Source organism: Henckelia pumila, chromosome 4 (genome assembly GCF_033568475.1).
Source record: "Henckelia pumila isolate YLH828 chromosome 4, ASM3356847v2, whole genome shotgun sequence".
Taxonomy (NCBI): domain Eukaryota; kingdom Viridiplantae; phylum Streptophyta; class Magnoliopsida; order Lamiales; family Gesneriaceae; genus Henckelia; species Henckelia pumila.
In genome coordinates, this window is record NC_133123.1 from 78464510 (window position 1) to 78536598 (window position 72089).

The window sequence follows — 72089 nt, forward strand, 5'->3', positions numbered from 1 at the left end:
TGTCAAGCAACCCATATGATTCCATAAATCTTACCCATCTTCGAATTGCTTTATTTTTTAGAAAATTCTGAATTCGGTTTTGCATTACATAGATTATTTCTATAAGAGACGGCCTTCTAAAGAACATCCAAGAAAGGTAGAAGGTTGCAATGGAACTTGAACAATTGAAATCGACTTCACTATGTACACAAGTAGCTGATTGAATAGTTGATAGCCGAAGGATTGAATTTCTGCTATTGTGCTATTTATTTTATTTATCTACTGTTAAAACATTTTTACTGGGAAAGACTTGTTTTAATGTTGTATGGCCTTGTCATGTTCCAAATGTTGTTTTTAGCATGAATTTGGTTTCCTCCTGCATTCTTTCTGATATCTGAACATCTTTATTTTGACACGCGTCTACTTATCGTTCCTTTGTGTTTATAGAATGTTGCTAGCTTTCAGTAAACAGAGAAGTGAGTAAAAATTTCCACAAAACACTTGTGATAAAAAAAAAATGCTTGGAATAATAAGGGCTAGGTATGACGTCCTTGTGAATTTTTGTCATATTTTTTACTTTTGGGATTGTGTAATGCTCGGTGTACAGAATGATTTAAAATTTTACTATTCAGGTCTGAGAAAGAAGTCATGCATCCGATTCAAGGTCTTGTGCTTGGAGAACTCCTCCATGATTTTTCTTATCCATGTTTGATATCCGATTTAAGTGGTTATTTGTTGTTCTTTTCATTACACCACTTTTTTTTCCTACCATAGGTCCATAAGAAACAGTTGGATGCTAAACGATTTATTTTTGAGTTTCGACATATTTTCAAAGATAATAGTTACCCGACATTTTTTTCCCTGGCATTCTAGCAAGTTGTGTTCATATAGAGATGACAATTTTTTTTACGTGTTCGGGGATCCGCGGGAAAATCCGAAACAGGGTTGGTATGGAGGAGCTATTTCGGGTATGGGTTTGGGAGTTTTAAAATCCCAAAGCATATTGGGGCGGGTATGGGGATGTTATCTCCATCCCCATAACCGTACCAATATGTTGAATTCAGAATTTTTTTTAAATGTTAACCTCTTTTGTTCTTTTCTTTATAGTTAGTTTGATACTAAAACTTTCATTTTTTTAAAATTAGATATTAGCATCTTTTAAATTTGATTTTTTATAAATTTTAATTCTCAAAATACCTATTTTAATATTTCAGTTTCCTTGTGCCTATTTATTGGTTTTTTACTTGATTACGTTCACTGATTTACGGGAAGGCTAATAGACTTGGAGAGTTCGGGGATTTGGATCAATCATTAATATCAACATTGGTTGCTATTAATGTTTCATTACTTGGATGGGAGGACTTTACTAAAAATTTAATGCAAATCGTCGGGTAATATACACACATTCACAAAACTTATAATATATGTATATATATACTTGTCAATCTATTTTATGTGTCATCCATCTAATAGTCTATTTTGTTGATTGTGCGGTATGCTGACAACCTTCAGGATTTACGAAACATCATGATGTGACAGATTTTCAAGATGCTATAAATTTTATTTACAAAAATCTTAACAAACTAAATTCCTTATCATCGCGACTTGTAATTGATCATGTTATTCTTATAAACGTTCTTTGAATTATCGTCTTGTTGACTTACGTGTCTATATGGATTGACCAACTAGGTTTCAAAATATTGCAAGGCAAAGAAATTGTCTCTTTATTGGATGCATTATAGTTGTAGGGCATTGGATGTTGTTTTTTGTTTGTATTGATTCTACGTCATTCTAAGTTGACGGGAAGAAGCTTTGACACAAATTGTTGGATTGACAAGACAAATGATTCTATCATATGCATTTGGAAAGATCGTGTAAAGCAACCCATATGATTCCATAAATCTTACCCATCGTTGAATTGTTTTATTTTTTAGACAATTCTAAATTTGGTTTCGCTTTACATATATTATTTCTATAAGAGACGGTCTTCTAGAGAACATCCAAGAAAGGCAGAAGGTTGCAATGGAACTTGAAGAATTGAAATCGACTGCACTCTGTACACAAGTTGCTGATTGAACAGTTGATAGCCGAAGGATTGAATTTCTGCTATTGGGCTATTTATTATATTTATCTACTATTAAAAAATTTTTAATTGTGAAATACTTGTTTTAATGTTGTATGGCATTGTCATGTTCCAAATGTTATTTTTTAGCATGAATTTGGTTTCTTCCTACATTTTTTCTGTCATCTGAACATCTTTATTTTGACACGCATCTAGTTATCGTTCCTTTGTGTTTATAGAATGTTGCTAGCTTTCAGTAAACAGAGAATTGAGTAAAAAATTTCACAAAACTCTTGTGATAAAAAAAATGTTTGGGATAATAATGGCTAGGTATGATGTCCTTGTTAATTTTTGTCCTATTTTTTTACTTTTGGGATTGTATAATGCTTGGTTTACTGAATGATTTAAAATTTTATCATTCAGGTCTGAGAAAGAAGTCATGCATCCGATTCGGGGTCTTGTGCTTGGAGAATTCCTCCATTCTTTTTTTTATCCATGTTTGATACTTGATTTAAGTGGTTATTTGTTGTTCTTTTCATTACACTAGTTTTTTCCTACCATAGGTCCATAAGAAATAGTTGGATGCTAAACGATTGATTTTTGAGTTTCAACTTATTGGGGTGGGTATGGAGGAGCATTTCAAGGATTTTAAAAATTCTAAAGCATATTGGGGTGGGTATGAGGATGATATCTTCATCCCGAACTCGCCACGATAATAATAATAATAATAATAATAATAATAATAATAATAATAATAATAATAATAATAATAATAATGTTTATTTATGTAAATTTTATTAAATCTTTAAATAATATATAAATTATACTAACTATTAAAATTAAAAATAATAGTCATTCAAAAAAATTAAAAATAATAATATTTTTGTATTATTTTATGCATTATAAATATTAAGTATACGCTTATGATTACATAATTTTTATAATATAAAAATATTATTTGATCATGTAACATAAATAAACTATTAATATTAATCATTTATATTTATTATTTGAAAATTTTTTGAAATAATATATTTTTACTAAAATTTTGATATATAATATTTTATTTTAGAAGAAAAATTTTCATTTATTTAAAAACTAATCCTGATTGATAGAAATATTTTTTATTCAAGATATTGTGATTAATATTAAATTTTAATTTTGAAATCAAAATATTTTACACCAAATTTTTTTTATGTATTTTACAATAAAATTGACTAATATAATATATAAAAATAAAACTAAAAACATATATATTTATATATTTATATATAAATATTTGGGTATGGAAACGAGGATGAATATTAAGTCCCAACGGCTATGGAAATGAGGAATCATCGATTGAAAATAACGGAGAATGAGACGGATATGGGGACAAGTTTTGTATTCGGGGACGGGAATAGAGAAGGCATCCCCGTCCCCTCCCCACCCCATTTTTATCTCTATGTTCATATCCTTCGAACACGTAAATAAATTAGCTTTATCAGTTCAAGAACTTCTTTATTCAATGCATGATATGCACACTAAATACGATAATTGAAATGCTATTTTTTTGGTTATTCGATTTTATTAGGATTCCAGATCTCGGAGAATGAAATTAAGGATGACAATTTTCCCCGTGGGTTCGAGTACCCGCGGGAAAAACCCGAAACGGGACGGGTTTGGAGGGGTGTTATCCGGTTTGGGTTCGGATTCAATGATTTTTTAAAATCCCCACAGCGGACTGGGCGGGTACGAGGATGCTATCCCCAGTCCCGAACCCGCCCCGATAGACCCGATAATAATAATAAATTAATAAATTAATATTAATAATAATAAATTTAATTAAATTTAAAATATAGACTTTCATTTCATGTGTATACTGAAAACCTAATAACCAAATCTCATTTTCTTCGATAATATTAGTGTTTGTGCTATTATGTATGTTATTTGATTTTAATATTTGCAACAATTGTACTTTCACTGCATGAATTGGTTTTTAATTTTAATATAATATTAGTATTTTGTTATAATTTATTTTTTTTATTTTTAAGAATAAATTTAATATTTCGAGCATGGTGGGGACGGGGATGAGTTCGAGGATTTAATCCCCACGGGTTCGAGAATTCACCCCATCCTTGCCCCATTTCTATCTCCGTAACAGGGATGGGACGAGGATGAGTTTTAATTTCGGGGACGGGAATAGGGACGACAAACCCGTCCCCGCCCTGCCCCATTGTCATCCCAAAGGAGGAGACTACTTCTAGTGGAGATTGCGAAAGCAATTGAGCATTTCTATTCAGCATTGAGTTGATCAACAATTGGTATGGGTAATTAATAATTTGACTATTAATTCAATTATTTATACTTATAAATTATCATTGTGAATATAACAAACAATTAGATGATGTACTATGCTCATACGGTCTATTATTGTATCTACTCGATTCGCTCTAGCATGCGGTGGAGAGGCATGCCAAGGCCCAGGGGGAATGGATAAGGGAAGTTTGCTTTGACCTTAAGTTTTATTTCTTTGTTGTTTTCTCATTGAAAGCGTTATTTTATTTTGCTCATAAGCTTGAAACAAGACATGGTGGATTTGGCCAGACCAGACCAGACCAAAGAGCAAATTATAAGCTTCGAATTGCAAATAGAATGAGTCATAACTACGTATGATTCCTATAAATCATATTCATACAAAAAAATATTATTTTTCATATGTGATTAAACTGTAAATGCTAATTGAATCAGATATGCATAATACTTGTTGTTTTGTTATGACCAAATAAGTTTGTAAAGTGAGAACTTTAACAAGCTTATTTGGTGCCTGTTACACACTTGCACGAATCCAAAAATGAAGAGCATTTTTCATTTCTAACTATATTTATTCTTTTTCTATTTTGATTGGACTAATGGTCAACATGGACATTTTGGAATATCTCCGTAGTCGTAGATGGAGATTTTCATAAAGGAATCAAATCTACAATTTTTTTTCCATATTTCAAAATATACTAGAAATAAATTTATAATAACAAAACCAATCAATTTCCATTAGCATTGATCATTTAACTTTCTTTGACAGTTAGAAAAGGCTGGACTCGCGATAGGTTTTATGTTTCCTATTTTTGAACTATTAATATGTGCGGCTATTAATTCATCAATCCAACATAACCAACATTCATTAATTTAATTCTATCAAAACAGGATTACTTTGAACATATGCTTAAAATAAAAATATATATAATTATAAGAACTTCTTATTTGTTCTTTAAGAATCATGTAAGCACTTTGTCACGAACCGACACCTTCATGTGCATTTCAAAATATCTAAAGCATGGTGCAATGTAGATTTTGCAATATTCTAGAACTCTCTAGATTATTCACGCTCTAGACTTCTATAAAGCACTCTAGAATGCACTTTCTATATATAGACTTGTATAGAATCATGTAGAGAGAATTATCTAGATTTGTGTAGATGCTAGAAACTTCTGGGGAGATAATCTTCATCGTCCAATCAAATAGATCACAATCATTCATTATAGGAAGTCACTACTATAAAAATGTGGATCCATCATTTGTAATTAACTAAGTTGGAAAATAATACAAAGCATTCTCCAAGCTCCTTTATGTTCTTACTTAAACACTTGCGTACACACTCGCGCTAAAGACTGTTTTACTAGTACTCGCAGAAGTTAAGGAGCAAATGCAGTACGTGACCTTAGAAGAGCTAAGTCCGTGACAACTTGGTTTAAATCAAATGATATGGTAAATGTTATTTCTTTAAACATGCTTGGATACGTTTTCTTGTTTTTTTTGTGGAAATATCAAATATCTTCAAAATACTTTTAGAATGTGTAATTTTATATACAAGATTTTAAATCTTGTGTCCATCAAGCAACTAGAATCCATCATCACAAATTCGTTCCTCTATAGCCCTTGAAATTTTCTACAATCCAGTTTTAAAACTTCATTCTCAGAGACCACTTCTAGTGGAGATTGCGAGAGCAATTGAGAATATATATTCAGCACTGCGTCGATAAACAATTGGTATGTACCATTAATAATTTGACTATTAATTCAATTATCTATACTTATAAACTATCATTGTGAATATAACAAACATGTAGATGATGTAATATGCTCGTATGGCCTACTATTGTATCTACTCGATTCGCTCCAGCATGTTGTGGAGAGGCATGGCAAATCCCATGGAGAATGGATAAGGGTTTCGACCTTGAGTCTTATTTCTATGTTGTTTTCTCATTAAAAGCGTTATTTTCTTTTGCTCATAAGCTTGAAACAAGACATGGTGGATTTGGCCAAACCAGACCTCAGAGAAAACTACAAACTCCAAATTGCAATGAGAATGAACCGTAACTACGTATTCTTGCTATAAAGCATATTCATAAGAACAAATATTATTTTTCATATGTGGCTAAACTGTAAACGCTAATTGAATCAAATACCATAATACTTGTTGTTTTGTTATTGTCAAATAATTTTGTAAATTGAAAACTTTAACAAGCTTATCTGGTGCCTGTTGCGCACGTGCACGACTCCAACAATGAAGAGTATTTTTTCATTTCTAACTATTATTTGTTCTTTTTTATATTTTGAGAGGACTACTCATGGTCAACATGGACATTTTGGAATATCTCCGCAGATTGAGATTTTCAAAAAGAAATCAATTCTAAAAATATTTTTTTCCATACTTCAAAATATATATGGAAGAACTTTATAATAACAAAACTAATCAATTTTGATTAGCATTGAGCATTTAACTCTCTTTGGAAATTAGCAAAGGTTGGACTCGCTATAGGTTTTATGTAACATAATCAACACTCATCACAGATTCACTTTCTCTATAGCCCTTAAAATTTTCTACAATCCATTTTTAAAGCTTCATTCTCGATGGTGCACAGAGGATTACTCGTTGAGTTATACTTGAACACGTGTTTCCATAAAGAGTTCACCAAAAAAAGAGTTGGAATTGAAAATTATAGGGACAACATAAACTTGCGCTGCGTTTAATGCAATAATTTTTGTCATGTCCCAAATTAATCACATGATAATATGAGTCATGTTGAATATACACAGAGGATTACTCGTTGAGTTATACTTGAAATCACAAAATTATCTATTCACTTTATTTGAAAAAACTCTTTCAAAAATACATCAAGGATAATTATGTAATTTAAAGTGCTATGTACAACCCAATGCATAATTTTCCGTGTACATGTAGTATTTTTCAATTAATACGTGTTTAGACTACTCAGGATCACTTCCGACCTCAATATATAGGTTAAAAGTCAGAGCATGAAACGTCGTTCTCACTTGCCATTCATTCACATAATTGAGCTAGTAAAGGTTTGTCGAGCTAAATTTCTGCGGACCAATAAGAATAAGGTAGTATTTATGAGAGCTTTTAGGAAGCTCTTCTCTTCTTTTCATTAAAAATTTTTTGGGTCGGGTCGAGACCTGTCCCGTAACTCTCTTACCCGATTTCCGTCCTGATAAGAATTAAGATTCCTTTTTTCTCCCGATTTCATACCCGAGAAGTGTCGGGACCTGATCCCGAACATTCGGGATCCTGTCGGGTAGGAAAAGAGTAATCCCGAAATTTTTTTTTAAAAAAATTCTACGAAAATATTTTTTTAAAAAAAATCTATGAAGAAACTCAAACAATTCTTAGTAAATTACAAATAAATTAAAATTTCTTTGTATATAACCATTAAAAACTAAAACATCTGCTTAATATATTACAAATAAACTAAAACAACTACTTGGTTAATACAATAAAGACATATAATTATTCAAAATAATTAAAAAAATAAAAATTTATAAATCAACATTAATATTAAAACAGATAAATATAAATATCAAAAAATAATTATTTGATAGATAATTATAAAAAAATATTTCTATCTTTTTAATAAAAAATACACAATTAATAAATATTATTAATATATTCGGGTCGGGTCGTGAATCCCCTCGGGTAGAGTTGTTGATCTCGATTCCAAAATTGATCGGGTCGGGAAAAATTCAGGGCAAAAAAAATTCGGAACGAGAACGAGTTGAGAATCGAGAAGGGTCGGGAATTTTGTCAATTCTGCCAACCCTAATTAAAATAAGTCATATGTTGCACATATATTAGATTTTAGAATAGAGTAATATTCATTTTGATACACAAACCATTGATAAAATGTCAAATTGGTATATGAACTTGTTGGGATCGGTTCAGAGGGTAGAGGGGGGGTGAATACACTCTGAAACTTATTTTCTTTCTTTTCAAAATGATCAAGTGAAGTTTAGTTCACTCAATCTGTTTTCTCAACTTCTAAAACGATTTGAACAACTTAAATAGTGCGGAAATAGTTCAGAGGTTTTAGTGATGCAAAGGCAAGTTATAACATGATGTATGAGCAATATATAAGATGAATATGCAGTAAAGACTAAGGGACGATTTATGGAAGTTCGAAGGCTTAATCCTTCTACGTCTCCCCTTCTTCCACTTAGGAAGGAATTCACTAGAAGACTTTGGTTATTACAACGTCTTGCAATACACCCACTTCAGACTTAGGACTTATCCAATGCCTAATCCGAAACTCCTAGATTTACACAGATAAGATTCTCAGTTCTTATCAGACTGGTGGAAGCTTTCAGAGTAGCTTCAAGTCTCTTTAATAATGAATACAGTCCGGTTGAGCTTCTCAAACTGCAGAGCGGTCGAGAGGCTTGGAAACCCTAGGATGATCCTTGAAGATCAGATATGTAAACTGTAGGCGAGGGTTTATTTGAGCAGCAAGTGAATGATCTTGTAAGTGTGCTCAAGTATTGCTTCAGTATATCAGATGAGGACTTCTGATAGTATTCAAGTGATTGAGTTGATTGAGATTTTTCGTGTTGCTTATCTTCCCCCCTTTACTTCTTGAGCAATCTTCCCTTTATATAGGTCAATCATCAACGTCTTTATTTTTGAACGTTCTGATGCTGCATTGAATGCACATTTAATGCTTCATAAATGCATTGATGATTCTGCATGAAGATCGTACACTTCTTTAAATGCAGACAACTTTCAGGGTCCAAAAACTGGTATAAACGGTCGAATGCTTTATCTGTAGCCATTCTGCGTTTTTGCCATTTTAGTGCAACCTGTTGTCTCGATGCAAGAGTCAACAGATCTTCTGATACGCCAGTTCTGCTTTTGATAAAAGATTTTGCAATGAACGTCTTGTCACAAGTACTTGTCTTGAGATATCTTGATAAGCAGTTGGCATTCTTCCGGTAGATAGATTTATCCTCTGCTGGTTTGAATAACCAGTCGATAGGCTTGTGACTGCAACCGGTTGAGAGACAAAGGCGGTTGACAAGCTTCCGGTAGATAACTTGAAGGGTTTAGATGGTTGCGGTAGGAGTTGTAGTAGATTCCTGAAATACAAAAGATTGGTAGCACATTCCTATACAATGAATTGTTGTTTGTTATCACCAAAATGTCGGATTCAACAATTTCCCCCTTTTTGGTGATGACAAAACTTAAGAGCTCCAAAAACAATATGAAAGCATTAAAATGAACTTCATTGAGAGAATGAATTTCATTAATTACAATAAGAATTCTTATTACACCTACTGAAGAAAAACAAAATGAGATACAGCTGCGATAAGTAAAAAAGAGACAAGTTGTTCATCTTTTGAACCAACTGGCTCCTCCTGACCTATCGCCTTCTCTTCTTCTTCTGTCAGCTTCTTCCTTTCTTCTGGATTCTTCTTCACGTCTTCTTGCCTCTGCTGCTCTTCGTTGCTCTTCTTCCCCCTTTTTGGCATCACCTTGGTTGAGTCGAAGGATGATCTCAGTGAGTTGAGTGCCAAGGCAGGCTTGCATAGTATCAATTTTTGCATCTAGTTGAGCAAGTAGAGTAGCTTGCATAGTGTCCATCCGATCATTCAACTGCCTATGAAGGCGGTTTTCGGATCTGACAACTTGTTCGGAGACGGTAGAGAGCGTTTTGATTTGAGTGCTGATGGGCAGTGATCTCTTTGGACAGATGAGCAAGGTCTCGAGACACGGTCTCAAAATGCCGAATCATCGTCTGGCGTGAATTGTCAACCCATGAGGATGTGTTTGTGGTGTCTTGAGAAAAGGATCGAACTGTTTGCATGAGCTCATGAAACCTATTTATCAAAGTGTGATCCAGAGCTGCTGCCATGGCTTCAATTAATGAGTCATCAGTCTGAAGCATTTGACTCTGTGTGTCATTCCTTGGTGAAACCGGGCCAGACTCAAGATGATGTGGTGCTGGTGATCTGGCTGGTGAGCTAGCTGATGGACCTTCCAGTAGTGGTACAGTTGGAGATGTAGGGGTCTCGACTGCAGCCAAGATGGTTGGTGGAGTAGCAGGATCAGCACTCGGTTCATCCATTAGGAGATCTTCCACAAACTTTTCAGTAGCTGGAGACGGTTGAAGTGCTGGGTCAGCATCAGTCACTGGCTGTTCTGGAGGTGCAAGTGATACAATAGTGCTTTGTATCTCTGTTGGGGGCACTACTGCTTCACTGCTGCAAGGAGACTCTGTCACAGAGGTGACAGGAATTTCTTGTTCAAGCACTTCGAAAGAATCTTGTAGACGACTGGAAGAGGTGTGAGCGGTCGCCGCTGGAGATGAGTGAGCAGTCACAGCTGCTTCTGGTTGAATTACTGCTTGGACTGCGGTTGAGGCGGGGTCGACCGATGAAGATGCTCCCACAATCGATCCTAGAGCGGATGACTGAAACAGGTCAGCAGTGATGAGACCGGTCAGAATCCCATCTGAAAGAGTAATAGCAGAGACGTCTTCTTCACCCTGATCTTGGGTAAGAAAAGTCTTCATCATCACCTGTGCTTCCAGTCCATAAGCCTGTAAACAAGCTGCTGAAGCTGTCGTCTTTACGTTGTTAAGAGCTTGGAAGTGCTGAAGTAGTTGAGTGATTTGACGTAGACTATTCTGTAGTCCAGTCAAAATCACAAAGTCATCGGCGGCGGTAGGACTCTTGGATTTGAAGTTCTTGACACGCTCATTAATCAACAGAGATAACAGGCTTCCCCGAAGCTTCAATTCGATGAGTTGTCTTCTTCCCAGAGCCTCCACGATGTCTTCAGTGTCAGCAAAGAGAAGCATCTTCTGCTCAATAACGTTCAGAGCTTTCCACTTAGAAAATATTTGAGCAAGCGTCAGGTGAGTACGGGAATGATGCCATCTGTCAAAGCGCTGTAGGTGACGCTTGACAGTGCGGAGAACGTGAGAGATAATCAAGTTGAGCTCTACAGTAGCTGCTGGTTGAGCCTTAGGTGAGTAGATCATCACACCTTTCCCTTTGTCCTTGGGATCAGCGAGAGTGACCTTTGGAGTTGATGAGGCACCTTCCCTGATTATCACACCCTTGGTAGGACGTGGAGCAGTAGTAGCAGTAGTGGTAGTAGTCTCGACCGTTGGCAGAATTGGTGTTGGAACGGTAGGAGGAAGTCCAGAAAGGGACTTTAACTTCTTGTGCTGCCTCTTCTTCTCGCCTGCAGGCGTGGATGGCACAGCTGTTTTGGAGACAGAAGGAGATGACTTGCTGAAAGCTTGAATCAGTGGAATGTTCTCACGTGATTCTTCTTCAGAGTCAGACTCTATGATAAGTTGACGCTTGGCAGATTTCTTGGTATGGGCTGGTTTGGCCGCTACCGGGACTGTTGAAAGCGGTTGAGTGACAGCAACAACACTTGCGGTTGAAGGCAGAGTGTCGACCGCAACCTCTTTCTTGTTCAGAAACTTGAAGATTGTAGACTTGTTGAGCCATTTGGTGGGATGCAGAGGCTCAGTCTTGGAGAAGTCTACTCCAAGGACGCTCAAGATATGGCAAATTTGCAGAGCAAATCCCTCGGATTGCCCTTTTCCCCTGATTATTTCACATAAAGTAGTGAACAATATGTCTGACCAGTTGATGTTGATTTTGGAGGCGATACAAGCCATGTATTGGAATTTCTCCATCGTCACCTTGTCGTATGATCCAGCCTTGGCAAGAAGATTCTTGGCCACGATGTTGGTCAATAGCCTGAATGGAGCTTTAAGAGATGTCTTCTGAGCCGGCAGTTTGATCGGAGCATCAGTGGTTGAGAATTCCTTCAACCAGTATGAGCAGTTACCATCGGGAAGATCCGCGCATTTTGTCAAACCCCTGGAGGGCAGATCAAATGTGCTGGCGAAGAACTTTTGATTGAAGGAGTAGGACTCTGTCCGGATCAAGCATTTGACAGTCCCATGCTCGATTTGAGCGGTTGCAAAGAACTCCTTCAAGACAGGCAGATCGCAGATGGCGCTGCTTCCCAAAAACTTCTTCAGTCCAGAGGCTTCAAGCATGGTGAAGACCTCAGTGATTCCTGCATTGTTTACCTCAATAACGGAATCAAAGTTGATTGCAAGGCAAGTCTTTTGGATCGACATGATAGCTGTAGATAAGAACTCGAGCGGAGAGTAAGCAAAAGCTTGATAGTAATACGATAGAACTTTTAATGCAATATGAAAGCTTTAGCAACGGTGAAAGGTTGATATACGAGTGTAAAGAAGTATATATAGGAACCTATGGGCCATAGGGTGACGTCATGAAAAGTATTTTTGAAATTCAAAAAGTTTTGAAAAGTATAATCACCGCGCCCAATTAATGTCATTTGGTTCAAAGCACAAAGCTGCTAGTACGGAGCCTGTCAGAGACTAGCTAAAGGCGGATGAAATGCCAACATTTATGGCAATATAACAGCTAAGCTATTAACGTTATACTAGCAATCATTCCCCCTAAAAACATGCATACTAACTTGGATCTACTAAGCCAAGAATATTTCGAAAATATGAAAACTTAGCGTCCGGTAAAGGCTTGGTGAATATGTCTGCTGCTTGCTGATCGGTAGAGATGTATTCCAGCCTGATTTCCTTCTTTAAGACATGATCTCGGATAAAGTGATGCCTAACATCAATGTGCTTTGTCCTAGAGTGCATCACTGGATTGTGAGTGATGGTTATGGCACTTGTATTGTCACAGTAGATTGGAGCTTCACTCGACCGGATTCCATAATCATTAAGCTGCTGTTGAATCCAGAGTATTTGAGCACAACAGCTGCCAGCAGCAAGGTATTCTGCTTCAGCGGTCGAGGTAGCAATTGATGTCTGCTTCTTACTTGACCACGAAATTAGTCTATCTCCAAGGAATTGACATGTGCCACTTGTACTTTTGCGATCAATTCTACAACCTGCATAATCTGCATCTGAATAGCCAATAAGATTAAGATTTGAATCTTTGGGATACCAAAGACCCACATTAGTAGTTCCTTTAATATATTTAATTATTCGTTTGGCGGCAATGAAATGAGATTGCTTAGGTGCTGCTTGAAATCTAGCACATAAACAAACTGAATACATGATATCCGGTCGACTGGCAGTCAAATAAAGCAATGAGCCAATAAGGCCTCGATACATTGTTACCTCGACCGGGATTCCCCCTTCATCTTTATCAAGCTTGATTGATGTACTCATGGGGGTAGATACAGTTGAGCACTGTTCCATTCCAAACTTCTTTACCAATTCCTTGGCATACTTGGATTGATTGATAAATATTCCAGTTTCAAGTTGCTTCACTTGCAATCCAAGAAAGAAATTGAGCTCGCCCATCATGCTCATTTCAAATTTCTCTTGCATCATCTTAGAGAACTTTGAGCACAACTTGGGGTTAGTTGACCCAAATATAATGTCATCAACATAAATTTGTACTAGTAACACATGATCACCTTTTACAAATTTAAACAAGGTCTTATCGATCGTTCCAATTTGGAAATCATGTTCCAGTAAAAATTTTAGTAATGTATCATACCATGCACGCGGTGCTTGTTTTAATCCATAGAGGGCTTTGTCAAGTTTATAGATATATTGAGGATGAGTAGGATTGACAAAACCCGGTGGTTGTTCAACGTACACCTCTTCTTGAAGTAGACCATTGAGGAATGCAGACTTGACATCCATTTGATAAACTTTAAAGTCCTTGAAAGCTGCATAGGCAAGAAAGATGCGGATTGCTTCTAGTCTTGCAACTGGCGCGAAGGATTCCTCAAAGTCTATGCCTTCTTCTTGTCTGAATCCTTGTGCAACAAGTCGAGCTTTGTTACGCACAACAGTGCCATGTTCATCGAGCTTGTTACGAAACACCCATCTAGTTCCAATCACATTTTGATTTTCCGGTCGAGGAACTAGATGCCAAACATTGTTGCGGGTTAATTGATTCAACTCTTCTTGCATAGCTTCAATCCAGCTGGCATCTGATAGAGCTTCATCTATCTTCTTGGGCTCTACCTGAGATATGAAAGATGCATGCAAGAATTCATTAATCATTTGACCACGTGTTTTTCGAGGAGCAGAAGGGTCACCTATGACCAACCCAGGTGGATGATCTTTGTTCCACCTAAAATAATTCCCTAAAGGATTGTCATCAATTGGTTGACGAACGTCCTCGTTTACTGGATCATCATTGGCAAGAGGATCTTTATCAACCGGTGGATCCTCTTCTGGCCTTGTTTGATCACACATGGTAGAGGGAACTGGATCATTCTTCTTTGGAGGATATGGATCACTGTCACTCTCTTCCTGTAGATTTGTGTTTTCCAGTCTATGACTCAGATCATTTATGCTCCCTTGAGTTTGTTCTGTACAAAGAATAGATTCATCAAAAACAACATGAATGGTTTCCTCGACCGTTAGTGATCTTTGATTGAACACTCGATAAGCTCTGCTAACGGCTGAGTAACCAATAAAAGTTCCTTCGTCTACTTTGGCATCGAAGGCTGTCAAATGATTTTTGCCATTTTTGTGGATAAAGCATTTGCACCCAAAAATTTTGAAGTATAAAATATCAGGTTTTGTTCCATTCCAGATCTCATATGGAGTTTTGTTAAATCTTTTATTAATCATAGATCTGTTTTGAGTATAGCAAGCTGTGTTAACTGCTTCTGCCCAAAGCCTTTGAGAAACATTTGAATCAGCAATCATAGTTCTGGCTGCTTCTTTTAAAGTACGGTTCCTTCTTTCAGCCACCCCATTTTGCTGTGGGGATCTAGCAGCTGACAACTCATGCTTGATTCCCTGATCATCTAGATAAGTCATAAGAGCGGTGTTTAAAAATTCAGTCCCTCTATCACTCCTGATTCTATCTATCACCGTAGATTGTTCATTTTGCAAGCGTTTAAAAAGCTTAATCAGGTGAGGTGCAGTTTGATCTTTTGAAGAGAAAAAGATGACCCAAGTAAATCGAGAAAAGTCATCTAAAACAACAAGAGCATATCTCATTCCCCATATGCTTCTTACTGGTATAGGACCAAATAGGTCCATGTGAAGTAAATCTAAGCATTTGGAAGAAGACATACACCCTTTATTTTTAAAGGTTGCTCTCACCTGCTTTCCTAGTTGACAAGCAGGACAAACTTTGTCTTTTATAAAATCTCCTTCAGGCAGACCAGAAACCAAATCATGTTTCCTCAAGTTAGAAATGGACTTAAAATTTAGATGATTTAACCGCTTATGCCACAACCAATGTTTATCATGATGAGCAGTAAGACAAGTAGGTGAAGAAATATGTGAGCAAGACCAGTTTACCTTGTAGGTGTTTAGGTCTCTTACACCGGTCATAAGAGTCTCACCTTTGTCATTTTTGATGATGCAAGTGTGTTTGTGAAACTCGACCGAATGATCATTGTCACATAGTTGACTAATACTTATCAAATTATAGCACAGTTTGTCAACAAGCAACACATCTTTAATAATGATGTTACCATGGATAATCTTACCCTTACCCACGGTTTTACCTTTGGAGTTGTCTTCAAAGCTGATCTTTGGTCCTTTGCACAGCACAACTTCTGTTAGAAGTTCTGGATTCCCTGTCATGTGCCGTGAGCAACCACTATCTAAGTACCAGGTAGTGTCCTTGATAGAAGTGGTCTTCTCGCCCGTTTGGACTTTTAGTACCTGCAAAAAGTGAAGAACTTTTGGTACCCATATCTAGTAGGGTCCAGGTCGGATTAGCCCTTTCGGGACCCACACCTGGAACACCCTTACAGGTTTGCCCGTGTGTGTGTCCAGAAATCTGTGCGGTCGATAAGCAGTAAATGTGTGTGCTTGTGAGGTTGTTGTGTGCTGCTTGCCTTTTTGATCTTTATCAGTTAGCCTGTACCTCTTTTGAACTGGCCTGCAATTAAAGTACTGGTAAGGCTTCTCCTTTGACCATCTTCTCTTAGAGTAGTTAGACTCATTCCATGGCCTTTTGAAATTAGATTGGTTTCCCTTTCTTCTTTCATTAGGTTTTGGTTTGACCCAAGTTCCTCTTTGATTAGAGATCTGGGGATCCACATATCCCAGCCCTCTATGCTTAGAGCTTCGCTCGTTAGATACTTTCTGATTTTTGTCAAAGCTGCACTCATCATGTTCATATATCGTGCTGGACCTGACAAATCTTATTTTGTTAAGATTGCCTTTGTCCAGGCTTGACTGAATACAAGATTCCATAGACTGTGCATTTGTTCCAAACCCTAGACCGGTTTTGTCATGTGCCGGTCTTTGGATTTCTTGAATCTTGTCAATGGTTACAGAAGATTTATTCCAAGCCTTAATTGTTTCAAGTAGTTTTTTGTTCTCAGTCAAAGTTGCTTGGAACACTCTTTTCAAGGTGTCATTCTCAGTAGCCAGCAGACTTAGCTTGACCTTAAGACCATCAAGCTCTTTTCGCTGCATGCAGCTTGATTCGCTTGACTTATCTTTTAGGTCAGCTCTTTCTGCCTTTACCTCCTCGAATTCCTTGGATAATGCTTTGTATTCATTAGCCATTTCGTGTAAAGCAGTAACTAGATCACTGTGAGTAAATTCAGGTGAACCAAAGTCAAATACCTCCTCAGCTTCTTCTTCGATGTCAGCCATAAGGCATTTCACCTTTTCATCATCGCTGTCATCTGAAGAGCTTCTGGTATTGGGATTGTCAGAGTCAGACTCAGCCCACTTGCTTTTGCTTTCGTCTGCTACTAGAACCCTATCTCTTCCTTTTCTAAACGTCCTCTTGTCCTCCTTGCCCCTTCTTCTTTCGAAGACTTGCTTCTGATCATTGCTCTTAGGCTTGGTGCAATCTGCAATGAAGTGGCCTGGCTTGCCACAGTTAAAACAAGTAGGACCATCGTCTGTATGGTCCGATTTATGATAATTTTTAAATTTAGAATTGTTTTTACGCATAAATCTACCAAATTTCTTGACAAAGAGTGTCATGGCTTCGTTGCTGATTTGCTCAGCTGATCTCTTTGGAGCTTCCTCGACCGGTGGATGCATCACCGTTGAGGTTAAGGTCTTGGTTGGTTGAGAGGTAGATGGTTCATCTTCTGTCCTCATGTTGAGCTCGAATTCGTAGGCTTTGAGATCTGCAAAGAGATCATGCAGTTCAACCTTGCTTAAGTCTTTTGACTCCCTCATGGCCACTGTCTTGATCTCCCATTCTTTGGGCAAAGATCTCATAACCTTCACAGCAATTTCACGGTTAGTATAAGTTTTTTCTAAAGCAATAAGATCACAAATGATACTACTGAACCGTTCATCAAATTCAGCCATGGTTTCCCCTGGCTTCATTTTGGCATTGTCATATTTTTGAATGGCCATGGTGAGCTTGTTTTCCTTGGTCCGGTCATTTCCTTCACACAGCTGAGTGAGCTTCTCCCAAATCTCCTTTGCTGTGGAGCATGACTTGATTTTGCTGAACATGTTCTTGTCCAGTGTTTTGTATAGGATGTCCCGGGCCACATTGTCAAGATTTGCCTTCTTTTTGTCCTCAGTAGTCCACTCAGCTCTTGGTTTCTCAATCATTTGTCCTGCACCATCGGTTAGAGCTGGGTTGACCTTCATAATTTTGATAGGACCGTCTGTTATGACATATAGCATTTCATCGTCCTGTGCTGCAAGATGTGCCTGCATGCGAATTTTCCAGTCATCATAATCTTCTTTAGAAAACATAGGAATTTTGTTGAAAGAAGTCATGATTTTAAAACTTTAGATCAGCAGTTGAGAAAGGAACCCGCTCTGATACCACTTGTTGGGATCGGTTCAGAGGGTAGAGGGGGGGTGAATACACTCTGAAACTTATTTTCTTTCTTTTCAAAATGATCAAGTGAAGTTTAGTTCCCTTAATCTGTTTTCTCAACTTCTAAAACGGTTTGAACAACTTAAATAGTGCGGAAATAGTTCAGAGGTTTTAGTGATACAAAGGCAAGTTATAACATGATGTATGAGCAATATATAAGATGAATATGCAGTAAAGACTAAGGGACGATTTATGGAAGTTCGAAGGCTTAATCCTTCTACGTCTCCCCTTCTTCCACTTAGGAAGGAATTCACTAGAAGACTTTGGTTATTACAACGTCTTGCAATACACCCACTTCAGACTTAGGACTTATCCAATGCCTAATCCGAAACTCCTAGATTTACACAGATAAGATTCTCAGTTCTTATCAGACTGGTGGAAGCTTTCAGAGTAGCTTCAAGTCTCTTTCATAATGAATACAGTCCGGTTGAGCTTCTCAAACTGCAGAGCGGTCGAGAGGCTTGGAAACCCTAGGATGATCCTTGAAGATCAGATATGTAAACTGTAGTCGAGGGTTTATTTGAGCAGCAAGTGAATGATCTTGTAAGTGTGCTCAAGTATTGCTTCAGTATATCAGATGAGGACTTCTGATAGTATTCAAGTGATTGAGTTGATTGAGATTTTTCGTGTTGCTTATCTTCCCCCCTTTACTTCTTGAGCAATCTTCCCTTTATATAGGTCAATCATCAACGTCTTTATTTTTGAACGTTCTGATGCTGCATTGAATGCACATTTAATGCTTCATAAATGCATTGATGATTCTGCATGAAGATCGTACACTTCTTTAAATGCAGACAACTTCCAGGGTCCAAAAACTGGTATAAACGGTCGAATGCTTTATCTGTAGCCATTCTGCGTTTTTGCCATTTTAGTGCAACCTGTTGTCTCGATGCAAGAGTCAACAGATCTTCTGATACGCCGGTTCTGCTTTTGATAAAAGATTTTGCAATGAACGTCTTGTCACAAGTACTTGTCTTGAGATATCTTGATAAGCAGTTGGCATTCTTCCGGTAGATAGATTTATCCTCTGCTGGTTTGAATAACCAGTCGATAGGCTTGTGACTGCAACCGGTCGAGAGACAAAGGCGGTTGACAAGCTTCCGGTAGATAACTTGAAGGGTTTAGACGGTTGCGGTAGGAGTTGTAGTAGATTCCTGAAATACAAAAGATTGGTAGCACATTTCTATACAATGAGTTGTTGTTTGTTATCACCAAAATGTCGGATTCAACAGAACTATTGTAAATGGGTTAGTTGGTATATGTCAAATTAAAAAATCATGTTTTACCTTAATCTAAATTGTTATTAAGTCCAATTAATTACGATTAGTAAAATTTGATTGTTACATAATTTTATTTCCGAGGTTATTTATTGATTTATTTTAAATATATCATATTTATTTAAAATTATATCATAATAAATAATTGTCAACTCAAATTATACAATAATAAATATTTTAATATATTGATGAAAATATAATAAAATAAATATATGTAATCGGACCACGTTGAGTTTGTTTTTAAACCGTTGAAGTAAACATAATCATCATTTTAGTTTTTCAAAATCTGGTATTGTTCTGTTGGAAATTCAAAAAAGTTCAACATTAAAGATTTAGATTATTAAAAAACAAATCTCAGTCATTGTCGATTTACGTGATTCTAATGACTTAAAATTTCTCCATTTGATTTAAAAAGTTTTAAATTTATATTTTTTTACTCGTTCTTGAATTTAAATATAAATAAATAAATATTTATTTTATTATATTTTTATCGATATTAAATATATTTTAATCGTGTATATGATTTATTTATTGAGTGTTGTTTTATTAATTATAATTTTTTTCATAAAAGTGGATAATTATTTAATATTGATAGAAAAATACCATTTTATTATATATTTATTAATATTTTAAAAATATATTATATTTGAATAAATAATGTATTAATGAGTAAAATATAAATATATTACAAAAATAGATGTGTACTTTTTTCTTATAATTTTTAAATTAATATAAATTTATTTGTACACTATTAATCAATAAAAATTACTTTGAAAAATAACACGTAGTTGAATTTACTAAAATTAATTGGACAAAGTAATTTTACTAAATGATAAAATCGACTTTTTAGTTGGATCATGAGGGAGGTGCCTCACGTTTTGTTCACGGTTTTTATAGGGAGGTGCCTCGCGTTTTGTTCACGGTTTTTATACAAAGATATATTGATTGATGCACCAATATTGAGGAAGAAAATTTTGAAAGCATCACAAAGGCAAATGCTAACTAGATATGGGGGATGATCGAAAAAAGATCACAAAAGTTGACTATCAATGTGGCACAATACAGAATGCAATATAAAGATATGTATTGCAATTTGCAATAAGTCCTACTCATTTAATTGTTTGAGGGGTTTAGTTCAACTTATCTAAGGGTATTATCATAATAGGATATCTAACAACTCATGATTTGTTATGCCAACCCTATAATATGGATTATGTATATGTGTTGAAATGTTGACTTTTTGATGAATGATTTGGGTATTACTCATATGGTAAGATCTCATTAATCATGTTTGAAGATACAACTTTACAATTTTCTTCTAATACATGCTATGATCTTTAACACGTATATTTGCTTGCGATATACATGTTTCTTGCCAAGAAATAAAATATTAATTTGATATAATTGGACTTAAAAAAATAAATAGAGACTAAAATCCAATATGACCTAAAAATCCGTGGTTATTATTTTACCTTGTTGTAACGTATATATAGATATATTATTTTGATTTCTATATAAAATCAATCTCAATAGTTGCTTTAAGAGAACAAAATAAAATTTATTTAAAAAAAGAAAAGAAAAGAAAAGAAAGTAGAAACCACGACACTACGGCAGCCCAATATATTTGGGCCACATAGAAGCCCATTGTGATCTGAAAGCCCAAGGTTCTTGCTTGGTCTCTGTTCACGTTCTCCTAGGCTCCATCTTTTTCATCGGTTCAAAATAATTTATGAATCGTTGTCGATTTTGCATAATTTCGTTCCCAGTAGAGGAAATCTCGTCTCGGTTTTAGAGATTTTTTGTTGTAGATGGCACCGGCTGATCCGAACTACGGTAGCGGCGGCGTCGCTGGCGGTGGAGTGACTAGGGATCAGGCTTCAGTGAAGGTGCGTTCTAAAGACCCAAAAAAGAAGGAAGAGAAGGAAGAAGACCGGGTTAGTACTAAAATTAGTTTAAACATTATAATTTTGTTAGAAACTATAATTTCCGAGTGTATGTAGTAGCATGGTTCAACGTTGTTAGTTTGGAAGTATATTTGTTGTGTTTTTGTCTATTGTCGTGGGAATTGATGCAATTTTTATTCTCCACTTTTGTTTTGTAGTCGGAGTGGTACGGGAGGGTGCAAAACTCGGATCCCGGGCTCCAGAAAATTGCTCTGGAGAGCATGAGGTTTGTAGTGTTTCCTAGTTAATTATTTTCCAATTAAAGACAACGTTCTATTTGGGTGCGCTGGAGATTATTTCTCTGTCTAAAATGGCATTTTCATTGTGATGGAAAATGGCAAGCGTGAAATGGTTGTCATATTGCAGACATGTTTTTGGTTTAAATACCCGCTAGATTACCTGGTGCCTTGGCATCAATTCCCTGCTCTTCAATCTCATCAGGATTATTGAATTATGGTGTTTGATATCACTGAGGCTCAAAACCTGAGAAATAATTTGTTTAGTGCCTGCTTTTCTGGGAGAGAAATGGAGTTTTGAATCTGGTGCACGTGTGGGAATAATACATTTTGGGTTTCTGATCCTTGTGAAAAACGTACAATGATATATTGTATAAAGCGAGGATGCACCTTATAACGTGATTACCCGATGCATAAGGTATTTGAATAATGCTACCACTGCTACTTTTTTTTTGGGGGAGGGGGATTTGTTGTCTATGAACAGAGAGCATAGGAATCTGTTGATGCATGGCTTACACAATGGGCTAATTGAGTTTTCTTTTATTGAACAAACCACAAAGAATAGGATTTGATTTAAAAATTGTTGAGTTGCTGACTAATTAATTGTTGCAATTTAAATAGATTCTATCAGACCAAGGACTCCAAAATAAAATGATTTGAATTACCCCAAGATTTATTAATTATGTGACAGGTGAAATGTTGAAATCTGAATGTCTGGTTTTATTGAAGAGTGTCATACTTCTAGGACTAGGGAGGGCTCTAAAATCACCGAAGACTCTCTGCATTTATGATTACCTAGAAACTGTGATGTTGATGCATTATGCCTCATGATTATGGTTGGATTTTGATGTGATTTTTTTTCTTATAGAATAGAAGTTTTTAGTTTATGTTAGGGCTTGTACTCTAGTAATTTACACAGAGAACAGAGATAACATATACTTCTTCCAAATTTTGCTACCTGGACCTGTTTTGCACACCTACAACTCCTGTTTCAGGTTCTTACTAGCCTTTTGTCTTCAGTTCCCTTTTTACTTGTCTTATATAATGGAACATGCCTTGTTAGTCATGACCAGGTATAAGAGGTGTTGGTCCATTGTAAAAGGGTCGATTATTTTTACAATCGAGCAACATTGAATTATGGGCAGCAGTTTAAAAATTACGTAGGTACAAATATAATGTGGTGGTGAATCCCGATGTTATTAAGACTGAAATTCTTATAGAACAATCATATGTGATTGATGCCCCTATGGTTTACGAATAAGAACGTGCTTTTAGTTTTCTTGCAGTCTATTTACTAAACAAATAAAATATGTAGTAGTCCAACTTGGAATCGGAGCAACAATTCTCTAAGTGAAGTGTTTTATTTTTTTTTCAATTGGGTTTTGAATATCAGATCTTTTATGGCTCTATGTTTTTCCATTATGGGTTGCGATTGTTTGCTCTTATTGTTCTTTCTTTGCAAACAAGCTGTTTTTATCAGTAGTTATCCACTGTACAATGTAAACAGAATTATGTAACAGGGTTGATATGGACGGGGCACGACAAAAGAAAGTGCAGAAGTATGAAGAGTTTGTTGATCAGCGGCTGAAGCCTGATCTTGTTCGTGCTATTGCGGAGCGGTAACATTCACTGCCTTGTAGTTCTGCTCTTTTTTGTCAGCTTGCCTTGCACTTTGGAGGACTTCATTTTTTACTGTTCCCACTAGTTTGGTAAAAGAAATGTTGATTTCTTAAATTTTTATCATCAACTCATTTTACTGGTGAAATCCATCCAATTTTGTTGTTGCTACCTCTAACCTCTGCTTCAACTTGTTATGGGTCTACGAGGATATAATGGGTTTTTGCCTAATCAGTACTACGAGGATTTAATGGGTCTTTGCCTAATCAGTTTTATCAAAATGAGCTCATGGTCATGGACACATAATGGCAACCAGCTCTGTTAGGTGCTTAGGTCCATGGGCCTTAAGGGATCAAGAGAGTGATATTGTCATGGGTTAGTACATTGGGCCGAAGCTATTATCTTGTCGTAAAGATTCTAGAAGGGATGACTTGGGAGAGGGGCAAGGCTAGGGACTAGCTTTGGCTAGGGAACAAAGATCATCTCTGGGTTTTTATTTACTGTAATTATCTCATATTATTAGATATAAATTGTGGTTGCTAACAAGCTCCCTCCCCCAGGATCTCGTTTAATTCAAATACATTTACAAGAAGAAATGTTGAACTGTTTAATAAAAAATGAATCCAGAGTTTATTCAAGTGACCTTATGGTCTCTGTTTATATTGCAGGGACAAGGTGTTCGAGCAACAGAAGATTTTGTATCCATCCAAGTTTTCCTTTGTTCTATCTAGTACTGGTTTGTATCTCAAAATACATCACATTGAAGACGATATGCCACAAAATTAAATTTTTTTCTGGGGAAAATGCATATTTTGTAAGGTAATTGTAATTTTGGCAAAGATTTTGGAGCTCCTTTTTGCTTTAAATTTGCTTAACGTATGTCTTCATAGCTCTGATCTGAAAAAAAACATTGAGAACCTGGAGAAGAACAATGTGACCAATCTTAGGACACTGGTGAACCTTGGTTCTGAAGTTTATATGCAAGCTGATGTGTATGTCTTTATCCATTTCATTTATTTCTTGGTTATTTGATGTACATGAAGAGTTAGCTTTTCAAAACAACGTACGCAAGATAATGCATTAATGTTCATGATAGATTCTCTTTCGCAGTATAATCACTAGTATGCTCATCAATGTTCTAAATTTATATGTATAGATGCCTAAAAGCGGTTTTGATTTTTTAAAGGTAGTGTTTGAGAGAGCTTCTTAGAAGCTTCTCAGCTTTTCCGTTAACAAAAATGTGAAATTTTGTTGACGAAAAGCTGAGAAGTGCTTCCTAAAAGCTCTCTCAAACACTACCAAATTGTAGAATGTTGAATTTCGGGTGTTGGAGAAAATTTAATTTAGTATTTATGTGATCTTCATTGAACATAATGGGTATGGATAACTTGAATGTAGGCCAGATACGAGTCATATATTTGTAGATGTTGGACTTGGATTTCATGTGGAGTTTACAAGATCTGAAGCTCTCAACTTTATTGCTACCAAGGACGAACATATATCGAGGTATTTGTCTTCTCAAGTATCAATTTTGTATAGCCACTTCTCCATCAACATTGCATGATCATCTAAGTACAGCATAACGTTATAAAACCATTATAAATCATTGTCGATTACTTGTTTCCTATGGCCCATTTCTTGATACATACAATTTTTTTGAGTCCTTTCGGACAACTTGAAAGTGAGCAACCAGGTTGTTTTTTCTTTAATTAATATGCTCTACTAAACTAAAGCTGTGTTTTTATGCAGGAAGATTGATGAATACACTCGCTTAATTGCATCAATTAAAGCTCAGATTAAGATGGTATGTATTCTCATCATCGTTAGGTTTCAAATTTCCTGCGTCAATTCAAAATTGGATGCATAATGTGAACACTGTTGAGCTTTGCAAAAATTCATCTGTGCCATACAGGTCTGTGAAGGAATTAGAGAGATCCTCCAGCTTCCAATGAGTTATAGCATCAATTGAAATGAATAATGGTTCTCTCAGTATTTTGGCATGCAAACTACACTAGCGAGTTTAATGGCGAAATATGTACTATTCCTGAACTGAACATATACCGGATCTGCCAGTCATTTATAACCTTTGATCTTTGAGGAACATGTCATGAAATCGGAGCTCAATCTCATTTTATTCTAGTATATGGCATTTTTTCATTTTTTTCGTTGCTCGGTCTTTTTGCATTTATCGAATGAGTTTTACGATGATAAATCAAACATGTAGCTATAATTTGTAGTTGGAAAGTAATAAATCATAAACACCACCCTATCTCAAAATACAACTAATAAATCAAGCAGCTGGATCAGCAATTAGGGATGACAACGGGCCGGGTCTGGGGCGGGTTTGGCTAAACCCGAGACCTGCCCCGCCTCCCTTTGGACCCGCCCTGCCCCGCGAACCCGACGGGTCCAATCCGGGTTACCCGTTGGATCCGTCAAAAAATAAATATTTTTAAATTTATTAAATTAAACAATTTAAAAATTAACAAAAAATCATTAAATTTAATTTCAAATATATATTGATAATATTTAAAACAAAAAAATATTCTCACAAATTAAAATTTATCAACTTGTAATTAATTAATAATTATTAGCCAAAAATATTATAATTATATATTTTTATACTAAACATATCATAATAAAATAAATTCATTTCAATCCAATAATACTATACACTCAAATTATGGATAAAATATTAATTATTTAGTATAAAAATATAATGATATATTATTAATATTACATATATATTTTATATTTATATTTATATATATAAAAGTATATTTTAATTTTACATACATATATATATTATGGGGGGCCAAACCCGAGACCCACCCCGCCGAGGCAAGTTTGATGTGAAACCCGACCCATCGCCATCCCTACCAGCCTGCAGAAAGTTGCTCTGGAGAGCATGAGGTTTGTAGTATTTCCTAGTTAATTATTTCCAATTAAAGAAAGCATTCTATTTGGGTGCGCTGGAGATTATTTCCGTCTAAAATGGCATTTTAATTGTGATGGAAAATGGCAAGTGTGAAATGGTTGTCGTGTTGGAGACATGTTTTTGGTTTTAATACCCGCTAGATTACCTGGAGCCTTGGCATCAATTCCCTGCACTTTAATGTCATGAGGATTATTGAATTATGGTGTTTGATATCACCGAGGCTGAAAAGCTGATATTGAATTAGTTTTGTGCCTGCTTTTCTGAGAGAGAAATGGAGTTCTGAATCTGGTGTGCGAATAATACATTTCGGGTTTCTGATCATTGTGAAAAACACAGAATGCTAGATTATATAAACTGAGGATGCATGTGATAACGTGATTACCAGATGCATAAGGTATTTAAATAATGCTACCACTGCTACTTTTTTTTTGGGGGGAGGGGGATTTGTTGTCTGAGAAACAGAGATCATAGGAATCTGTTGACTTATGGCTTACTTAATGGGCTTAATTGGCTTTTCTTTTATTGAACAAACTACAAAGAATATGATTTGATTTAGAAATTGTTGAGTTGCTGACTAATTAATTGTTGCAATTTATATAGATTCTATCAGACCAAGGACTCCAAATAAGATGATATGAATTACCCCAGGATTTATTAATTATGTGACAGGTGAAATATATGACATCCGAATGTCGTTGAAATCCGAATGTCTGTTTTATTGAAGAGTGGCATCTTCTAGGGAGGGATCTAAAACACCAAAAGCTCTCTTCGTTTATGATTACCTAGAAACTGTGATGATGATGTATTATGCCTCATGATTATGGTTGGATTTTGATTTGACTTTTTCCTTATAGAATAGAAGTTTTTTGCTTATGTTAGGACTTGTACTCTAGTAATGCACACAAAGAGAACAGAGATAACATATACTTCTGCCAAATTTTGTTACCCTGACCTGTTTTGCACACCTACAACTCCCGTTTCACGTTCTAACTAGCCTTTTGTCTTCATTTCCCTTTCTTACTTGTCATATATAGTGGAAAATGCCTTGTTAGTTATAACCAGGTGTAAGAAGTGTTGGTCCATCGTGGAAGGGTGGATTATTTGTACAATCAAGCAACATTGAATTATGGGCAGCAGTTTAAAAATTATGTAGGTTAAAATATAATGTGGTGGTGAATCCCGATATTATTAATACTGAAAATCTTATAGAACAACCATATGTGATTGATGCCCAGATGGTCTATGAATAGACATTTACTGATTTTTCGAAAATCTTTCCAGAACTTTGAAATAAATCAACCTGAAATTCGAAGTTTATAAATTTGGTCAAGAATGATTCATCATCCTAAACTCTAACAACTTGTAGTCACATGACTTATATGGGTTGGATTTATTTCTGTTACGACGATGATTGTTGAGCTCATCTGATACAATCTGAGGGGAAAATATGCCAAATAACCTTTTTTAAAAAATTTAAAATTTTAAAAAATATTATATATTGATTTAGGCGGTTGCCTAGAAGGATTTTGAGCCGCCTAAGAAGCAATTAAGCACAATAACGCCATGAGGCATCAACTGTCTAAAAATCAGGATGGTGGGCAACCGCCTAGCGCCGCCTTTTAGAACAGTGTTTTAGATCAACTGTAAACACAATATGTTTTGTATTAAAATATGGATAATTATGCATAATTTTGGTTATATCAAGTTGGTCTCCCAAAAATATTCAAAATTGTAACGTCACTAATAAATTTTTTGAAGATTTGCAACTTCCACATCTAAAGTTTTAACATTGGCATAAAGTATGCTGAGCTAATTGACAACATGATCTATCTAATGATTTTTTTATGGCCGTATGTTTTTTTATTTAGGCAAGAAATTCGTACTGCAACCAGTTCAATGACTTCAGTTCCAAAGCCTTTGAAGTTCTTACGTCCTCATTATGGAACTCTACAAGCACATTATGAGAAAATGTCAGATTCTGATCTCAAGGTGAAAAACTTCAGGCGACTATTCAGCATAATCACATGGTATCTGTGTAAACCTCTCTGATTTACAAATGTTTTAAAACATTTTGTGCAGAAACTGCTTGCAGATATACTTTCTGTTTTGGCCTTGACAATGTCTCCTGAAGGAGAGAGGGTGCGCTTTCTGAACCCACTGCGTTAGCATAGGCTTTTTAGTTCATTTCATAGATCCCATTTATTGTCTTATTTGTCATGCATAACTTTTTTTGCAATTTTTGTGAAATATTTAATGGAATAAGCAAAACAAAAGAGTTCATTTCAGATAATTACAGTTACGATTTAATGTTTTGTACATAAAACCTCTTATAAACTGATTTATTTAGCTATCAATTATTTGTTACACATCTGACCCGAACTTTAAGTTCTTTTAAACGATTATCATTGGATTTTTTTTCCAAATTATTCCACACAATAAAGCAATGTTGTTTCTTATCTGCATTTGTTCGCCAAACATGCTTTTGTTTCTTCAATCCAAGGAAAGAACATCTGAGGGCAGATATCCGCACCATATGAAATCTGATTTAGTTTTTTTCTTATAATTGATATGATTGGGATTGGATGTGAAATCATATACTGGAGTCTAAGGTCATTCTTTGTGTGTACAATATGATGATCTTTTAAGTGCAAATGCCAAAAATTGTAGGCGAGCTTGAAATACAGATTATTAGGGTCAGACGGTGATATTGGTTCATGGGGTCATGAGTATGTCAGGTGAGAATCCGTATCCATTTAGTCCTACAGGTTGGTAGCATGTGACAATTAAAAAGGACTACTTTAGTGAGCAACCTTCACATATAGCTGTCAAATTTATTTCATTTATAACTGTGAATTGCTCAAGTTGTGTATCAAGTAAGATGCAACATGACTAAACAATAATTTTTTGTGCATCACGTGTTTTTTTCTATTGCATTGTGTTCTTTAAACATAGTTCAAAGAATTTTATTATTGATTTTTTTTGGTTATTATCTGTATTGGTCCTGTGCTAATGCAGGAATTTGGCTGGGGAAATTGCTCAAGAGTACGGAAAACGGCAGGTTAGATTTTTTATGAGGCTTTTCACTCTTTTAATCGCATGCATATGCTTACAGTACTTGCAAATTCTGATTGATTGTTCTAGAGTTATGTTTTGCTTTTATGTGTTTTGATAAGTTGTTCTACCACTCGATCCTGAACAACTACTTTGATTGGACTGAAACCAACTTAATTTGGTTTGTTTGAAATTCACTGTGTTGATTTAGATGTTCAGTCACTGAAAGTTCTATTTTAACTGTAGTGGTAATAATCTCAACTTGTTTTAGTTTGTTCGGATTTTTTCTTTATCAAACTTTGAATCTTTTCATTTGAATGTTGACCGCATCTGGCAATGTTAAGGTGATAAAGGAGATTAGTGCATTTTGGGATATTGCAATGGAAAATTTTATGAATACTTTTTTTTTAATTTGTTTTTGAATTAAGCATTTTTTCTCGTAGATGTCATACTCATGTTATTAACATTTAGGGTTAATTGTATTAGGCCCCATGTCAAGAGTTTTTTGTTTTTTTTGTTTTTTGAAATCCCATGTCAAAAGTTTAAAACGCTATTGTATTCTCCAATTTTTAAAATTCAAGCACATTCCATCCTCGTGTTAAAAAAAAACTCAGTCACATTTACCAATTTGTGAGGGGTTTTATGCCTTATTTTAAGAAATGTGGTTTTGTATAAAATTAATTTTATTTGTTTTTTTTGAAATTTTTTACATGGGTGCTTATGCAGTTTGCCCTTAAGTTTTGTTGTGTGGTTGATAAAAAAATTGTTGGGCTATTGATAGTCAGTCACAACTCATACACTCTGGAATATAAGGCATTTTAAAGTTTTAAAACAAACTGAATTTAAAATATAATGTAACAATAGAGTATTTTGGTAGAATGTGATATATGTTTGTTTTTGTTTTTGGTAGAATGGAAATGTTCTTTAAAAACATTATACGATAGCCTATCTTTCAACTTCATTGAATTAAATGTACGGCCTTTAGTGCAATGTATGTTTTTGTTTTGGTAGAATGGGAAATGTTCTTTAAAAATTTTATCACGGATATCCTTGTCTTTCGGCTTCATTGAATACAGCCTTTTGTATAAAATAATTGTGAGAATAGTGGTGGAAGTCATTGTAGTAGGAGGAGGAAAAATGTGATGAAGGGTTATTTTATAGATGGAAATGCTGAGCGTGATTGGTGAGAGAAAAATTTGTGGTGACTCAGGATTCTGTTATGGACAATGTGATTTTGATTAATGAACCGGATAAAGTGTGGGATAATGTTGGTAGGAAAAAGTGTACAAAACCGATTTTTTTCCTAAAAAAAGTCAATTGTAGCATGCCATTTATTACAAAGCAGGAAATAGATTAAAATTTGTTATAAGAATCTAGTTTGGTTGGTTTCTTCAGATTATATGGTCCCTAACTCACCCTTGAGTAGAGTCTTTTTACTCTTACTCTTTTGTTTTTGCAGTCTGGGAATATCTACTCTGACATACTTAGTGAGGAATTTGTGCAATTATGTTGCTTTAAATGATGACTTGGGGTGAATTTATGATATTTATTTGCAAAATTTTAAAGAGTGGAAAATTTACATCTTTCTCCTTGACTTGATGCGTGAAGTTTCTATCTTAACATTACTGCATATGCTTATGTCTGAACAAGTTTCTTTGTTGCATCATCTATTTCAGGGTGAAGAAACCTCAATTGATGATCTAATGGACCTTGTTGTGCAAATTTTTGCCTTCCATATGAAGGTATCGCAGTGTACTGTTATTTGTTTAATGTTAAGGTAGAGCAGTTGATAGTTTTCTCTCTTTGATATATGTGATTATTACCTTCTGTCTACACCATAAGTAGCAAGTTTTTACTTCAGGTTGTTTATATCTTGTTTTGTTCTTAGAATAAAGGTTTTGGATTGGTTTTGTTTATGTTTTTTGCAGCATAATGCTGAGCCTGAGGCAGTTGATCTTTTGATGGAGGTATTATTGCCCATCCTAATGTATTTATACATTCACGAAGACTTTTGTGAACATCACAAAAACAGAGAGAAACATTTTCTATTACTCTTTTTTTATCCAGGTCGAAGACCTTGATCTATTAGTTGAGCCTGTGGACAGCACAAATTATAAAAGGACATGTACCTTACTAGTTCGGCAAAGTAAGTAGATGTTTGAGCTTCTTTTTTAGATTCATTCCACTCTATTGGTTGGTGTTTTATCGTCAGTGTGCCGACCATTATTGCATTGCATAGCTACCTCATTGATGATGATTGATCACAAGCCTGTTCTATTACCCTTTTGCTGTTTCCATGGGTATATGAGACCAAAAACTCAACCTGGTGTTCTATGTCAAAATTTTAGATTGAAAGGAGTGTTCTAGTAGATTTGGTCTGGTTTGATCTGTTGGATATTGAAATTCATTGAAAATGACCGTTTTGTATCGTGTTCCTCTTTGTTTTGATGGTTAAGTTTGTCATTTATATTGCGGTTTTTACATATTTTATTGCTACGTGTACAAAAAATCAGGTATCTTCCTGGACCAGATGACATGTTGGCTCTGGATATCGCACAGTTAAAGACTTCAAGCCCAATCCGTTAAATTCTGTAGCGAAGCCCAAATAGTTTTGCAGCCCATTGGAGTATCGAGACTCTTCTAAAATAATTCTCATTTTATTTGTTTTATTTAAAGTTGTTATATTTGTTATAACAGAATCACTAGATCTTCTCCAAGTGTCTCAAGATCATGCGTTGTAACAGGGTATTTAAATCGATACTGTTCATCATCAACATTCAAGGAATGAAATCGCATTTCTTCATTTTTATTCTTAGTCTCTAACTTGGTATCAGTTCTGATGGGAGATTATATATTTCGAGGCATGTTAGATTTGATGAAGCCATTTTCCCATTCTCTCGGCAGTCCACTCCATCTCCTTTATCATCCTTAAGTCATCCCTCCAATCTCCTTCTTCCTATTATTTCTGGTTCTGGTACTATTCATTCCTCCCCATCCCCTGGTTTTCCTACTTTGCGTAATACAGGTCCTTCTTCCTCTCCCTTAGATTTGTCCAGTTCACCTTCTAATCAAAATCAAAATGCTACTTCCTCTGGTACACTCACTGCTCCATCTCCATTGAACACTCATCACATGATTACTCGGGCCAAGGAAGGGATTTTCAAACCAAAGGTCTGCATGGCTGATGTTCCTATCTTTCAGGAACCCTTGACAGTGAAAGAAGCCATGCTTCATCCTCAATGGTGTCAAGCTATGGAGACTGAATTTAATGCATTGATTGCTAATAATACTTGGTCTCTCGTCACTGCTCCGACTGACACACCACTTATTGGCTGCAAGTGGGTGTTTAAACTCAAAACCAATCCTGATGGTTCCATTGCTCGTTATAAGGCTCGTCTTTTGGCCAAAGGGTATTCACAAACTCAAGGTCTTGACTTCGGTCTACACCGAAACCTTTAGCCCTGTAGTGAAGCCTACTACTATTCAAATTGTGCTCACAATTGCCGCTTCAAAGGGCTGGAACATCAAACAAATTGATGTTAATAATGCTTTCTTGCATGGTACTCTTAATGAGGTTGTCTATATGCGTCAACCACCTGGCTTTGAAGTTCAAAATGGTGATTTTCCTCTTGTTTGTAAACTTCATAAAGCCATCTACGGGCTTAAACAAGCCCCATGCGCTTGGTTTGACAGACTTCGAATCACTCTAAAATCTGCTGGTTTCATTCCCTCTAAAGCAGACTCCTCATTATTTGTTAAATTTGGTGATACTTGTGTCATTTATATACTTGTTTATGTGGATGACATTTTAGTCACAGGCAATGATGATCATCAGATTCACACCTTGATTCACCAACTCAGCAGTACGTTTTCTCTTAAGGATCTTGGGGATGTTTCTTACTTTCTTGGAATCGAAGTCAACCGTTCAGCAGATAAGTCTTTGTTTCTCAATTAAACAAAGTATACTCGAGATCTCTTGCTTCGCACAAAAATGGAACGCAAAGCCACTGCCTACACCAATGTCTACTGGAGTAAAGCTCTCTTCGCATGATGGTGATCCTTTTGACGATGTCACTCTTTATCGAAGTACAATTGGTGCACTTCAATACTTGACCATCACCAGGCCAGATATTGCATATAGTGTCAACAAGGTCTGTTAGTTTTTGCCAACGCCCCTACATTCTCACTGGAAAACAGTCAAACGCATCTTGTGTTACTTACATGGTACTCTTGACTTTGGTTTTCAACTTGGTGCTTCGGGTGATCTTTGTTTATCTGGATATTGTGATACTGATTGGGGAAGTGATCCAGATGATCGTCGATCTGTTTCAGGGTTTTGTTGGTTTCTTGGCCATTCACCCATATCGTGGAGTTCTAAGAAACAATCTGTGGTCTCTCGCTCTAGCACCGAAGCTGAGTATCGCAGTCTTGCCAATGCTACGTCTGAGCTTTTATGGATTCGGTCTTTATTTACTTAACTTCATATTTCCTCTGATGGAATACCACTGTTGTGGTGTGACAATGTTAGCACAATTGCCTTAAGTGCTAATCATGTTCTACATGCTCGAACGAAGCATTTAGAATTAGATCATTTTGTTCGCGAAAAGATTCAGTCCAACATTGTCTCTGTTTGTCATGTTCCGTCCTATGATCAGACTGCTGATGATGTGCTTACAAAACCTCTTTGTGCTGCTGCTTTCATCAGGTTACGATCCAAGCTCAGAGTTCATTCTCATCCCCTGCTGACCTTGAGGGGGAAAGTTAAAGACTTCAAGCCCAATCCATTAAATTCTGTAGCGAAGCCCAAATAGTTTTGCAGCCCATTGGAGTATCGAGACTCTTCTAAAATAATTCTCATTTTATTTGTTTTATTTAAAGTTGTTAGATTTTTTATAACAGAATCACTAGATCTTCTCCAAGTGTCTCAAGATCATGCGTTGTAATAGGGTATTTAAATTGATACTGTTCATCATCAACATTCAAGGAATGAAATCGGATGTCTTCATTTTTATTCTTAGTTTCTAACTCGCACACACTATCTATATGAAATTTGAAGAATATCCTAGAGCCCTGCAGATAGCTCTGTACCTTGACAATATGCAGGTTTGTGTTCAGTTTGATTCTGATATTCTTACTTCAGGACTTCTAATTGAGGTAACTTTGGATGGAAGTTTGCGGCGTGAGATTATCATGTATCAGATGTGAAATCATAGATCCAAGAATAACATTCGTGTCTTGTTTACTCGACAAAAATTATGTTTATTCCTCTAGTGTAAAGTTTTGGTATCCTTTTAAAGTATGTGAAGCAACTTTTCACAACTTGTAGTGATCTTAAGAAAAAGCAGCAGTTCTGCTTCATACTTGCTCGCCATGTAAGTCATCTGGATAATTGGTTGCAGTTACTTTGTTCTTTGTCGTCAACCTTTCTCTTATTTTCTTTGTGTACACTTGATTTCTGCCTCTGTTTAGTTTGTTGGTGCGGTTTTTTATAAGGTTTTGGGATGTGTATTTTGGGTGGTAATTGTTTTTGCTTTGTATTATGCTGCACTGCAGAACGGTTTAAGGTTACTGCCTATATGATTGCGCTCAGTGTTGAAAGAGTTATTATCACTAAAGCATTTGTATTCACCCTATAAATCTTAGAATAATATTGGATCCAACACTTGGTGAAGGAATTTCTTACTTTCTGCATGGCTGAACCGTTGAGTTATGACATGTAGAGTATGAATGTGCACAATCTTCCGACTTTTTGTGATATGGTTGAGACTTAAATTTAGGTTACATTTTGCTATGCATTTTTTCTCTTACTATTTGCATTCTTCTTAAGCTTCGTGCCACTCACGTTACATAGGATGATTGAGTGTGTGTGTGTCTCTGTGTGTTGTTAAATAAATGATGGCTAAGAGAAAATGAAAAATAATATATCTGTTCCATTATATGTTGATATTTTTGTTTTTGATTAATAAAGATTGCATGTAGAAATATTGGTTATAAATCTGTCTTTGCACATCATTATTCTGATGGTATAGAAGGCTTAGCGGATTCCTTTAAGTTTTGGAATCGAACAAAACAAGTGGATTTGCATTTTGGTTCTTGCGACCTTGGAAAAATGTCATATACTCTATTCTAGACCGAGGGAACTATAAATCCATTGATCTTTTATGTTACATTGATGCTCAGTCCTTGAATATATATCGGTGTTTACTCTCTTGTTGCGCAGGGCATTACTTTTGAACTTGATGAAGAAATGTGTGCAGATGAGAAAGAAAGAGAAGCTTTGCAAGAAATAATTAATAACACAAAGTTAAATGAAGGTTATCTTGCACTGGCACGTGATATTGAAGTCATGGTGCCCAAATCTCCAGATGATATATACAAGGTCTGTCTAGTCTTTGACTTCTCACTTTTTCCATTATCTATGTGGTTCTTGCCTTTAGCATATTTTTTATCGCCCGTGCTAGTAATGTAGTGTCTTTTCCCGCCTTCCTTACAAGCATGATAAAAAATAAAAAGTGAAGTGTTTGGATTTCAATATTTTTCCTGGATCTATAGGCACATTTACTTGATGGCCGAGGCAGTGGTGGGGGAACTGTTGACTCTGCCCGGCAGAACTTGGCTGCAACATTTGTCAATGCGTTCGTAAATGCTGGTTTTGGCGAGGAAAATGTCAACGTCATCTCTCACTCTCTACTTAACGTGGTGTCATTATATGTGTGCAGGATAAGTTGATGACAGGTTCATCAGAAACATCAAGTGTTGGTTCTTCGACAAGTTGGCTCTTCAAAAATAAAGAACATGGAAAAGCCAGTGCTGCAGCTAGTCTGGTGTGTACTTTTCCTATTTGTTTACGTTTATTTAATTTATTGTTTGTCTACTAGCTAAAAGGTCATTATGTTTCACCATTACAGGGCATGATTTTACTCTGGGATGTTGATTCTGGGCTTGCTCAACTTGATAAATATTTTCATAGTACCGACACTCATGTCATTTCCGGAGCATTACTAGGAGTCGGGATTGTGAATTGTAATGTCAAGAATGATTGTGATCCTGTAAGTTTCAGTTTCAGAACCCATGGGATTATATGTGCATTTACTGACCAAAACAATTCCGTGACACTAGTTAGTTTTTCTTACCTCTAATATATTTGTACTCTCAGGCATTGGCTCTTTTGGCTGAGTATGTTGATAAAGAAGATTCTTCTACCAGAATAGGTGCAATAATGGGCCTAGGTCTTGCATATGCAGGTTCTCAGAATGATGAAGTGAGTTTGTTTTGTGCAGAATCATAAAACAGCGGTCCAAGATTTTTATAACTTGATCTTTCTTGTTTTTGCACTCTCATTCTCTCGAACAAGATATGAAACAAGAATTAGAAAGAAAACTTTCTTGCTTACCTCTCATTAACAACGATACACAATATATACATGCTTGTCTACATCCAATTTAAGGAAGTAAATAATAAGAAATATATATTATAGATACTTTCCTATTCTATCTAAGGAAAAAATATAACAGAATATATTTTCAATATTCTCCAACACTCCCCCTCAAGCTTAGGAATAGATATTGCGCATTCCAAGCTTGCTCAGTAGATCTTCATGACTTGGCTTAGGGAGACTCTTTGTTAGGATATCCGCCTCTTGTGCTTGAGAGGAAATATAACATAAATTGATGCCTCCTTCCTCAATTTCGTTCTTGATGAAGCTTCGATCAATTCTTACATGTTTCATTCGATCATGCTGAATAGGATTTTTTACAATGCTAATGGCAGATTTGCTGTCACTGTACAACTTTGTAGGATGATGAATAGGAATTTGCAAGTCCTGCATTATTCTCTCAAGCCATATAACTTCACACGTTCCTTGAGCAATAGCCCTATACTCTGCTTCTGCACTACTCCTTGCCACGACGGACTGTTTTTTACTCCTCCAAGTAACCAAGTTTCCCCATAGCTTAGTGCAATATCCTGAAGTTGATTTGCAATCCTCACTCCCTGCCCAGTCAGCATCAACATAACCTTCAATACTTCTGTTCTCATTTTTAAGAAGCATCAGCCCTCTACCTGGTGTACCTTTAAGATATCTCAGGATGTGATTCACTGCCTCTAGATGTCTTTGGGTCGGTGAATGCATGAATTGACTTACAACACTCACAGCATATGCAATGTCTGGTCGTGTAAGGGAGAGGTAAATCAACCTACCAACTAGGCGCTGGTATCTCCCTGTGTCCACAGAAGGATCATCATCTTTAATCTTGCTTCTCCAATTTCTTTCCAGTGGAGTTCCCACTGGATTGCATCCCAACTTCCCAGTTTCTTTCAGTAGTTCAAGGGTGTATTTTCTCTGAGAAATGAAAATACCTTTCTTACTTCTAGCCACTTCCATCCCAAGGAAATATTTCAAGGGTCCTAAATCCTTCACTTGGAATTCTTCCTTCAGCTGATTCTTGAGCTTCTGGATTTCGGTAATATCATCTCCTGTGATGATGATATCATCCACGTACACAATTAGAATGACTTTTTTTCCATCTTCTCCCCTTTTTATGAACATAGTGTGTTCTGCCTTTCCTTGAACATATCCAAATCGGAGAAGAGTCGAACTGAATTTAGTAAACCATGCACGTGGAGACTGTTTCAGACCATACAGTGACTTTCTAAGCTTGCAGATTTTACCTTGTTCTTGTTCTAACTCAAACCCCGGTGGAATCTTCATATACACTTCTTCCTCAAGATTTCCATTCAAAAAAGCATTTTTTACATCAAGTTGATGCAATTCCCAATCTAGATTTGCTGCCAAAGATAGGAGAACACGAATAGAATTGAGCTTTGCCACGGGAGCAAACGTTTCTTCATAATCAATTCCATATGTCTGTGTAAAGCCTTGTGCCACTAACCGAGCCTTGTACCTTTCAACTTCTCCATCTTCCTTGTATTTTACAGTAAAGACCCATCTACTCCCAACAACTTTCTTATCCTTTGGTAAGTCTACCACTTCCCAAGTTTTGTTTTCATGTAATGCCCTAATCTCTTCCTGCACGGCAGCATTCCACTTTGGGTCTTTTAGAGCTTCATAAATATCTTTTGGCACTTTTACATCATCAATCTTTGCTGTAAAGGCTTTAAAAGAGGGAGACAATTTGCTGCAAGTTAGAAAATTTGAGATAGGATGTTTAGTGCATGATCTTACCCCTTTCCGTATTGCAATGGGCACCTCCAAGTCATTGTTCGTACCAGAAACCGATTCTTGGTTCGATGATTGATTGTGCTGAGGAGCTCTAGGCCTGCGAGAATAGGTTTGAAGAGGTTTCATGGAATTCTGTTTTTCCCATTGAACTTGATGTGAAACTGAACTTGGTGTACTTTCGTGGTCATGCAGTGGTTCAGTAGGTGCAGTTGGTTCAGTAGGTGCAAAAGAAGAGACATCTTGTGAGATAGGCAATGACACGGTGGGATCCCAATGACTGTTTTCATCAAAATTCTCCCCCTGAAAACTGTCCTTGGAATAGAAAAACTTATTTTCAAAAAAAGTGACATCACAAGAGACAAACCAACGCTTAAGGAAGGGAGAATAGCATTTGTATCCTTTTTGGGTTGGAGAATACCCAACGAAGACACATTTAAATGCTTTGGGATCGAGTTTACTTTGATTTGGTTGTGTATTATAGACATATGCAGTGCAACCAAAGACCTTTGGAGACAATGAACTGAACAGATTAATTGTTGGGAAGTAATCAACAAGAAGATTCAAAGGAGTTCTGAATTTAAGTGTCTTTGAAGGTAGACGATTAATTAAATAAGTAGACGTAAGAATTGCCTCTCCCCAAAAAGAATTAGGAACAGAACTAGTGAACATAAGTGATCGAGCTACTTCCAACAAATGACGGTTTTTTCGTTCAGCAACCCCGTTTTGCTTAGGTGTGTCAACACACGAACTTTGGTGGTGTATCCCATTATCCCCCATATATTGACAAAAATCACGAGAAAAATATTCCCGACCATTATCTGTTCGAAGAACCTGGATAGTGGATTGGAAAACATTTTGGACAAATTTGTGAAATTGTTTAAACCAGTGAAACGCCTCTGATTTATCTTTCATCAAATAGACCCAGCAAACCCGAGTATGGTCATCAATGAAAGTAATAAACCAGTGAGTTCGATTCAGATTAGATATGCGAGATGGACCCCAAATATCACTATGAATCAAGTGAAATGGTTTTGTGGGTTTATATGTATGGGGCAGATAAGTACTTCTGGGTTGTTTTGCAAGAACACAATGCTCACACTGAAACAAAACTTTCTTTTTATTGATGAAAAGATGAGGATACAAAATTTTCATATAAGAGAAACTAGGATGTCCTAAACGTTGATGCCATATCAAAATATCAGAATTGGAAACAACAGATAATGACCTTCTATTGTTTGACTCAATACTACTGGAATTTTCAACTCTCGAAAGGTAGTACAGGCCATTTTTCTTCTCAGCACTGCCAATCATCTTCCCCGAAGAACGATCCTGAAATTCACAATGAGAGGAGAAAAAAGTCACTACACAATCCATATCATGTGTCAACTTACTAACAGACAACAAATTGTATGTCAAACTAGGCACAAAAAGAACAGATTTCAATATCATATTGGGTAAGCAAACCGTCCCCTGGCCCACGGCAGGTGAGGTTTTTCCATCTGCTACCCACACATTTATTCTGTCATGACAGTTGGTATAATCATCAAAGACTTTTATGGACCCTGTCATATGATCTGAAGCCCCGGTATCTACAATCCAACAATTAGGCTGCTGCGACGTGGACAGAAAAGTTTGGCTGTTTGTACCTGTTTGTGCCATAGCAACAGTAGGAGATTTAGAGTTGTGACCATCAGTACTTGTTGAAAGTTTGGTCTGATGAAGGAATTGCCGTAGCATGTCTTCAAGTCCAGCACTGGTAGTGGTCTGTGATTCAGCCAAGTGAGCAGATTTTTGGTTCCTTTGTAGTTTTCGTGGCTTCCAATCAGCAGGGTTGCCATGTAAATCCCAACAAGTTTCACGTGTGTGATATGGTTTATTACAATAATCACACACAGGTTTGTCAAAAAACGAAGTGTGTCGACCATTGTTATGTTTGTTTGTCACAAGGGCAGAACCTCGAGTTTCCAAAGGTTGTGAGTCTTGCTGTGAGGAAGTGAGCATCACACGTTTCCTGCTTTCTTCTCTCCTCACTTCAGCAAACGATTCACGCAGACTTGGGAAGGGCTTCATCCCCAGTAACCTCCCACGCACTTCATCTAAGTCTGGATTCAGCCCATGCAAGAAATCAAATATGCGTTCCTTTTCAAGCATTTTTTTGTACTTCTCTGCATCAGTAGGACATGCCCATCCACTTTCATAAAAAAGATCAATTTCTTGCCATAATTCCATGAGGGAATTGTAATATTCAGTAACAGTAAGACCACCTTGTTTGGTGTTACGGATTTTTGAGCGAATCTCGAAACATTGAGATGTATTTTCGAGATCAGAATAAATTTCTTGGACTGCATCCCAAATCTCCATAGCAGTCTGGTAAAAAAGATAAGTTCGACCGATGCTTGGTTCCATAGAGTTGATGAGCCACGCCATGACAATCGAATTTTCAGCTTCCCAAGTGCTATACCCAGCTGTTGTTTTTCCAGGAGCCTTGATATCCCCAGTTAAGTAGCCAATTTTTCCTCTTCCCTTGATGACAAGCATCACTGACTGAAACCATTCTCGAAAATTTACACCATTGAGTTTGTGCTGAGTAATTTGTAGTGACTGGTTGTCGAACGAGGGAGTAGGAGAGGATTTGGATGCGGGTACTGGAATTTCCAGAGTTGACTCGTCTTTGGAGGTCATTTTGTAACAGTGAAACAAGACAAAAGTGAACAAAGACAAGGCGGCAGAATCGCCGGCTCTGATACCATGAAACAAGAATTAGAAAGAAAACTTTCTTGCTTACCTCTCATTAACAACGATACACAATATATACATGCTTGTCTACATCCAATTTAAGGAAGTAAATAATAAGAAATATATATTATAGATACTTTCCTATTCTATCTAAGGAAAAAATATAACAGAATATATTTTCAATATTCTCCAACAAGATACAGTTGTTTGGTTCTAATTTGCTTTGCAACATCCAGATTCGCGGTAAACTAACTCCCATACTTGGAGATTCAAAGGATTCTCTTGATGTGATTGCATTTACTGCACTCTCGATAGGCTTGGTGTACGTGGGTTCGTGTAACCCTGTGTAACGAGGAGGTTGCATGGGCAATCATATTTGCATTATTGGATCGAAGTGAGTCAGAATTGGGTGAGCCCCTCACTCGTCTCTTGTCCCTGGGTCTTGGTCTTCTGTACCTTGGAAAGCAGGTGAGAGATACCCCTGAATGTGGATCAAAATCAATTGACACTCATTCTGCATCAAGTTATTAGAATTCCTATATTTAATAAACTTCAATAAGAATATTGTTTATTTTCGATAATCTGGTATGGAGCAATTAGGCATAATCTTAGCTTAAATACCCATCAAATGCGGCATAAAATGAAGCTGTTGCAACCACTGTTGGAACTGGATCCGACACGCTTGTGCTCCTTAGTTAAAATTTTTAATTTGCTCAAACATTCCTTTCATATTTGATTTGGGATGAGCTCTCACAAGCACGCCGCAGAAAGAAGTTGGATAAATTTGTTTTGCTTCAATGCTCATGCTAGATTGTTTCTCTCTCGTCTGTATGTCAGGAAAGTGTGGAAGCTACAGCTGAGGTTTCAAAGATTTTTAACGAAAAAAATAGAAAACATTGTGACATGACCCTGCTCTCTTGTGCTTATGCGGGAACATGGAATGTTCTCAAGGTAATAAACCCTTGTTGCACTTCTTATCATTTTAGTGTGACAATTTTGGTTCTTCATACCATTTTAGTGTGTCGATTTTGGTTCTTATTACCATTTCCCATTCTATGTGCAACACTTTCTTGGTCAGTGTGCACATCATCTGGAGAAGGGTGAAACATACCAAGGACCAGCTGCTCTTGGAATTGCTATGGTAGCAATGGCAGAGGAACTGGGACTTGAGATGGCCATATTCGGTCATTGGAGCATCTATTGCAGTACGGAGAGCAAAATATTTGGAGAGCAGTTCCTTTGGCTCTAGGTCTCCTCTGCGTATCAAATCCAAAGGTACTTTTTTCTTTCCTCTTGTTCTTTATCATGTTTCATTTCTTTTCTTTTATGAAAACTCTTTAAACCCCCCCTTACTTCTTGCCTATTATTTTTTTTTGGGTTCCCTTTGGTGGTCTGATCAGGTCAATGTCATGGGCACATTAAGCAGGCTCAGTCATGATACAGACACAGAAGTTGCAATGGTATTTTGATACTTGAGCCGACGAGTTTTTGGTTGAATTTCTGTCATAGTTATTGTTGTGCAATTCATGGTTTGGTACTCAGTGGATGCTTCTTGAACTATGTAGGCGGCCATTATTTCCTTGGGATTGATTGGTGCTGGAACCAATAATGCAAGAATTGCTGGGATGCTTCGTAATTTGTCAACTTATTATTACAAAGATGCCAGTCTTCTTTTCAGTGTAGGGCAAATGTTGACTATTCCCGCACCTTGATGCATTTTTCAAGCTCATTCAAATGTTCGGTTATTTTTGTGCGAGTAAAATTATTTGCATTCCCAATTGTGCAGGTCCGGATCGCCCAAGGTTTTGTCCATATGGGCAAAGGATTGTTGACACTTTCACCCTACCATTCTGAAAGATTCTTGCTATCCCCGTAAGTTTTCTAGATTTCAGCTCCTATTTGTTAAAATAAAATGTATCCATGTTATTGGATGGCAGTTTCATATTTTACTTGATGCTTGGACTCCATTTATTTTGGATAAGTTGTTTGAAATTTTTTTTCTACTTTTATATGGTGTGGGTGAGATTGTGTGTAATGTAACTAGTGTAATGATGGTCATCCTCTGTTTATTTGAATGTAGAGAAGTGCAACTTGTTTTTGTGCATGCATTACGGCATTACCATGACACTTCTACTTTTATTGTGTTGTTTGATGTTGCGATGTTCACATGGTTGCCATTGTTTCTATCCCTTGATTTTGGATGAAGTACTATTAAAGTCAATCTCATTTATGTGGAACTAGAGGGAATATTTGATCAGAGTTGATCTCTGCGAAATACCAATGTTTTGTTCGTTAATTTTTGGCATTAGCAATAACATTAGTTTTAGCTTCTCATTCTTTAATTAGTTAATAATGTGCTAATTTAAGTTTAATAGAGCTTTACTGGATTGCTTTCTCATTATTTATAGTCTGCTCTTTACATCGCTTGATAACCAATTATATTCTCCTTGATCATCTGCAATATAATTGTTAGGTCTGATGATTATTTAAAAGGCAAAAAATCTGATAAACGGTGATTTCTTTTCTATGGTAGTGTTTGCAACCTATAAAACTAAGTGATTATTCTCTTAACAAATTAATCACTTATTTTTAGAGGTTGCAAACACTACTTAAAAGTGAATATCAAATCCACATTATATCAAGTTAAACAATTTTCATATTAACGGTGGTGGATTTCAAATAAACACAAGACGAGGATCATTTGAAATCTATTTCTCAAATCCTTCCTCAAATCAAATCCCTTCCTCCAAATTAAATCAATCAATCCAAGTGTAACATTATAAATTTTATGGTCATTTCGTATTTAACTTTTATATTTTCATTTTAATATAAGCACAACGATAATATTGAAGAATTTTGCTTGGCATTGACTACATCATATTTCATGGAATCCATACACCCACACTCACTCTTCTTTTTCCTCCTTCCAGAACTGCACTGGCGGGACTGGTGACTATGCTGCATGCATGTCTTGACATGAAAGCTCTCATCTTGGGGAAATATCATTATGTTCTTTACTTCCTTGTTTGTGGCCATGCAGGTGTGACATTACTCCGTCTATTGTTCTGTTATTCTCGTTCCCATTATATTTGTTATGTGAATGCCCTTCCTGTAATAAAAATGCACGTCTGCAGCCAAGGATGCTGATGACAGTGGATGAAAACCTTAAACCTCTGTCAGTACCTGTTCGTGTTGGCCAGGCTGTCGATGTTGTTGGTCAAGCGGGTAGGCCCAAGACCATTACGGGTTTCCAAACCCACTCAACTCCTGTTCTTCTATCTACTGGTGATAGGGCAGAACTTGCAACTGAGAAGTAAGATATGTGCTCTAATGCTGGTGTTCAATCCTCAATTACATGAATCACATGCTAACACGCACTGGTTTTTGCAGATATATTCCTTTTTTTTCGCCAATTCTTGAAGATTTGTCATCTTAAAAGAGAACCCCGAGTACAAAGAGGAACAATGATACTGATCGGGAAGTGTTTGCAAACATGTCAAATCAATCAAGAATCATGCCTGAGTGAAGCTAACTAAGGACGCCTTCTTTACTTCAGATTTCTTCACAATTGCGTCTATGGGGACCCCGGACTGTTTAATGGCATTTTGAGTAGTTGGATGGGGACAGGAGGGAATTGTAACATTGTAAAATATTTTCTTATATGGTAAAATTCATGGGGAAATTCGAATCATTTGCTACGAGTTCTCGTTCATTTGACCACGATTTTGAGTTCTTTTTCTTCCTCCATGACAATACTATTTAATTTTTAAATGACCCGTTGGTGGTTTGAATTCGTGGATACTTGAACATTAAGCTATCGTGTGATATACTGATATTTCACGAGAAATTATATTCAAAATCCAATAATGTGATAAAGCATCTCATATTCCTCAGTGTGGTATAGTATGCAAGATTACAAGTCATTTCTCCAATCAACACAGCCTGATTCTGGGTGTTGGGGAGGCGTTCTGGAGGTTGTAGCGGAGCAGTGACCTGGAGTTTGGGCTTCGACAACAAAGTGCTGATGGATGCAGGTACAGTCCGAGACTCTAGAAATAATTAAGAGTATCTGTTAGGTTAATTAATGTTTTCAGAGCATGTTTAGTGATATAACATAATTTGGAATATTAGGCTTGGACCCTAGACTTGTACTGCTAAGAAGTTGCCTATAGAGGTACGTAAGTACTGACTGAGATGACCAGCAAGTATACATGTTTTTATGTTGCTTTTATCTGTGCATAATACATGCTTTACTGTCTTTCATATATATATATATATTATGTTGCATGTACATATATACGTTGAGATTGTATCCTTTTGAGATAAGCTATGATTTAGAGGGTCGCTCAGCCCTATTTTTATTAGTTATCTATCACCGGAAGACGTCGTGACGACGGAGAATGACGCTACGGTGTTAGGATGAGTGTTTGGATTTACCCAGCGGAGTTGACCCCAGATGGTACTACAGACTTATAGGCGCCTAGACTGAGCAGATACTCAGATATATCCAGTACCCTGACACTTGCATGCATCATTTTGGTCTGTATACTTGTGCTTATTGTACTGAGCGTAGTCGCTTACGTCCTCTATTTTATTATTGGACACCGTATTCGACGGGACTTGTCTCAGATTAGACGACGCAGACGGTTCGCGGAAGGGTTGAGATCTGGTGCAGTAGTACTTGTGAGTTTCCGTTAGTTTAGGGATTTGATACACTTTCGATTTGATTCTATAACAGTATATTTTTCCTTGGATTTTAATGTCGGTTGTATTCCGTCGACTTGTCGTGTTGTTTCTAGATAATTTATTTATCTTCCATTGTTAGTTCTGTTTTATCGTTTTTAAGTTAATTGCATGCTTAACCAAATTTACAGTAAGTGATACGAGTTGGATCACTACAATTTATATTATAAACTATGTCGATATAATGTTTATCTTTCCTTGATTGCTATTGTTAGCATAATATGATAAGAGTATACTCTAATAATTTTTAACTGTCAAATAATATTAAAAATTAATCGTCGTAAAATCAAATCGAGGCAATTTAATGACAAAATATTATATTGAAAAAAAACTATTTTTCTTTTTTAAAAAAACAAAACCAAACAATATATAGCGTAGACAAACATATGTGTGAGACTGTCCTGGTTTCATAAGACGGACTCTCCATCGATTATTCGCTTACAAAATTCATCATTCGCTTACAAAATTCAACCGAGAAAATATCGTTCCATCTCGAATCCAAGAATCCAGACTCTTTTTCAACACCTTGAATTTCTTAAAATTTATGAAGATTCTGGTCGTGCACAGCTTCATAGTGGTGTCAAATCTGTACGAAAAAGCTAGACTCCGGTTCGCTCAAATCCACAGCCGAAACAGTGGAGAACGACATTACGGTCATGGTTAATCTTGTTTATCATAAAATTAAGGGTGTTCCTGGCTACTGATTTGTTTCAATTTAATGTACTGGTATTGATATTAAACTGAAGCGCCTATTTTCTCTTACATTATGATGTTATCCTGTCTTTGGCTCAAGCGCCTGAAGAGCCGTTTGTTTTCAGTAGAGTTTTTAAAAAATAAGTTTTTTTTAAGTTGATTTTTAAAAACATTTTTTAAAGTAAAAGCTGAAATAATTTTGTATTTGGATAAATATATTGAAAGCATTTTTTTAAAGTTGAGTTTTAAAAAAAGCATTTGAAAAGCTATAAATATGGGCTTTTAAAAAAGCACTTATTTTGGCTTAAATAAGTGCTTTTAAAAACACTAAAAATTCATCCAAACACATTTGAGTTAATAAAAGCATTTTTTTTTTAAGAAAAGTGTTTTTTCTTAATTCTCTATTCAAACCAAACGGGCTCTTTGTTTCATTTTATGATGGTCTCTTGTTTTTGGCTCATAGGGCACGAATTGCGGTTTGTTATGGAAAATTCAAATTTTGATAAGCTACCTTGATATTGTACCTTGAGCAGTGGGAACAAATATATGAAAAAGATTTGTGTTTTCTTGCATTTTTAGCAGCCTCTTGAACTGTATGATCTTGTTTTGTGTGAGAAAATATCGTGATTGTGGTAGAAGAGTGTGACAGGATTACGTTTGTATAGAAAATTGTAGGTTGACGGGTTAACTAAATTCGATTTATCAGTCCTTGTTGTATTGAAAATGAAAGTGACGATGAGAATTCTTTTGTAATTTATTTTCCATATATGTTTTCTTTATACAATTTGAAGGTTAAGAAACAAATTTGTTTGCAGTGATGCTCTAGACACACTTATGCTGGTTCGGTACTGTTGCCGAAGAATGCTGATGACTCATGTTGATCTCATCGAGAAGCTTCTGAACTATAATAGTCAGTGTCATCTCCCTCGTCTTTAATTCTCTCTTGCTTGCTTTCTATTCTTAGATTTGACCTCTCTGATTGGTGGAGTTATTGATGCTAAGAGCGGTGAATATGTGTCCTGTCACTTAAAAGTTTTTCCTTCTTTTAGAGGAATGTCAAATGTGGTTACAATCAATAAATTGAGGCTTGGACCTATTGCATATATGACAAACCGCTTTGTAAGATGAGCATTCAAACATGTGGAGTGAATTAAAAAAGGCTTTTGCTGAAATTGATACATGTAGTGCTGACTTTTGAGAACTCACTAATCACCCGCACATTCACATTAAAGAATGCAATATAATATGAATTACCGGTTATTGAATCTGTTCGTGCTTTGGATGCTAAGAAAGAACCTTGAGCTTGTTCTCTGTTGTTGAAACTCATTTGGCTCTATTTTGCAGCTTTGGAGAAAACAGAGGTTTGAGCTTGTCAAGACGTTCATAGAGGGAAAACGATATATATACTTTGATGTAAAGCCTATGGTATTCTTGATCCAATAGTACTTGATTGCCTTTACCAACACATTCCATTGGAGCTATGCATGGGCAACAACTCCACAAAAAAGAAGTTGAAATAAGTATCTGAAGCAGCAAGTGTTGCTATCACTTCTAGTTCAGTGTTGTTTTGTGTAGAATCACTTTGTCCCCAACAAAAAATGGCTTCTCTAGTAGGTTTTGTATTTGGTTTGATGCTTCATAATCTCCCTGCCTTTGTTAGAGGTTGGTTTAGTGAAATACGGACCGTTCGGTGTCATCTACTGTCGAGTCTTTCACAAAAGCATGGTGTAGCCCAACATTAATTTCCAATGAATTATCATTTACTCGAGTTTCTTGTTTTTTATTTGTTTTATTTTATTTATAATTTCTTTCATCTGTTTCATCATTGGTTCCAATAATAAATATTTTTTAAGGAAACACCCAACACAGCCACACACAATGACTCTTAAAATGGCCTATATCTGAAGCATTTTATTTATTACAGAACAAGAAAAGAGACCATGTAAAATGTATGTGGAGAAAAGACAATGTAAAATTGGATAGCATATATTTGAAGTATTACTTTTTACGTAAAATGTATTATCTGTTATGTAAAAAGTACTACGTTTTAATATATGATTATTTTACATAAAAATATATTACTCTTGTTCAAAAGTATTCATTTTTATGTAAAAATATTGTTCGGAAAAATATATATTTGTTTCACATAAAAATATTACAAATTTAATATGTTTTACTTGAAATAAAAAGTAATATTTTTTAGGTTCGAAAGTATAATATTTTAGGACAAAAGTATCATTTTTAATTTAAAAGTATTATTTGTAATATATGCTTACTAGGCGTAAAATTTTTATGATAAAAATATTAGTTTTTATGTTATAAGTATTATTTTTTATATCAAAAATATTATATTAATTGCAATATATATATATATATATACTTGTTTGACATTAAAAAAATATTAATTTTTAGGTCAAAAACAATAGTTTTTATGCTAAAATATATATATTTGGATAAAAAACATTAATTTTTATGTAAAAAGTATGATATATAATATATGTTTATTTGAAAAATACATATTAATTTCTGAGTTAAAAATATCGGGTGTAGGGATCATACACCTTTAAAATGACGTTGTCTGGTGCAAACAAGAAGGAAATGACGTGCTAATACTTTTACTTCCGCATGGGATTTATTGAAGTGTAGAAGGCTTGGATGAATCTTAAAATATTGAAGAATTTTCGTGATGATAATATGTGTTGAATGTCTTTATGTCAGGTACCCAGGTTTGTCCATTCTCCAAATAAGTAGATTGAGTAGACAATTTTGCTACCCGTTCAAATGACAAGTTAACTCGTTTTGATAGCTTTAACTTCAATGATTGACTTAGAAAAATTATTTCAATGCTATATTTAAGGTAATAAGGATTTATCCAATAACACACAATTGTCATATATGATCTTTTATGCATAATTTTTTTTTCACTCTAATTATTTTCTCGTACTCCATTTTTATAAAATAATAATGATATAAAATGAAGTACATATATAATTATTAAAGTTTTTATTACTAATAAAATTTTTATTATATATCCCGATCAGTGGCTTACATGATTACAGAAATTTTTTTATTACATAGAACAAGTGAGGTTCAATACATTTTTCCGATGGAGAAATATTAGTTTTTCTATTAAAGATATTATTTTTCACATAAACTAATTTGATATACAAATTTTCACTTTTTCTTAAAATATTACTTTTAGGGTCAAATGTATTAGTTTTGCTGTTAAAAATATTACGTATAATGCATGATAATTTGATATAAAAAATATTAATTTTCGTGTGAAAAGTATTACGTTTTTAAAAAAAATATATTATTTTTTAGTAAAAATATTACTTTTTATGATAAATTTTTTTACTTATATAGCATGCTATTTTTTACATAAAATGTATAATTTTTTTCCAAAAATAATAGTTTTCCTATTAAATTTGTTACCTTTAACGCATGGTAATTGAACATAAAAATTATTATTTTTCATTGAAAAATATTAATTTTTCTGTAAAAAGTATTAGTTGATTTGATAAATGTATTAATTTAAAGACATAATTTGGTACATAGGATATGATAAGTATATGATATATAATATAAGGATAAATTAAGGATAAGTAAAATGGTAGGATACTATATTGAATGTTTGGTATGATTTTAATAAGATTGATTAAATTTATATATTCGATTTTAATGACAAAATTAACCCTATCGTAATGTGGAAGAGAATGAAGCATGTATAGAGTTTAAATATTTTTATATGTGGAGGATAATCATGTCTTTTTGTAGTATTTTTTTAGTTGTATTAAATTTATCACATCAAATCAAAGGGATACATAGTCCCCTTGTCAAAGCATTTATCTAGGGCTCATTGACTTATCATGGGCTTTTTAAAAATGTACCAAGCATGAGATGGATGAGGATAGTTTATTAATCACTCTTTTATCATGTGTACCAAACTATGTCATTCTAACTAAGGTATGGATATTTCACATAAAAAATAATATTTTTTATTAAAATTATTATGTTTGTTCAAAATATTAGTTTTTATTTTATAAGTATTAATTATATTCTTTGTTAATTTGATATAAGAAATATTACTTTTTTTAAGCCAGAAGTATCATTTTTTCTGTAAAGTATTTGTTTTGATGATAAAAATATTATTTTTTATGTATGTTAATTTGATATAAAAAAAATATTATTTCTTTTGTTAAAAGTATTTTTTTCAAAAGTATTAGTTTTTATGTTAAAAATATTAGTGTTTTTGTTAAAATTATTACATCTAACGTATGCTGGTTTGACATAAAAAATATTATTTTTTATATAAAAATATTAATTTTTCTGTTGAAAGTATTTTTTTTTCTGTAAGAAAATATTATTTTCTAATGTATGTTAATATGACATAAAATTACTATTTCTTTAGGTAAAAGTAATATTTATAACCAAAAAAAATGGTACTTCAAAAACATTATCAAGAAAATTTCGCATTACCAAAGACAACGAAGAGAAAGATGATGTCCGTGCATTGAAAGTACATATATATGTGACTTATTTATGCCATTGACATCATCCTGAAGTTGATATGTACATAACAATTTAAAACGTTCATTTCTCATTAAATAAAATAATTATTTCATGCGTGGGTACTAATCCAAATCGGGCAGCGGCATATGCCCCTTCGTTCAATCCTCATTTGTACCAAATCATGATGTTCACATGAGCTGCCGAATAATAATTTCATGCTTTTTTTCCTAACTCTTTTTTTAAAAATTAATTTTATTGTCGTCAACATAATTTTCTGAATTTTAATTATAGATATCTATATATATACACATTTGATGTTGAATATATTATGAATAAGTATCAATTTTATTAAAACATAATTTATATTTATTTTTTGAAAAAAAAAAATCTGTTCTCAGCAATAGAGTTTTGGCGGGATTTTACCAAAAATAACAAAAAAATCTATTTATATATATATATATATATATCTTCTCCATCCATTTGAAATTCACTAACCATTGCATAAGCTAAAGTCGAAGATTTTCTGAAGTAAATTTTTGGCAGATTGTTGTTGGTTTTATCGTGTTGCCATGGCGTGTTGGAAACATTGGAAAACTACACTGTGTTTGAATGGTTTCTTGTTGCGTCAAGTTTCGGCATACGAGATTAACACCCTATTGGTTTAATGTTATTTGTTTTTAAGGTGTTGTCTATTTTTTCATCTTGTTGAGAAAAATAATTTTTCATAAAAAATAACTAGAACAACTTTTAGTAAACTAAATATTTGTCTAATGATTATTTGGCCATGAGGCACCGCACAATTACTTGGTACTTGTGTATAATTATATATCTTTGAATATTTCTTTATTTTAGTCTTTACTCGCATTTTTTTACAATTTTGCTGCATGTTGTCTTAGTGTTTCCAACAACAAAAACAACATCTACAAATTATTAGTTTTATTCCAGTCGATAAACCCTTTCAAAATATTTACATTTTTTTATATTTTAAGTTCGTGTTAATTTATTAATAGTCCTGTGACTTGATAAATATAATAAGCTGAAATTATAAAATAAAGTGGGCTAAAACAATGTTTCCTTCCTTTTTCATTTGTTATTTGTATATACGTAGGAAGTAAAAAGGATTTATTCTAACTGAACTTTCAAGCTCTCTTTTTATTCTATGCACCAATAAGATGAGTGCCGCCGATTATTTGCGTATAGCCTGGCTCCATCATTTTTCAAAGAGACAATTTAACCGTTTGGTTTCGTTTTCTTTTTTTGTTATTAATTGAATATTACTAATAACTAGCTTAATCCGGCACATTATTCATTTTATTATTCTAATATTGTTTTTTTTAAAAAACTATTTGTTTGTTTATGATTTATATAAAAACTCATACTTTATCGATCAAAACATGATTATAATAATGTTAATTGTTAACATATAGGTTATTCTTTAAAAATTAATTAGTGCTTTGGTAAAAAAAAACAAATCAATTAGTGTTTATCCGATTATTTGATAGATATAAAAATTGAAATTATTGTTTTATTTTTAATAAATAATTAAAATAATTATTTTTATTTCAATAAATAATTATTTTATTACAATTTTGTAGTTCATTATTATAATGATGATACATAATAAATCAACTGAATTTCCAACAGATTGCACTTGTCATAACTAGGACCAAATAATCAGAAACAAATTTCATATGAGATATTTTCTATGTGCACTCGGAAACAATAACAGTAAAAAAAACAAATAGTCAACTCAAACGTGCAGGCATTGTTTAAGCACTTCCAATTTGGGTTTCTGCCTAATTAAATTGGTCCAAGTCCATTAAGATCTTCCAACAAGAATCTCCATGGTGGTGGGATATCTAATATCACATCATCCATCTCTTCTATCGAATCCTGCAACCAAAATATCATTTATTTTGACATAAGAAAGTTTTACGTTGTGAGCATTTGAGAAACAATATGCCAAAATTAGCTTAGGTTTTCAGAATCAAAGCCCCAGTATAAAATCACATCATTCAAGGTACACCTAAAAATAAGAGAATAATAAGTTGCAACACTTTTTCTCCTTCTCAAGCTCAAATATAGTTTTTCAACTCTAATATACCTCATTAAAGTGTAAACGTGACCACCAAAGAAAGGATGAAAAAACCCTCGATTTAACCCCTGCATGAGCCAATGAGTCTCTGACTCATGTGAGATGGGGTCCCCTTCGGGTCAACCCTTTTGAAGAAACATAACAATCTAAATCCAAGATACCTTGAAAGATGTTGTCCACCATAAACCAAAAAATTCAGAAAATGTTAACTACATTACAAGCTCCAATCCAAAACCTTCATCACACAGAAAAGAGAGCAATGATGGCAACCTGCACCGGAGCTCACGAGGCTAGGATCAAAACTTGGAGCAAAATTTCAACAAAACAAGATTCTAGCAATAATCATTAGAAAATCGAGGAATAAACCGACAACGAGAAATCACGAGCAAGTAAACATTAACAAAATGATAAGAATAACCCCGAAAAAAGATGTTTTTAAAGCAAAATGATATATAATGAAAACACTCTTGTATTCCATAAGACTGCCAGCATCTTCTGCTGATTTAATTTCAACATATGCAGGACCAACTTTGATGATACCAAAAATTTACCTCGGGTTCGGTCTGGTAGAGTGGATCTATGAATCTTCAATAAGTCGGGTCGTGTCGGGTTTCACGTGCACTGCACAGACAAAAACCTCGTTAAGGGACGTCGAAGGTGTTTTCGGCGTGACCTCTTCGATACCTAAGTCAATGCTCGAAAAGTAAAGAGCGTGACCAAAAGTAAGAACAAGAGAATATGCGTGCGTGAGTGTGTGAACAAAAAGTGAATGAAAGAGATGAATGAATAAACCATGAACCATACATGTATTTATAGGAGCTGGAGGGGTAAGTTACCTTATGGAGATAGAATTTGTATTAGGGTGAAACTCTACTTAAGGTAAGAACCTTGATCAATTAGAACTCAGTTACTGTGACGCCCGGGGCTGAAGAGGCAGGGAGTGATCGCCGGTGCCAAAAGGTTGCACGGACAATGAGCGGCTCCTGGTAGGCTTCTAGGCGGAGGGAGACATGAATGAACCGATCCCGTGCCGGAATGAGAGGGATTCTGAGACTGTGTAGGTATGGGACTACATGGTTGAGGAGGGCTTAAAAAGATTTCATATGTATTATTCATATCAAGAAGGTGCATCTTCTTTTCGGAAGCTCATCACATAAGAACTCCATAGTTAAGCGTGCTTGACTTGGGGAAATTATAGGATGGGTGACCCCCTGGGAAGTTTTTCAGGGTGCGTGTGAGTGAGGACAAAAGCACACTGAAAAGACCCGTTTTGATACAGTGGGTCGTTACAAATGGTATCAGAGCCGACCTCTCTTAGTACGGTATGGTTCGGGGACGAACCAAACGGAAGCTGGTGGGCATGTGACGTCCGGGGCTGAAGAGGCAGGGAGTGATCGCCGGTGCTAAGAGGTTGCACGGACAATGAGCGGCTCCTAGTAGGCTTCTAGGCGGAGGGAGACATGAATGAACCGATCCCGTGCCGGAATGAAAGGGATTCTGAGACTGTGTAGGTATGGGACTACATGGTTGAGGAGGGGTTAAAAAGATTTCATATGTACTATTCATATCAAGAAGGTGCATCTTTTTTTCGGAAGCTCATCACATAAGAACTCCATAGTTAAGCGTGCTTGACTTGGGGAAATTATAGGATGGGTGACCCCCTGGGAAGTTTCTCAGGGTGCGTGTGAGTGAGGACAAAAGCACGCTGAAAAGACCCGTTTTGATACAGTAGGTCGTTACAGTTACCCTAACAATCAAAAGTCTTGAATCGACTTACCAACCATATCACATTCCGGATTCGTGGGATATTATCCTTATCTATTAAAAATCTCCATATATCTGATAATGATCGAAGGTTCTAGATATTGGGTCCGGGTTAGGCTTCTATATTACCTGGTTTTACCTTGGTCTAGAGACCATGATTGATCTTAGATGCTTGATTGGGCCTTCAGACCGTATGCCTTAAACCCAGATCGGGTCTTGCTCTACCCGAGTAGGGTTCAGCCCAACAGGCTTTTGCAATTAGGACCTGTATTTCGAGTCACCACTTTTTTCCCTAGCTAGGATTTCATACTGGGCTTCTCATAAAATAAGACTATATGGGCCTCAAAGTATCTTTCCAAAAATATAGGTTATTGGGCTCGGGTCGGGTTAGATCCGTATATTTTTTAGGAACATCAAACTTTTTTCTTCAAATAACCAACAATGACATCTGCCTCACGCGGAGATGCAGAGAATGGTTGATGTGTTGAATTTGAAGTACTAGATATAATGCAAACGCAAGAGACAACACAACACAAGATAAATTTGTGTGATTCAGCCATGAAGGCCCTGCATCCATGGCACGATGCTTAACCACATGAACAAAAAATATCTTTCATCAAACTTTTATATAGCCATAATCAACGATAGTTCATAAAAATTCTGGTAACAAACAAGAATAAAACTCTAACACGGTCAACTAAGACCCATAAGATTGTTTAATCCAGTGAAGTTCTTGAAGAACTCTATCACTACAAAGGTAGCATGTCGCATCCCCTGCCACATACATGAATTGTATCAAAATGTCTAATGCCAAGATCATAACAAAACAAAAATAAAAGCAATAAACGCTGCAAAACGAAGCCTTTCAATTGTAAAGACCATCATAAAAACTTTGCTTAAGGATGATGCTGAGGAAAGCAAACAAAAAACAAGGAAACAAAGCAGAAAAACTATCATGGAGATCAACTCACCAAAATAGAAATATGGTATATCGACAATTTATTTTTATGACTTGTCCGATCCATCAACAAATTTAACATAGCAGAGTTGTCAAATTTAATAAAGAAGAAAAACTATCATGGTACATCAACTCTACACAGTCAACAACTGAGGATGTAAACAATCCAATAACAGATGCAAGACCAACTTTTTTCTTCAAATAACTAACAATGACATCTGCCTCACGAGGAGATGTAGAGAATGGTTGAAGTGTTGAATTTGGAGTACTAGATATAAAGCAAACGCAAGAGACATCACAACACAAGATAAATTTGTGTGATTCCCCCATGAAGGCCCTGCATTCATGGCACGATGCTTAAACACATGAACAAAAAATATCTTCCATCAAACTTTTATATAGACATAGCCAACGATAGTTCATCAAAATTTTGGCAACAGACAAGAAGAAAACTCTAACATAGCCAACTAAGACCCATAAAGATTTTTTAATCTAGTGAAGTTCTTGAAAAACTCCATCACTACAGAGGTAGCATGTCACATCCCCTGCCACATACATGAATTGTATCAAAATTTCTAATGCCAAGATCATGACAAAACAAAAATCAAAGCAATGGAAGCCGCAAACTGAAGCCTCGGCAATTGTAAAGACCAACAGAAAAACTTTGCTAAAAGGATGACGTAGAGGAAAGCAAGTAGAAAAACTATCATGAGACATCAACTCACCAAAAATAGGGATGACAATTTTTCCCACATGTTCGGGGACCAGCGGAGAAAATCCGAAACGGAGCGGGTACGGAGGAGATTTTTTGGGTCTGAGTTTTGGTTCGAGGATTTTTAAAAATTCTCGAATCATATTGGGGCGGGTATGGGGATGCTATCTCCATCCCCGAACCCGCTCCGATAATAATAATAATAATAATAATAATAATAATAATAATAATAATAATAATAATAATAATAATAATAATAATAATATTGAAGAATAAATTATTTTTATTTCTCAAATTTTAATAAATCTTTGAATAATTTATAACTTATTCTTAATATTAAAAATAAAAATAATAGTATTTATTAGTTTGTACTAATTTAAAACAACAATTTTCATCCATTTAAAAAATAATATTTATTGACAGAGATATTTCTATTTAAAGATATATGTTAAATTTTAATTTTACAATCAAAATTTTGTATACCAATTTTTTTTTTATGTATTTTATATATAAAACTGAAACTATATATATATATATATATATATATATATATATATTTGGGTATGGGAACGGGGATGGGGATTAAGTCCCCGCGGGTATGGAGATGGGAATCCCCGATAAAAAATAACGGAGAATGGGACGGGTAAAGAGACGAGTTTTGTATTCGGGGACGGGGATGAGGAAGACATCTCTGTTTTCGACCCACCCCATTGTCATCCTTAACCAAAAACATAAATCTGGTCTATAGACAATTTATTTTTATGACTGGTCCGGTCCATCAACAAATTAGAGTTGTCAAATTTAACAAAGCTATTAAAACTATCATGTGACATCAACTACACACAGTCAACAACCGAGGATGTAATCAATCCAATAACAGATTCAAGAGTCATACCTATCCAGAGTCCGAGTTCGGCGGCACAAGTGCGTTGTAAAGTTGGAAAGTGACGTAGGCATCAAGTCCTGCGTAGAGAATCTGACTTGCACTCAAGAGCTGTTTGTTCCACCGCCTCCTTTGTATGTTCTCAGGAATGGAGTAACTGCGGAATCTCAGAACTCTTGACGCCGCAAAGTCCATCTCAAGGCAGATAGCCCATGAATTGGAGCGGCCAAGCGTCAGATGTCTATCTTCGGTACATCATCAGAGAACAAGAGACCAAATTCATTGGACAATGTGGTGACAATTTTGGTCAAAAAAATTCCTATAATATGATGTTCCTGGAATAAATCGTAGAGGGAAAACAAAAGAAATTCACACTGTTGGATCTGGAATACGATGCAAAACTCGTTATTTTTAGCCGCGACTGCAATAGGAGATCCATCGTTGACATGACTCTCAATCCAATGGTCAAATTCTTCATGATCAGACGTTACTGTTGTTAAGATCTGATTTCCTCGAAATAGGATGCGGTAATGTTTGGTACGGTCACCGACGGAGGAGATAAAACTGATGGTGGGCGGAATTTTAGGGTGGAAGGAGTCAATTGTCCGGTGACAGTAAACGGATCCAGTGAGGGTAAATGCTTGGCTTACGGTTTTTCTAGGTTCATTGGCCCCGTTAGATATTGTTGTTGGGTTTTTATTGGCCCATTAGACTGGAACTAACGTTCGGTTCTTATCCGTTTATTTGATAGATATAAAAATTGAAATTATTGTTTTATTTTTAATAAATAATTAAAACTCATACTTTATCGATCAAAACATTATTATAATAATGTTAATTGTTAACATATAGGTTATTCTTTAAAAATTAATTAGTGCTTTGGTAAAAAAAAAAACAAATCAATTAGTGCTTATCCGATTATTTGATAGATATAAAAATTAAAATTATTGTTTTATTTTTAATAAATAATTAAAATCATTATTTTTATTTCAATATATAATTATTTTATTACAATTTTGTAGTTCATTATTATAATGATGATGAATAATAAATCAACTGAATTTCCAACATATTGTACTTGTCATAATTAGGACCAAATAATCAGAAACAAATTTCATATGAGATATTTTCTATGTGCACTCGGAAACAATAACAGTTAAAAGAACAAATAGTCAGCTCAAATGTGCAGTCATTGTTTAAGCACTTCCAATTTGGGTTTCTGCCTAATTAAATTGGTCCAAGTCCATTAAGATCTTCCAACAAGAATCTCCATGGTGGTGGGATATCTGTTATCACATCATCCATCTCTTCTATCGAATCCTACAACCAAAATATCATTTATTTTGACATAAGAAAGTTTTACGTTGTGAGCATGCCACATCCCCTGCCACATACATGAATTGTATCAAAATGTCTAATGCCAAGATCATGACAAAACAAAAATCAAAGCAATGGAAGCCGCAAACTGAAGCCTCGGCAATCGTAAAGACCAGCAGAAAAACTTTGCTAAAAGGATGATGTAGATGAAAGCAAGCACAAAAACTATCATGATACATCAAATCATCTTTCAATCTCTTGTCAGATTATTACTTCGAATCTGCTTCTATTCTCTTGTAATCAGTATCTATTCAGTTGTACTTTAAGTCATTGAAATGAATTTGTTCTGAGTTGTTTCTTTCTTCAATCAAGGATTTGTCGAATAATCGACTTAACTCAGAATCTCGTCAATATCTATCTCATCTGAATAAAGTACAGACGAAGAATCTACTGATGCTTCTTTCACTTAGATACTGAACTTATCCAGCTGAAAAGAATACATTCGTTCACTACAATCATCAATTCCATCTGATATGTCAATCAATGCAATTCAGCTTTGGTGACGACTTGATTCTTTCTCAATATCATTCTATACAGAGTATAGAACATAAATCAAGTCTACACTGTTATTCAGTTCATCGCTTCAAGATTAGTATTCATCGTCACATTCTGAATCTGTAAATTAAACTCTGCTCTTTCTCTATTCTGAATTGAATGATGTTTCAAGAATAACTTTTCCACTTAACTAATCAATTTCAACTTCAAAAGTTATATCTATCATTCAATTACTAATTCTGATTCATCTTCTTTGCTTTCATTCCATACAGATTCATATTCATTATCCTTGTGTTCCTTAAATCAAATCTGATATGCTGTCAACAAATCAGGTCTGATCTGATATCATATACTTCAGTAGTATCATTCCAACACAAAGAAATAGGATTTATTTTCATCATATCATCATAACATTATCTCAAAATCGATTCATTAGCTATTACAGGAATTATAATCATCAAGTGGCAACACATCAAATCAAGTAATACCGAATCAGGTATTAAAGTTCTGAGAATGTTCTCAACATCTGGAAAATCAACTCAGATAATCCATCAATCGACAATTGGTATAATGCAATCATATATAACCAACTACCAGAACATCAATCAATCAATCGATGCCACATTCTATCGAATAAATCTAAAGTCTTAATCCTGACAATAGATTTTTATCATTCCTGTAATTTATCATATCTCTATCTTCTTCACAGATCTGAATAGTTAACTGTTATTCACATCTCATACAGTGTATTCCAAAAATCTGATTAATCTATTCGGACTATCTAGTAATCAAAGTATATGCTGTATTCACAGATTTCAACGTATTCAGAACTGTTGATAATCGGTATCATGTCAGATAAAAATTCATTCTCGCAAGTCAATTCATCTTTTCTGATTATTCTTCCACTTCAAGGATATCAAATTGCACCTTTACCTCAAAAAAGTACTCAAATTCTTCGAATCATCTGTATTACAATGTAATAGTAAACCCAATGTTTCAATTTGAAACATTATTTCTTGGCTTACTGTTCGTCTTACAACGAATCTAATCACAATTCAGTGATTTAATCATACAGAGAAATCATCGTAGACAGTAATTTCAATCAATCAGTTCATAACTACCACCTGTTTACTTCACATAAACTGTTTCATCATGGTAGTTTCGCAAAATAGTCTTTCAAATCACAATCTCGTAACAATTTTGGAGTTTCTAAACTATCACTGAACTCATCTGGTCAATGATTTTCAAATTCATCGGAAACTCTCTGTACGTTTAACTTCGAAAACGTACTAATTCTATTACTTCTATTTGCTTTATCGTCTGATAAAACAATTATCGGATGAATATTGAATTTATTGTTGTGCAATTCTTCAAATTCTGATATCTCTTTTTGGAAATATCAGGCACAATCAAATAATCAATCATAATAGAATTCATTCATTCTGATCTGAGGCTTCAATTCATATCTCTATATGACATTCTGTACTGAATTCTCATCACTTCAGTTTACTTTCTGTGTTTCTTTCATCTCTTAAACAGTTCTGGATTGCTTTCAATAAAAAATCATTACAATTGGTCATATATTCATCTGAATATTCAAACCAAAATACACAAAAATCTGAAATCAATTGATCGAATGCCTGTTTCATTCTTCATCTCTATTTCTCAATTGAATTCTAATAACTTGATCTCACTTCAATGTGCTTTAATCCTTCAAAATCAATTCTCACTTAATTTGGATTACAGCAATTCGGACTGTTTTCGTATCTATCTCGATACTTCAAGCACACAATTTCAAAAGATCAATCAATCACACATTAATCTCTTCTCTTCGTTCTATTTCCCAAATCTCAATTGGAAATTCTATCAGTTATGAGTCATAAATATTATAATATACTGAATGTATACATCAACCAATCAGTAACTCTTAAAATTCATAATCAGGAAAACTCACTTAAGTCAAGTGAAAGAGTGGGTGCCCGGTGAGCCAACTTGTGGCTAAGGGCTTTGATGACTCTTTGTATAAACAATCTTTTGTTTAATATAATTTACACTTTTATTAATGGCAATGACTTTATCTTTCTTCATATTGTTATATTGTGATATACTATTATTGTTTTGATAAAGACCTTGAATATACTATAGTGTATGTAAGATGTGGTAGTACATGGGGATGTCTATCATGAAACACATCTTATAGTCACTGTATATTCTAAATGGTTCCTAGTCGATTGAGCCGTCCGTTAATAAGGATAAGGATCGCTCGAGATTGAGACTAGCATTTGCGATGCCGAGTACCATGTTTCATTGGTATGGAACATAGAGATGTTCAAAGCATGCAAATGGATATTCATACGATGAATGATCGAACTACCCTATCCGGACTTTCCAAGTGGTTATCACTTATCGAGTGGATAAAGTCCGCGGTTTTGGTTGTACACCATTAGTCCTTACTACTTGAAACATCATTGAGACTTTATATGCTAGTACTGTGCTTTGACTCGTTTACCGACTCTATTGGGGTCATCAGGTGTCGGGATTGGGTACAGTTACAACACATATAGGAGTCGATGCTTTGTTGCCAAGGATTCACCACATACTTGCGAGTGTGGATATCCTATGCAATCTGAGGAGATATTAGTGTGACGAATCTCTGGCCAGAGTACATGATGTGTTTTAAGAAATGGTTTTTTAGTAGCACATGCGATGTCACTATTTGATCTTCAAGATGTATTGCATAGTTATCGAATCTCGAACGACTCTCGATTTACCAATGGTTGTTGATTCGATCGGGATATATGGATGAAGGGACCGTACTGTACGCTAACCAAAATCTATTGGTTCTTGCAGGCACTATCAGTGATACCTAGGAAATCATGGGGCGATGTTGCTAGGCGCTCATACCATGATTCGATGGGCAAGTCGGAAATTGTTGTTCCGAGTCACAAGGAGTTGTGAGCCCACGGCTAGCTGTATCCCTGAACCATTGAGGGTCACACAGAGTAATGGATTTTTAATCCCCGTTGAGATAGTTAAATTTAAAGAGTTAAATTTAATGAACAAAGAAGTGAGACTTCTTATTTAAGAGTAGAGGAGTAAGATTTCCTAAAATGACATAGGGATGGGCATTTTTGGAAATCACTGAATTCGGATTCAGAAAATTTATCTTGACTCTAAAATATGCAGAAATGGTTTCTGTGCACATTGGTGAAATTGGTTTATCAATCTGAGTCACGATGAATTTTATATTAATTTTTGAACATGCGGACTTTGCTTGTCAGGCTTGAACTTATGACTAATGGGCCCTAAGCTGTTAGCAGCCCACATTATAAATAAGTTATTGCAGTACAGAAATTAAAGAACAGAGGCTCACAATTTTCGAAAAACCCTAGTTGTGTTTTCTAAAGTGGCCGCCCCCCTCCCTCTCTACTCGGGAAAATACAGCCTGTGAATTTTGAATTTGCAGTCTGGTTTAACGGATCAAATTCGTTAATTCTCTTCGTAGAAACTTCTGATAGATTTTCTAGTGCAATCTATCAGAGGGATTAAATCTCTGTTCGTGGACCTGATTGAAGAACAGTTCATCCATCAGTTCCAGGGATATACAACAAGAGCAGAGTAATCTGTTGGTGTCCATAATCTCGATTCGAGATTGGAGGTAAAAATTTATAATTGTTATTTAATTTTTACACACACAATTTAATCGTAAAGTTTTGATACCCATTATGGAATCGTTCCATATAAAATTTTTAAACTTCCGCTGCACCGGGTATCAATTCTGATTGATCTGATCGCCGTTCTCCAACAGTGGTATCAGAGCCAGGTTGCTCAGATCAGATCAAGCGATTAAATTAATCGGTTGTACAAAAATTTTTATGCCTCGGTTTTTTAAACAAAATAAATTTTTTAAATAAAATTAAATTTTTTGGGAAAAACACGGGCAGCGATTGGATCGCTGCCCGGGGGGGTGGGGGGGCAGCGAGGGTCGCTGCCCATGGGCGGCGACGTGATCGCTGCCCAGGGCAGCGCACGGCGCTGCCCAGGGCGGCGATCGTCACTGCCCTAGGGGCAGCGACGGGCTGCCCGGCCCGAGCCCCTTTGGGGCGCGGGCAGCCCGGGAGCGTCTCGGGCGGCCCGGGAAAATTAATTTTTATTTTTTAAATTAAAATTTTAATATGTTAAAATTCTATTTTTGGTCCGATCGAAAATTGTTTTTGATTGGTCCACGAGGCATCGGATCGAATTGTTCGAGTCCGAAAATTTTAAAATTGATTTTTGGATAAATTTGAATTTTTGGGAAATTTATAGATTTTATCCGTTAAATCAGATTTTATGAAATTAATTATTTTTGGTACAATTGATGATAAGATATGATCTTATGGAAATATTGAGTAAAATATGATTTTATGTATAAAATTGGATTTTATATGTAAAATATGATTTTATTTGATAAAAAGATAAAATATGATTTTGTATGTAAAATAAGATTTTATATATGGAATATGATTTTATCCTTTTAATTTAAATTGCCATTGCATGTTATCCAATAAATTAATTTTGAATTAAATATTATTGGATAAGGATGATCGATTGCCATGACCAATTTTGTAGGTGTATGTTAGGAATTTACATTTGTTTTTATTGTTGTTGGATTTATTAATGGGCCTGGTTTATGGCCCAATATGAATTGTCATATGTAATAAAAGTGGGCCTGGTTTATGGCCCGTTCCCACCCCTTAAAATTTATCCCCTACTTGTCATGGTTATTTATTGTAAATACATTAGACTTAGTGGGAGATGAAGATTTGAAGACGGAGGTGGGCCCAGCAGACAATAAAGACTGAAGAAATGTAAATTGGAAGCTCAATGTAATAGGATTGCATTGCATACCTGCATATTACCTAGGATTGGACTTAGACTCGTGATTGGCAACCACGGGTCGATTAGAAATGGAATCGATCATCCTATATAATATATGATATTATAGTTGTATGCATGTTTTAGACAAAATTGTATGAATCCCGCAAGCATACAAATTTTTAAAATGATGAGACAAATTTTCAAAATTAAAATCCCTCATTTTAAATATGATTTAAAATTGATATCAAGATAAATAAAGGAAATTTAAATATTGTTTAAATGTTCCTACCTTCCATCAACGATCAATGTATGAGATGCTACCCGCGGATACGGTTCGGCTCATATTATTGGGGGGGCCCGTTCGTCGGAAAGCTGTACATTGGATCGACACATGTTGTAAGTTGGGTGGAACTCCCATGGGATCGGCTCATATTATTGGGGGATCCACATGGCGACCGTCCATCACAACTTAATATTGATGGGTCATCTTGACATGTCACAATAAACGGCTTCATATTATTGGGCCCTTATTGGACATGAGGTAAAAACGTGGAGGTTGCTTTGGAAGCAATTGGGCTCTACCTTTTGAAAATTATGGTTGGCTGATATTATTCGGGACCATAGTTTGTCAATTGGACTCCATGTTCCCACTAAGAAAAACAGTTTCCCGTTTTCACTAGAGGGTAGTGAAATCGTTAAAATAGTGGGAGTGAGATTCATAAAATAAATTTCGCCTATTTTATGTCTTAGTAAATTAATTAAACAATCACTGATAATTGTCTGTTTCTTTTCAGTATTTCATAAAGATGAATTCGCGCAATCCACTATTCTCTATTCTCGAACAAAATAAACTGACTGGCGCAAACTATACGGAATGGTTCCGTAAGTTGAAGATTGTCTTGACCTCGGAGAAGATGCTCTACGTGTTAGAAAAATCTCCTCCGAAGGAAGCACCAGCTGATGTAAGTTCGGAAGAGTTGGCCAAACTTGATACATGGTGGGACCATGATATCAAGGCCAAATGCTATATGCAAGCCTCGATGTCTGATGAACTCCAGAGGCGATTTGAGGATACCGTGAATGCTGCTGACATTCACGTACAACTCAAGGAACTTTTTGGGGCTCAATCGAAAGCTGAAAGGTTCGCTACTGTAAAAGAGCTAATGACGTGTCGCATGCGTGAAGGGACTTCGGTCCGTGATCATGGGGTACGAGTGATTTGGCTCATACAGAAGTTGGTAACGCTTGATTTGGTGTTGGAGCATGAACTCAACGTGGACTTATTACTTCTATCTCTTCCTTCTTCGTTTGACGGATTTGTGGTGAATTTCAATATGAACAAGATAGAGGCCTCCCTTGAAGAGATGGTCAATATGCTTGTAACATATGAATCCACTTTAAAGAAGGATAAACTGGCTTTCTTGGTGGGCTCCTCTTCTTCTGCTAAGAAGGGGCCAAGTACAAAGGGTAAGAAACGTTCTGCCCCACCCAAGAAAACCGAACCCGAGAAGAAGTACAAGACAAAGGCTTCAAACATGGAAAAGTCCAAGGATGTTTGCCATTACTGCAAGAAGCCCGGTCATTGGAAACGTAACTGCAAGAAATATCTAGAGCAGTTGCGAACTGCGAAGGGTATGTTCTATATTGAAATAAATGTTTCACTTAATACTACTTCTTGGGTATTGGATACCGGATGTGGATCTCACATTTGCAATGATTTGCAGGTGATGACAAGAAGTCGCATGCTTAGAATGGGTGAGACCCAGCTGAGGCTCGGAAATGGTTCCAGAGTTGAAGCTAAAGCTGTGGGAGATGTTTATTTAATTTTGCAGAACGGTTTTAAGTTACTTTTGAGAGATGTTTTATTTGTTCCAGATTTGATTAAAAACATTATTTCTGTTTCTATGCTTGATAGAGATGGTTATTCTTGCAATTTTGTGAATGGGATTTGCAATATTTACAAGAATGAATGTTTGATTGGAAATGGACAACTTGAAAACGATCTATATAACTTAAAATTAAAAAATGTTCCAATAAATTATGTTGATAAACCGGTAACAACAAACAAAAGGAAAATAGATAGTCAAAACCCGGCAAACCTTTGGCATGCTAGGCTAGGTCATATTTCCTCAAGGAGGATGAACAAGCTAGTGGGAGAGGGCATGTTTGATATGTCTGATATTAACTCTCTACCTACTTGTGAGTCCTGCCTGAAAGGAAAAATGACTAAATCTCCTTTTAAGGGAAAACCTGAGCGTAGTCAAAATCTGTTGGATTTGATCCATACAGATGTTTGTGGTCCATTTAGAATTGGTACTCAATATGGCCACACCTACTTCATTACCTTTACTGATGATTATTCTAGGTATGGGTATTTATATTTAATGAAATATAAGTCTGAAGCATTTGAAAAGTTCAAAGAATTCAAGGCTGAAGTAGAAAACAAGCTAGGTAAAAGTATTAAAGCACTTCGATCGGATCGAGGTGGAGAATACTTAAGTACCGAGTTTTTGGACTATCTGAAAGAGAATGGGATTCTCTCTCAGTGGACTCCTCCTATGACACCTCAGCTAAATGGTGTATCGGAGCGTCGTAATCGAACTTTGTTGGACATGGTTCGATCTATGATGAGCTTCACTGAGCTTCCACCTTTGTTTTGGGGCTATGCGCTTGAAACGGCGGTATTGTTGTTGAACAACGTCCACACCAAAGCAGTGGACAAAACACCATACGAGTTATGGAATGACAAAGCTCCTAAGTATTCGTACTTGAGGATTTTGGGATGTCCTACTTACGTGAAGCAGACAGTGGGAGATAAGTTGGATAGTCGATCCACCTTATGTTATTTTGTAGGGTATCCAAAGAATTCAATCGGATATTATTTCTATCATCCTGCTGAAACAAAAGTGTTTGTTTCAAGGAATGCCACCTTCTTGGAGAAGGAGTTCTTATTGGATAAGAAAGGCGAGATGATGGAACTCGAAGAAATTCGAGAAGAACCCGAAATACAAAATAATGATCCTACACCTCAAGAACCATTGATAGACACGCCTATACCTAGAAGATCCGAGAGGACTTCTAGACCTCCTATTCGATATGGTCTTCTTCTTGAAGGGGATCAAGATGAACCCGATGTTGGATGTGATCCAAGAAACTTCAAGGAAGCAATTTCTGATGCGGATTCAAATTTATGGCTTGAAGCTATGCAGTCGGAAATAGATTCGATGCATACAAACCAAGTTTGGTCTTTAGTAGATCCTCCCGATGGAATTGTTCCAATAGGGTGTAAATGGATCTACAAGAGAAAGCTTGGGCCTGATGGTAAGGTATTGACCTACAAGGCACGATTGGTGGCGAAAGGTTACACTCAAAGACAAGGAGTTAACTATGATGAAACCTTTTCACCAGTTGCAATGTTCAAGTCCATAAGAATCCTTATTGCCATAGCTGCTTGGTATGACTATGAGATATGGCAAATGGATGTGAAGACTGCATTTCTTAATGGAAACATTAAGGAAGAGATCTATATGACGCAGCCTGAGGGATACACATCCATGGGAAGCGAGCATAAGGTATGCAAGCTTCAGAGATCAATCTATGGTCTAAAACAAGCATCAAGAAGTTGGAACCAGAAATTTGATGAAACAATAAAGGATTTTGGTTTCATCAAGAACCCGGAGGAACCATGCGTGTACAAGAAAGTAGTTAAGGATGCTGTGACATTCTTAGTACTTTATGTTGATGACATCCTACTCATTGGGAATGACGTAGGGATGTTGCAGTCAACAAAGATATGGTTATCAGGTAGATTCTCGATGAAGGATTTGGGTGAGGCATCCTATATTCTAGGGATACAGATCTATAGAGATAGATCTAAGAGAATGATAAGACTCACTCAAGCAACCTACATCGACACCATATTGAAACGGTTTTCAATGGATGGGTCCAAGAGAGGACATCTACCTATGTGTCATGGAGTTTCTCTATCCAGGTCTATGTGTCCCAAGACTGATGAAGAGATAGAGAAAATGACACATGTACCATATGCGTCAGCCATTGGTAGTATCATGTATGGGATAATATCTACCAGACCAGATGTAGCATTTGCTTTGAGTGTCACGAGCAGATATCAAGCTAATCCCGGTCAAATGCATTGGAAAGCTGTGAAGGACATTCTTAAGTACTTACGAAGGACTAAGAATATGTTCATGGTATATGGAGGAAGAGAACTAAAATTGGAAGGCTATACCGACTCTAGCTTCCAAAGTGACGTAGATGACTCGAAGTCAACCTCTGGATTTGTGTTCATGCTCAATGGTGGTGCTGTCTCTTGGAAGAGTTCCAAGCAGGACACCACAGCGGATTCCACCACTGAGGCAGAATACATTGCGGCATCAGCTGCTGCTAAAGAGGCCGTTTGGATGAGGAATTTTGTCCAAGAGTTGGGCGTCATTCCTGAAGTTGTTGGTCCAGTCCCGGTGTACTGTGACAACACGGGTGCCGTTGCTCAGGCAAAGGAACCAAGGTCTCATCAAAGATCCAAACACGTACTGAGGAAATACCACATCATCCGGGAAATTGTGGAAAGAGGAGACATCACTGTCGAGAGAGTGGCCTCTGCAGACAATATCGCTGATCCACTTACTAAGCCCTTGCCAGGACCATTATTTGACAAACATCGCGAAGCAATGGGTCTACGTAGTATGACTAGTTGGCTTTAGGGCAAGTGGGAGATTGAAAAAGTGGGTGCCCGGTGAGCCAACTTGTGGCTAAGGGCTTTGATGACTCTTTGTATAAACAATCTTTTGTTTAATATAATTTACACTTTTATTAATGGCAATGACTTTATCTTTCTTCATATTGTTATATTGTGATATACTATTGTTGTTTTGATAAAGACCTTGAATATACTATAGTGTATGTAAGATGTGGTAGTACATGGGGATGTCTATCATGAAACACATCTTATAGTCACTGTATATTCTAAATGGTTCCTAGTCGATTGAGCCGTCCGTTAATAAGGATAAGGATCGCTCGAGATTGAGACTAGCATTTGCGATGCCGAGTACCACGTTTCATTGGTATGGAACATAGAGATGTTCAAAGCATGCAAATGGATATTCATACGATGAATGATCGAACTACCCTATCCGGACTTTCCAAGTGGTTATCACTTATCGAGTGGATAAAGTCCGCGGTTTTGGTTGTACACCATTAGTCCTTACTACTTGAAACATCATTGAGACTCTATATGCTAGTAATGTGCTTTGACTCGTTTACCGACTCTATTGGGGTCATCAGGTGTCGGGATTGGGTACAGTTACAACACATATAGGAGTCGATGCTTTGTTGTCAAGGATTCACCACATACTTGCGAGTGTGGATATCCTATGCAATCTGAGGAGATATTAGTGTGACGAATCTCTGGCCAGAGTACATGATGTGTTTTAAGAAATGGTTTCTTAGTAGCACATGCGATGTCACTATTTGATCTTCAAGATGTATTGCATAGTTATCGAATCTCGAACGACTCTCGATTTACCAATGGTTGTTGATTCGATCGGGATATATGGATGAAGGGACCGTACTATACGCTAACCAAAATCTATTGGTTCTTGCAGACACTATCAGTGATACCTAGGGAATCATGGGGCGATGTTGCTAGGCGCTCATACCATGATTCGATGGGCAAGTCGGAAATTGTTGTTCCGAGTCACAAGGAGTTGTGAGCCCATGGCTAGCTGTATCCCTGAACCATTGAGGGTCACACAGAGTAATGGATTTTTAATCCCCGTTGAGATAGTTAAATTTAAAGAGTTAAATTTAATGAACAAAGAAGTGGGACTTCTTATTTAATAGTAGAGGAGTAAGATTTCCTAAAATGACATAGGGATGGGCATTTTTGGAAATCACTGAATTCGGATTCAGAAAATTTATCTTGACTCTAAAAGATGCAGAAATGGTTTCTGTGCACATTGGTGAAATTGGTTTATCAATCTGAGTCACGATGAATTTTATATTAATTTCTGAACATGCGGGCTTTGCTTGTCAAGCTTGAACTTATGACTAATGGGCCCTAAGCTGTTAGCAGCCCACATTATAAATAAGTTATTGCAGTACAGAAATTAAAGAACAGAGGCTCACAATTTTCGAAAAACCCTAGTTGTGTTTTCTAAAGTGGCCGCCCCCTCCCTCTCTACTCGGGAAAATCCAGCCTGTGAATTTTGAATTTGCAGTCTGGTTTAACGGATCAAATTCGTTAATTCTCTTCGTAGAAACTTCTGATAGATTTTCTAGTGCAATCTATCAGAGGGATTAAATCTCTGTTCGTGGACCTGATTGAAGAACAGTTCGTCCATCAGTTCCAGGGATATACAACAAGAGCAGAGTAATCTGTTGGTGTCCATAATCTCGATTCGAGATTGGAGGTAAAAATTTATAATTGTTATTTAATTTTTACACACACAATTTAATCGTAAAGTTTTGATACCCATTATGGAATCGTTCCATATAAAATTTTTAAACTTCCGCTGCACCGGGTATCAATTCTAATTGATCTGATCGCCGTTCTCCAACATCAAGGTCATCCACAGAACAATAATATGAATGACAATATGCTAAGTGAAAACAACTCACTAGCATCTCAACTCAATACAAGTAAATCAAATCAGACCCTAACAAAAAATAAGAGTCCATCAAAATCGATTGAGGTCGGTACCAAAACCTCGAAATTAATATCAAGAATTTCAAAAATCATGATTTATGATGTAATAACTTCAGTAAAATCAAATAAATACTCATCTGTAACTGATTTTCATATCATCATCTATTTTGTAAACCTCAAAAGCAGTATTCAATTCATAAACTCATCACTTCTCTGATAAATTCCAGTTCACAACTTAACTAAAGTAAAGAATCTTACTGAAATATATCTGCAATCTTACTCATCGGCATATCTTTCAATTCTGGTTTAGATCATGAACATATATAATGCATCGAATATACTGATTTCGGCATATTTCTGTAATCAAACATCATATAGCAAACCGAAATCACAGAATCTTAATTCGAGATTCTATATCATCATATTCAATTGCACATTATGTTCTTACTGATCTAATTTAATCGCTTCTTATCATCAATTTTTCTACTAATCTGTATTCGATTATTGCATCATCATCTATCATGCAATATAAACAGATATTTCAATACGAAATAAATCATCTTCTGTTTCAGTTCATCGAAGCAATAGTTCCATTCTTCCGTTCAATTCACACAGTCTCTTTTCTGATACAGAGGTGATCAGATAATAATCTTTCAACTATCATAAATCTAATGCACCAATAATAGACAGGTCAAAACAAAATAAATCTGTTACCTGAAATTTCATTCTCAGGTGCAATTTCATTCTGATTCTCTGTATACTTCTGGAATAGAAATTGTAGCTAAATATGTGTTTTTCTCACACACCGTAACATTTTTACACTTTCAGTCCTTTTGCTTCATCATTCAGCTTCAGTTTTATTAAACAAGACTATGTCATTCATAACATGTTTCAGTCGTCAACATTTATTCAGACATAATCTTTGAATTCAAGCCATAATTAAACAACTCAATCTTGAGCTTCATTATTATCATCCACAATTCAAAGAATCATAGTAGGCTTGCAAAGTCTAATAAAACATTCTTCAATATTCAAAATATTCAACTTCGAGATGGTATATTTTTTTTTCTCATCATTTCTATCTGTTGTGGCAAAAAACTATAACAAAAATCATGTTCTAAGCACTTACCAACAAATTAATATACCTCTGTTCTTTCATCATTTCTTCAT

General features: G+C 35.6%; 2 protein-coding genes, 1 long non-coding RNA gene and 1 pseudogene across 3 annotated transcripts; all 4 read left to right on the forward strand.

Annotated features, from left to right (window-relative positions):
- Nucleotides 1–21137: 21137 nt before the first annotated feature.
- Nucleotides 21138–25400, forward strand: LOC140866118 (uncharacterized). Its single transcript, XM_073271017.1, has 8 exons — nucleotides 21138–21395; nucleotides 21563–21630; nucleotides 23161–23259; nucleotides 23926–23955; nucleotides 24148–24249; nucleotides 24656–24763; nucleotides 25007–25061; nucleotides 25170–25400. Exons 1-8 carry the CDS (start codon nucleotides 21270–21272, stop codon nucleotides 25224–25226), a joined length of 645 nt encoding a protein of 214 aa, XP_073127118.1. The 5' UTR covers nucleotides 21138–21269; the 3' UTR covers nucleotides 25227–25400.
- Nucleotides 25401–25917: 517 nt separating this feature from the next.
- LOC140866119 (26S proteasome non-ATPase regulatory subunit 2 homolog A-like) lies at nucleotides 25918–43039 on the forward strand (annotated as a pseudogene).
- A 1008-nt stretch (nucleotides 43040–44047) lies between these two features.
- Nucleotides 44048–44631, forward strand: LOC140861306 (26S proteasome non-ATPase regulatory subunit 2 homolog A-like). Its single transcript, XM_073264310.1, has 3 exons — nucleotides 44048–44112; nucleotides 44204–44476; nucleotides 44586–44631. Exons 1-3 carry the CDS (start codon nucleotides 44048–44050, stop codon nucleotides 44629–44631), a joined length of 384 nt encoding a protein of 127 aa, XP_073120411.1.
- A 1697-nt stretch (nucleotides 44632–46328) lies between these two features.
- On the forward strand, nucleotides 46329–48328 carry LOC140867479 (uncharacterized). The gene is made up of 3 exons (XR_012145158.1): nucleotides 46329–46559; nucleotides 47415–47509; nucleotides 47944–48328. It is a non-coding gene; the product is annotated as an uncharacterized lncRNA (long non-coding RNA).
- Nucleotides 48329–72089: the final 23761 nt, after the last annotated feature.

What these genes read in the sequence shown, in the direction of transcription:
- LOC140866118 (XM_073271017.1), top strand. Translation starts at nt 21,270, where the DNA reads ATGGCACCGGCTGATCCGAACTACGGTAGCGGCGGCGTCGCTGGCGGT. An exon ending in GTTCGTGCTATTGCGGAGCG is followed by an intron (nt 23,260 to 23,925) that starts GTAACATTCACT and finishes TTTATATTGCAG; the next exon opens with GGACAAGGTGTTCGAGCAAC. An exon ending in TTCGAGCAACAGAAGATTTT is followed by an intron (nt 23,956 to 24,147) that starts GTATCCATCCAA and finishes ATGTCTTCATAG; the next exon opens with CTCTGATCTGAAAAAAAACA.
- LOC140861306 (XM_073264310.1), top strand. Translation starts at nt 44,048, where the DNA reads ATGGAATCCATACACCCACACTCACTCTTCTTTTTCCTCCTTCCAGAA. An exon ending in GAACTGCACTGGCGGGACTG is followed by an intron (nt 44,113 to 44,203) that starts GTGACTATGCTG and finishes GTGGCCATGCAG; the next exon opens with GTGTGACATTACTCCGTCTA. An exon ending in GCAGAACTTGCAACTGAGAA is followed by an intron (nt 44,477 to 44,585) that starts GTAAGATATGTG and finishes CAATTCTTGAAG; the next exon opens with ATTTGTCATCTTAAAAGAGA.